The sequence below is a fragment of the Gavia stellata genome, chromosome 2 (assembly GCF_030936135.1).
Source record: "Gavia stellata isolate bGavSte3 chromosome 2, bGavSte3.hap2, whole genome shotgun sequence".
Lineage (NCBI taxonomy): Eukaryota > Metazoa > Chordata > Aves > Gaviiformes > Gaviidae > Gavia > Gavia stellata.
Window position 1 is genome coordinate 65,176,390 of NC_082595.1, and position 72,089 is coordinate 65,248,478.

The following is a 72,089-nucleotide window of genomic DNA, read 5'->3' on the forward strand; positions in this document are numbered from 1 at the left end:
AAGAATGACAACTGCACATAATCTTGTAAACTCTACCAGTAGATGAATAAGAAGGAAAGATTTATGAAAGCTGTTTAAACTAAGAAAAAGAATCTGAGATTTTATGCAGAGATTAGGAGTTTCAGGGAAAGCGTTAGAGTAAAAGGAATGGGATATTGCCACCATTAGTGCTTGGGGTTTTTTCTGGATGATCACATGAGATGGGTGAAATAATGTTGCAGGAAAAAAAACATCACTTCGCACTTTTGGTAAGGAACACAGAGTTTTAATTATGTAAACTGCTGTGAATGAGCACCATCAAGGCTTGGACGTGTGAATTAAGGGACTGAGAAGAACAATGTTGAAAACTTCATTCATGTATTATGATAAATGTGCCTGGATCAAGAAGATCCAGTTTTCAAGTTGAATAGTTTGGTGTGACACCAGACTGGTCAGGATTACAAGAGGGCTACATGCTGCAAACATTGACCTATATTTCCTAAAACAATGGGTGCTTGCTGTTATTGTTTCTGATTGAAGGCACACAAAGCAAATGCTGGATTCAAAACCTATGTTCCTAAAGTAAACAAGAAAGGAGTTTGTGGATGAGAATAAAAAGGGAGGGGACAGATAAGAATTGAATAAAATTTGTTGTGTTAGCTCAGTTAGGCTATGTTAAACTTTAGTAGAAGTCAAGGAAAACAAAAGCGTTTGAAAGTTAGAAGATGACAAGTAAAACAACAGAGATCAGGAAGGAGCAGACGAATTTCATCATTACAGAGAACAGTATTAACTAAGGAAAGAAAACAGAAGGAAAGAAGAATGAATGTAAGCTACACAGAGTTATTGTGAAAAAGTTTGAATGGTAGAAGTATGCCCAGAACAGATGTTAAAAGAATGACCTTGGGGAGGGCTAAATCAAAAAGCCAAATGATTGTATTGTCGGTATAATGACAAGATGGGAACATCTGAGTACTGAGAAGGTAAGGCTGAATTAGAAACTATCAGATATGGACAGGAAACAATTACTTGAGCAGACAATATGGCAGAGTACCACAGAAAGAGTGAATGACTGAAAAAGATCTGGAGGACATGTTTAAGTAATATCTATAAATAACATCATAAAATAAATAGATTTTGCTATTAGATTTACTCATTTGCATTTATTCAAGAACAAACTTCATTTTTCCTCAGCTATGTGTATCTTGAAAGGAATTTGTATTAGCACTTCCAACACGATTTTCATACACTCTTCTCCAAATGACTAAGATAATTTCTTGCTTGATACTAGAGTGCTAAAAAACTCTAGAACTATATTTCTGTAGGAAGTACTTTCTAAGCCTCATCAAATATTCTGTTCATAAGGAATAGACAGAGTAATTTCTTTTTCATACCATTTGTTTTGATAGGTAATATTTAGTAGAGGTACTAGGTGTAATGTAATGTATCTTAAAGGGGGGAAACAGGAAACCTATCTCTTCCTTGTAATACAGTTGTTTACAATGACCTCTTTTTTAAATGCCTAATTCATATGACAAAAGCTACATTATAATAAGATGTCACTGTTTAAGACATAAAAGTAGCTGTAAGCTATTTTTAATAACGATACATAGTTTTTGCAAGATTATTCATTTTCTGAAAAATAGGGTTTTTTGTTGTTTTTACTTCATTCACCTGTTGAGTAAAATGTTTAAGTTGGAACAATGGCCACATTCTGAGCTGACATTAATAAAATTCAGTGAAACAAATAGGTTTTTAACACCTACACAGTCTATCATGATCACTTAAAGAAAGCAAGGTGGAGAAAGTCTGCATAATCAGTTCTGGGCTCAGGAAACATGAAAATTAGTTAGTAACATAATCTTAAAATCATATTCCCATCTTGGGATAGCAAAAGGATTCTCAGTCAATACTAAAAACTCTCTAAAATCCATCTTCCTTTGGACTAGAAGGAATTCTGCATCCTGGTCATGGAAACTGCATGATAATGATAAGAATGGGTGAAAGCTGTCATTGTTCATATGAATACTCTCAAACTTGGGCTACACTAAACAAATCTTAAGTTCTTTGTTAAGCATTATGAAGGTCACTGTGATAAAAAAATTATATATGAGTAACAGCACATAGTAGATGCTAGGATTATTTTTTATGAGTTCCTGACTGCCTTTGTCAACATCAGTAGCTTTGCCTTTTCTAATAGATAATCTTAACAGCTGTAATTAAACATTAAACAATATGTCCTTGGTTCCCACAGAAGGCACAATCCCAACAGTAGATTAGATATAATTTACCATAAAACCTTTATCTTTTAGTGACTGAGCCTTTTGTACACCAGGACGGAGAGTCTCTCACAATCTACTTATTTTGACTTGCTTGAATTGTACAGACTTTTGTTTTCTAGAAATTTATATGAAATTATCATAGGCTCATTTTCTATGATGAGTGCCAGATGTAAATTTTAAGATGCACATTTGTGTAAATTGTAGCAATTACTTGTGGGTCAGAATAACTCACTCTGTTCAGAAACTGCCAGAAATATACAATTTCTGAGTTGTGTGCACTGCCTTTGCAATCTTTTTCTATTTTTAGCTCTTCCGTGATAGAAAAGTCATCAGGCCAGAAGAAATTCTCTCAGAATACATTAGGCAGTTAAGCTCAATCCGAAGTGGGATTTGTATGTGTGCCAAAAGGCCTTTTGTTACCTCCTTGGCATCTGAGCTGATGTAGTGCTAAATCCAGAAGCTACATCAAAATTACTTAAAACATCAGCACTTGCATTTTTAAGAACCTAATCCATGAATGAAGTATGTGCCATGTAATGTTATTTTTCATCGGAATTACAGAGAGAAACCTAACAATGTGTCTCTGCCAGCATAACAGGAAATCAATGTATTTGTTAACACCAGTTTCCCAGAATTCAGTGTGTATCTAAATGTTGTAAAAGTTGAAAATGTGCAATCAAGGAAACAAAGAATAAGAGTAAGGAGTTGACTTCTGAACAAACTAAGAAACACAGAAAGATAGGTTCTTAATATGTGTGTACCTAGAGCTGTTTCTAGAATAAAGGACATAAAGAGGAACGATTGAGTCTGATGGGTATCATATACATCCAACTGTTCATTAATCTGAGTATGTAGCATCTGAAGATCACAGTTTTGAATAAAATAAAAATTAAGAAAATTATAGACATTGGAGTATAACCAGTATTTTCAAGGTGCTCAGAAAAAGCCACAGCTCTTAACATACTGACACCCTGATCTGAGAAGGTTGCAATGTAGAGAAAGAAAAGACAAATATGCTGTTACCTAAAGCAGCAAATATTTTTGCGATATTCTCCTCTTTTTTTATTTATTTTTTTTTAAATTCTTGGAAACTTCATTGAAATCCAGTTAGAAATACCTATAAATTTCCTGATAGTTTCATGGAACACATTTTCTTGTCTTCATCAATATACCCTTACTTCCAATGAACTTCCACTGAAGTACCTGAGAACATAATTTCTCATTGTCTTTAAGGTAATAAACCAGCAAAAAAGGTGTATTCATGATTTTTTCCTGAAAAACAATGCAGAAAGAAAGTTTTCAAATAGCCTTCTGTGACTCAAGCTTTGTTTTTTAAAAGGAATTTTTCACTTGAATTTTTAGTGGCGTGCAAGTTTTCATAGGACATTCAAGATAGATATTAGCACCAAATGGAGAAAAAATAATTCTGTTTCCTACACACTTTTGTGCTGGCCCAGTGATTGGAAATAAATGAATAATTTGCATAGAAAAAGGATGCAGAAACCATTCACCCATACAAAAATGTTACTGAAAATATATGAAAATATAACCATTCAATTTGAGTCTACATGGTATGCTGCCCAGCCATTTCATATCTCCCTGTTTTTAGAAAGACACTTTATCTTTTCTTCACATTGCAGATGAAGTATATAAACATGTATTTTGTAGTTTAAAATAGATAGGCACTTAGAAATATCTCAGAAATATCTTCAGCTGAAATGCATTTTCTTTCATGTTATATTTGACCTGGACATTTTGAAATAAATGAAGAAAAAATAGACACAATGTCTTGAAGAATAAGATATTAATCTGTTTTCTATGGAGTATGTAAACTGTAGGCAGTGCAGGGATACCATTAAAAATAAATTATTAGCACATATCTCTGTATATTATTTAAAGTTATGCAAAGCTAAAGAAGGATTACTGTGAATACCAGTTCTTTTTTTCATTTTGTAAGAGAAATATTTTAGTAGAATAGAATCAGTCTGGAATGAATTTAGAGCATCTGAATTTGGAGCAAGAGGAAGTAAGATAGTAGTGAGAGGAGGAAGGGTGCCATTTTAGGGAAGATTTCAGAATGCGCATACCTCCATGTATGTGAAATGTCAGGATCTGTAGGAAGACTGAAGCTGCCAAAGGCAAGAAACTATGGCTGTATAATGGACTAAAACCAAAATCCATTAAAAGATTACATGTGTCAAAGTGGAATGATACATATACAGGATCTAGGACAGGGAAAAGAGGAAAAATTGAGCTTGGGAGCTAGAGAGGTTTGAAAGAGTGCATTAAGCTTGGATAAAGAGGAATGACCCAGCAGGGGAGGAAAAGGAGAGAAACCAAACCAGCATGTAGGATGTGGATAAGTGAAGAGGGTCAAAGTGGGAGCTGGATATGAAGATTGTCAAAAGGTATAAAAATAACAAAAGCTGACTAGAAAAAAAAGGTCTGAGATGGAAAAATAGAAATAGTCTAGGGAAGTATGAGATACAGTACTGGAAAATGAGGCAGATATGAAGAAGCATGGCTAAACCAGCTTTAAATGAATAAGTTAAACATGATAAGGCTGAATATGCAGGAAAAAGTTGATCTGGCTGAAGCATTTTGTGTCACAGAGACCCAGATATAGTCCAGACTTCACAGTGTAAATAGATTTCACAACTGTTATTTTTTCAGCAACTATTGCTGAACCCTTTAGTATACCTCTGGGTCATTATCTCATGTGGCAGTGTTGTGGGGTCATGGGTCTAAAAAACCTAGCTTTGCTAGAAGTCACCATACAGTGACAAATAGAATACAATGTAAAATCTGTCCATTTCTACAAACATGCTTACAAAGACTCTTTAAGACTGTTTTCTTTTACTTATGAAAGACATAGCTTGTATATACAAATTGTAGAAATTTATTAAATTTATTTGAAAAAAAATTTAAAGGCCTAGGAAGTTAGAATCTTGACTGTTTAATATAGAGAAGAATTGACATATAAATAGTTTTATTTTTGACACAGAAAGCATTTGGTTTTGCTTGTTTTCTGTGTCAATTTCTTGACTGGTTAAGAAAGTGCTCTTGAAACCAGACAGCTGATAATCTTCTTTATGAAGTCCAGTTTAAATGTTTAATATATACTAATACAGTTCAGTAATCCTAAAATTGCAGTTTTTAGTAATATTGAGGTGTACATGCTGACAAAATATGTCGAGACAATAGAAATGAAATTGATTGTGAGGTCATACACACAAAATATTTTCAACATTTAAATTGGATGTTGGGACTTATAAAGAGGTGTTAAAGAATGCTTTTTTAGAAAAGTTTTTCCATAGATAGATGCCCACCATTCATCCTGTTTCTGTGTGCTTAGATTGTGGTTATGAGAGAAATTTTTCTATGTTTCATTGCTAACAGTGACTTTGATTTTATGGGTTAACACAGTTAACTTTCACTGGTTTAGATCTGAACCGGCCAAACACACAGATCCATACAGTAATGTTTATGTGTGAGTATTTAGATACATCTCACTGTTGCCCACTACAGCCACCATCCAAATATGCCCACCGGTTGGAGGAATACTTCCAGTTTGCTCATGAGCTGGCACACAGGAAGCAGGCAAGGGAATTCTTGCAGTAATGATGAGTGGTTGTTCTCATTTATGATTAAATTTCAAAACCCAAATACAGGAGAACAGACATTGGCCTTTTCAAAGATCTGCTTTGAAGAGTCCCACAGGATAAGGGCCTGGAGAGAAGTGAGGCCCAAGAAAGCTGGTTAATATTCAAGGTTCACCTCCTCCAAGTTCAAGAGAGTTCCATCCAAATGAATATGAAGTCAGGCAAAAGTGAGGGTAACTGAGCACAGGCACAGGTTGCCCAGAGAGATTTTGGAGACTCTCACCTTGGAGATATTCAAAAGCCATCTGGACATGGTCCTGGGTAATCACCTCTAGGCAGCCCTGCTTGATCAAGGGTGTTGGACTGGATGACCTCCAGAGAACTTTTCCAACCCAAACATTCTGTGATTCTGTGATTTTGTGATTCTGTGATACAGTGACATGCTACATCATTTGAAGAGTAACTTTATTGCCAACAGCTACAGGATAGGTTAAGTTATTTCTGAGACATAAAACAAAGCTACAGTCAAGAAAGAATTAATGAGATTTCACATGTAGCTTTAGGGGAATCTGTTTTCTCATGCTGTTTCTCAAGTCCCATTGCTATTCCTTGGTGATGTTCAAGTATGACTTTTTCAATTTTTTTTTTTTTTTATGCCTTTCCATCCTATCAGGCACTCTTCATGAGTTTTTCTATGCAAAACTAATTTCTATCAGAAATTAGATTTGTCAGAAGATTTGTCACACCCACCATTAACAATAGAACCCCACTTTGCATTTTGTTCTAAGTGCAATATTCTTCCGAACTTTCTTCTTGTAGAAGAAATTATGTTCAAGATGACTAATACACTTCTTATAAAAGGATCATTTCTTCATCATTTCTTCCTTTGTAGTCTTATCTGAGTAGATTTCTTTCTGGGAACCTTCAACACTATCTGAATGACAATGCATCCCTGCAGATATGGTAAAGGCTATTTTAAGGTATGAAGCACCATTTGCTATTTATACAGCAAAATTTAGCTGGCCTAATGTTTATCTAAACCGTTACTGAAATATACCCAGTTTGCAGGTGGACTGAGGACTTGAAATGGACATAAACAAACTATCTCTATGCAGATCTCTGCAAGTCTAGTTATACTTGTGACCTCAGTCACAGAGTCATGCAAAGGAGGTTATTTAACTCACAGAATCAGTTCAAATCAAATCCAGCTTACTAGTTCATGCTCAATATCACTTACAGCAGATACAGCATATATCCACCTGGAACAACCTCACATTTCTCTGTGCAGTATTCTTAAGTGACTTAGTCTCAAGAGAGGTCTCCAGTTAATGTGCAGAGATGCATGAATGGAACTAGACACACTGGAACATTTTCTACAAAAGAGACTAGTAAGACACTCATTCTAGAATATCATCTCTAAGGAGATCTGTAAGTTCAGATTCTTACATCATAGCAGCCAGAAGAGAAGAGGGACAAAAGACATTTGATATTACATCTGGACTATTGCTCATGTATGACAATGACAGTGACATGGACACTATGCTTCCTGATTGCATTTAAGGGCATGCCTAAAATTCGGGACTTGAGAAAATATTTGATATTTGACTGTTCTTCACAATCAAACTGTCTGAAAATATTTCAAGTTTGACAATTCTGTCACAGTTTATCCTGAAGTTGGCCTTTGAATGCAATGAGCTGTGTCAGAATTTGGATGAAGAATAGGCCATCCAAAGGTGGAATTAAAGTATCTTAAAGAGGAGCCATGAATATGGCAGATATATATGTTTGAGACAAATGCACCAGCAGAGGTAATTTGGACGGACAAGATTTTTCTTCTGTGACTTCAGTTTACAAAACATACTTTTCATATGTTACAGAATCATAGAATCATAGGATGGTTTGGGTTGGAAGGGACCTTAAGGATCATCTAGTTGCAAACCCCCTGCCATGGGCAGGGACACCTTCCGCTAGACCAGGTTGCTCAAAGCCCCATCCAGCGTGGCCTTGAACACTTACAGGGATGGGGCATCCACAACTTCTCTGGGCAACCTGTTCCACTGCCTCACCACCCTCATAGTAAAGAATTTCTTCCTTATAGCTAATCTAAATCTACCCTCTTTCAGTTTAAAGCTATTACCCCTTGTTGTATCATTACATGCCCTTGTAAAAAGTCCTTCTCCAGCTTTCTTGTAGGCCCCCTTCAGGTACTGAAAGGCTGCTATAAGGTGTCCCAATCACTAACTGTAGGCTTTCAGTTTTTCCAGATGATTAACTCAAAACAGAACTTGGACTGTAGTTCATGCTAATTTTGAAATTTTTCAATTACAAGTGAAATCCCTGGAAGTCGCTTGGAATACAGGAACTCACAGCTAGTATTTAGTAATTTTAAACCCAGTAAATGTCAATTCTTATTAAAAGTCAAGTTCAAAGAGACAATATGTCTCTTTTGATTATTATTTCTCTACAAATACATCACAATTATCACAGTGCATATGTACATGGAAGGAACTGATGTATAATAAATTTTTTAAAAACTTTTGCCTTAAGGATTTGATTTCAGTCACATAAAGCACATGTTGGAAACCATGATTACAATAGTCATCACTTTCACTTACTTCAATGTTACTTAATATGACAATCAAAACTATACTGAAAAAATAGTGTACCTAGGTCAAATGAAACTAATTAACTAATTATAAAGTAATTATAATGTCTCTTTCTCCATACAGTTTAAAATAATATTATGCATACATGAGTCTTTAATAATAAAAACTAATTTAATGAAGTGCCTTTGGTTTGCATGATTTGCAACATTTTTCCTACTTTTTCTTTTTATTCTTTTGAAATCTCCAAAATGATTGTGAATTGTAACATTCAAAATATAAAAAACAAAAGACACACTGTCTCTGACTTTATCCTTTTTTCTATCCTCTCTTTTAGGTTATGTAATCCATAGATTTAGAGGAATAAATCATTTCCTGTTATTGATGGAGGGATTTTTGTTTGCTCATTTTTTAATTTCCTCTATTTAATATAATAGATGACCTCTTACATACATTACCTGCCCTTTTATAATTTGCTTCATTAATTCCTTAGCTTATGATAATCGTGAAACATACAAGAGAATTACTGTTCTTGACACTTGGAAAATAAAATATTTTTTTTCCTCATCTCTCACATGCACACAAAGCAAGGTATATTAAACAAACTGAAAGGAATAGAAATCTTTAAGATTTTAAATTAATCCTGAATAACTTCTTATACTAGGTTCTGATGCCAAGAAGAAAGGAAGAATATGAAACAATCATGTTATATTCAAAATAGCTTCAGTACAGATGGATACTACCAAATTAATCACATTATAAAGGCAAATTAAAGCTAAACATAACAAGCCACCCTACATTACTTTCCACTGAAAAAACCCCCACATAAATATTTGTGCATCTATCTAAGAAATGTACTTGACAATATTCTGTTACTGTGTACCATAACTAATTTCAGGAAGCTTCTACCATAGAAAAAAAAATCAGAAACAGTTATAGTCATGATCTCTTCAAAGCTGGGGTAAATCATCTAGGGACAGAAAACAAAATATAGCATTACAAAATTTTCAGTATGTTCACTATTATACATCAATAGTGTTACTGAGAGGGAAAAGTAAAAAAAAAACCCAAACATTTAAGCTAGCAAGTTAAATATGAAAAAGCACAGTTAAAAAAAGCCAAAATCATTCTGAGGAGAGCAATTAACTGAAAGTATCAAAGCTGTTAACAAAAACTGTTTCAAGAACATCAGAATCAGGAAGCCTGCCAGAAATAGTTGGTGGAGCTCATAAGGGTGTAAAAGGAGTATAAAAGATAATACCATGAGGAAAATTGAAACACATTTCTACATTGATAGTCAGAGCAGAGAAGGTCTGGTTTTACCAGTCCTTACTGGTAAAAGCTGTCTAAAATTCAAATTTCAAACAGAAAATATTTCAGAACCAAACAATACAAATAGCCAAGACCAGACAGGAGTCACTGCAGAGTTTTAAAGAAAATCAACGTGAGAAAGCTGAATTTACTCAGTGTTGATGCAGCCTCACATCGAGTACTGTCTGCAGTTTTGGGGTCGACAATATAAGAAGGATATAAAAACATGAGAATGTGTCCAAAAGAGGGCAACAAAGATAGTTAAGGGACTAGAGAGCGTGACATATAAGGAGCGACTGAGGATACTAGGTTTGTTCAGCTTAGAGAAGAGGAGGCTGAGGGGTGACCTCATTGTTGTCTACAACAAAGGGAAAGCAGAGAGGGAGGTGCTGAACTCTTCTTTTTCGTGTCTGGTGATAGGATGCAGAGAGATGGCTTAAAGTTGTGTCAGAAGTTCAGATTGGATATTAGGAAAAAGTTCTTCACTGAGAGGTTGGTCAAGCACTGGAACAAGCTCCCCAGAGAAGTGGTCATGGCTCCAAGCCTGTCAGTGTTCAAGAAGCGTTTGGACGACACTGTTAAGATACATAGTTCAGCTTTTAGGTTGCCCTGTGTGGAGTCAGGAGTTAGACTTGATGATCCTCATGGGCCCCGTCCAACTCAGGATGTTCTATGGTTCTATGATTCTATGACAGTAATTGTGGCTGAAAAGAATGAAGTAAAAGTGATGAAATCTAATGCATAAAAGTACAGGGTAATGCACATAGTCCAGTTGGTGTCCAGTGGAGTCTTAATTTGCTATTACTACTCCTGAATGAGTGTCTGGCTATCATTCCCTAAAAATGCCAGTGGAGAAAAATCAAACAAACAAATAGAAACTGAATAAAACATAGAATATAAGCATTCTTATGAAACAAGCAACCAATAATATAGAAAACATTTAACTAGAAGATATTAAGACTATATATTATAATTATAAAACCATAATGGATGGAGTTCAGGTAAACCCATCTGAAAAAAAAAATATAAAACTTGGAAAGATGCAAGGGAATGCAACAAAATGACCAAGAATACAGAATGGTATTCACAGAACATGACACCATATGGTCCATTATATATGTGAAAAAGACAATAGATTGATATATATAAAATAAAAGAGAAGTGTAATTGAAAATGTTTCTTCATTGTATCTCATAACAAATATTTAAAGAACGAGAGAACATATAATAAAACCATCTGGAAGCAGCTTTAAAATGAAGAAACAACAACAAAAAAAATACTGTATCTTCATTTGAAATTTATTATTTTGACATCTGATAGAAGCCAAACATAAATATGATCAAAAAGTATTTGATGGGTACAGAGAAGACAGATTCACCAGTGTCTACTACAAATTTTGGTCCAGAGTAATTTCCACTCAGGAATTCATGGATTTCTGGAAAGGAAAGAAAAGCTGAAAAAGTTTATGAAAGAAGGATGTTATTATTTCCTTTGGTTGTTTTTTTTTTTTTCTGCCATATCTGCCATATCTGCCATATCTAGAGAATTATGATTTCAGATTGCGGGTCCAGTTTACAAGAACATTTTAATTTTAATGTTAAGTGATTTCTTTTGATGCCATTGTGTATGGGATCACCCAGCTAAACCTGTTTCGGAGCACAAAGGCGAGATGCAGGGAGTTGTGATTCGACTCAGCTTTGTCTCACCTTGACAAATCCTTATCTATGCAGAGACGACCTGGGGGGAGCTGCGGAAACTGCTCAGCCCGGGGTTGTCTGAACACTGCCGAAACCCGAATGGAGCCTGAATGATCCCTTAACAAACAAAATGCCCTGAGTACCATTCCACCACTATTCAGTAACTTTGTGTGCTAGACATCACTAAATTACCATACAGACTTAGGAGGCGAGCCATCAAGGCACCAGAGATAAACATTCGTGCATAAGTCTGCCCCCACCCATCAAATCAGGGAATAAAAACTGTAAGGTTTGGGCAGAAAAATGGGGAGAGTCACTTTTTTCCAAGGATACAGCTGGCCTGTAGGAGATTCTTTCCCCCTTGTCCAGGACGCTGTACAAGGTAACTTCCCAAGGATTAAGAGGCCTTTACCTGAGAGAGAGGGTAAGTGATTAAGAAACATACGTATGGTATTTGGCATGCTTTAAGATCGTGATTAGTGCACTCTTTTTTAAGGTATTAATATCTAGCACGCTTGTGAATTGTGTATTTAATTGCAATAGTGCATTCCTCCATTGTATCCATAAAAGAACCTGCAACAGTGGCGTATTGGACCTGTGAGTGAAGTTCAAATAAATTGTTAATTTGAATCTGACAGTGAATTTTTTCTCTCCACCACACATTGCCCTCATTTATGATTACAGTTTCAGAAAATTTAACGTATTGAATTAGCAGTTTCTTGTGTCAATGATTCTGCTGCAGTTTCTAACTGCTGAGAATTTTAAAAGAGTGAGGAAGCACACAGGTTGTATTTACTAATGCAAATGCAGTAGCATCTGTATACTGGTAGCTGGGATGGAGAACCATCCTGGAAAAAGTGACTAATCCAATAACATCTATCCTGTAGAAATCAACATAGACAAACAGAAACTTTCCTCAGTTCTTGCAGTGTGTTTTCAGAACATGGTTTTCTTGCTCATTCTCTGCCTGCCACCAGTGCTGGTGCTGGGAAGTAACCACTGCTGATCAACTTCTTGTTAGAACAGGTCTGTCAGCAGCAGAGACAAGATGTGCTGGCATGGAGATAGGCACAATCCCTGATGCAGGAATGTCTTACTAAAGCCGAGGCAACAATGAACAGTCTTTGTTTTATAAAGCTGATTTTGATAATTTTTGTCTTTTTCCTCTTTGCCCCCTTTTTTTTCCTGTTGAGGGCACACAGAATTTGTCTTGTAAAGCAAATATCTGTAAGTATATTTTCTGATTCCAGAAGCCTAATTTCTGTAACTGTTGAGCAGCTCAGGTATGGGTAAGAGAAGAGTTAACCATAAAACCTTTCTGGTGGTGGTGGAGTCACCATCACTGGAGGTGTTCAAAAAACATGTAGATGTGGCACTGTGGGACATGGTTTAGTGGGCATGGTAGTGTTGGGTTGATGGTTGGACCTGATGATATTACAGGTCTTTTCCAACCTTAATGATTCTGTGATTCTGTGATTCTGTGGTATGAGGTATAAGTGGCATGGCCATATTTTTATTTTTCAGTAGCTGTGTGATATAGGAAATTTCAAGATGACAGTGCTTAACAGTTCTTAAAAAGAGAGGCATTGTATAATCTCTGTCACAGTTATGGATTAGTTTTACTCCTGGGTGAACACAAGCACATAGTCTTGACTCTAAGCAAGCATGGTTTTTGCATGACAGTTACAGTGGGACAACAAGGAGTGTATATAAAGCTGTCTCTGTACACACTCAGAGCCAGTTGAAAACAAATTCTCACTTAATCCAGACTAATAAAGTCTGATGCAGAGTGAGCTCCCATCTGCCCACTTCCAGAGAGACAAGAAAGTGTGTATTGCTTTTCCCAACAAAGCACCCTGTTTGCCTTGTCAGCAGCGCTCAGTTTACTCCGGGCTAAATCAGTTAGAAGACTTCAGTTGCATTTAAGCTTCTCAGCTCAAAATTGCAATCTGAAAGCTTCATACTCCCCTTTTCCCAGGAAAGTGCTCTATTCAACAGCCTGTGGGCTGTTCCAGAAAGGGAATTCTGACTCTTTAAGGTGCTGCTAAGAACATTCATGTGAGAGACAACAGTCCTGCAGTTCTGCCTTTTTTTTGTGGCCTAACTGACCATTCATTATTAAATTACTAACTGGAAAAACAATATAGAGAATCCTGCTTGGTCTTTCCAATCCAGTTCTTTTCACAATATCACAAAAGGACACGTTAGTGTTGTTTTCAACTCTTCCCTGAAATATTGAAATGACTCCAAGGAGCTCACTTAATCTAGCTTGTTGATGTCTGTATCAGCAGTGTAAAAATTTGCATCTGAGGTAATGATCTAAACTCTTTCAATAGTTGCAGTATAACAGGTATCCATGGAAACTTTTTTGTTGTGATGCATTTGACTTATTTTAGACATCTAAATTAGGCTGAGATGATTCATGCTCTAGATATATCTGTTTCCATTGTCTATGAAAGTTATTTGTATGATTTTCTGACATTGAGACATCTACATGGTAAGAGTCTAGATGAAAAGAATTACATTCATTTTTGTCTGGCTTGGAAGCCTAATCCAAATGTTATATTTCTGTATATGAGAATTTGGGCTAGTGAGTAGTTTCAGTAATTATGGAATTTTGATTTCATAGGCTATCAGTAGACATCTTAGGCATTAATATCTGTATAGGTCAGCAAGCATCATGTGGTACTGTTACCTGACTGTATTCTGTAACTGACCCAGAATGTTTGTGTTTCGCTACTGGCATAAGAAATATTTTTTGTAGTTGAATGAAACCTTCCTGAAAACTTCAAATTAGCACATCTGATAAAAAAGTTGTCTGCTGTTTTCCATAGAAAACTGACATCGTGATACCATGAGAACATCCTTGGTCAGGAAGGGCTGTGTTGGAGCAAAAATAATTACACAACTTTACCTGAGGAACATGATTCTATAGAGGTAAGAACAGCAGAGGTAGAATACTAGATATGGCTCCAGATTACTAAAATATTATTTCCTTGTGTTCAGTAAAAAATAGACTGTTTAATGGTTAAAACATACATTTTTAAACATTAATTTTTAACTTTGATCTTTTGTTAGCCCATTAGAGAAAAGTTTTATGGCTGAGGACAAAGACTGAGCTTAAGTATAGGAACCTTGTATAAGATTTAGTTGTTGCAGTTCTTCATACGTCTCCTCTTGTGGATGACCAACTTCAGTGGTCTGCAGTGGGCAAGCAAAAAATGTATTAAAAGAATAGCAGGTAAGTAAACATATCATTTAGTGTAAAAATATTCTTTTTCCTATGCATTGCTTCCCTTGAGATAAGGACTGCTAATGCAGAAAAAAGCTGTAAACTGGAAACAAGTGCAAGTTATTAGCTAAGAATAAACATAAATTATAAGCAAATAGAAATTTAATTACTTCAGTATCTTTAAGACACAAATAATTTATTTCAGTCCTGAAACCAAATTATTCTGAGAAGGGACTGCTAATCTTAAGTACAACTTGCCTCCTCAAGGCATTCTTGCTCCACTTTACTTTTTCTGAAGGCATTTAAATGTACAGTTTTAATCTAACAAACAGAAATGTTACATTTATTTGAAATGCAGTCAATGGTGGCAATGCTGTTGAAAATTAGAGATCTAAGTTCAAATGCAATGTTATAGATACACCTTCCAGGGGTCAGGAGGAATATACCATCAAGAGAAAGGCATTAATGTTTCTTCATTCTTCTTGCTTTGTTCCTTCATTCTTCTATACCCTACTGCATGTCTCCTGTAATTGTTTTAACTGATCCAAACTGTTCATTGTTGCATCAGTGAAAACCCATGTTATGGGTATGCCTAGCACATGAGCAATCTCCAGGAAACCTGAATACATTTCATAGAGTAAGATGCTATTTGAAAGAGACCTTCTAAGGTTAAATTATATACTCCTTTGCCCTTGTGCAAGTAAGGATCATTCATACCTTATTCTATCCTTGAACCTTAAAAGTTCCCTCTTGAGCAAATATCTACCTAATTCCTACACTTTTCATTTTTAAATACTCTTCATCACTCAATATTATCAGTAAAGGATGCAATTGAAACTTTTCCTCAAAATAAGTTATGTTCACTGTAATCATATATAGTTGAAGTAGTGGGATTTTTGTATGCTAACATAGCTCCCCACGCACACATAATCCAAGAAATACAGATTTTTCATCAGCAGCTTGAAAACTGGAAAGGAATAATAGTATACAACAATAATAAAGTTTTCTTTGCTCCTCTTTGGTTCCTATTAGATTAACAGAATGAGGGAAAGTAGACAACTAAGGTATCCCTTATATTCAAACCAGAAAACATTATCTCTTTTTTCAAGTACTAATACAAGACACTTGGAAGGAAAAGAAATTAGCAGAAGTTAAGAGTGCATAACTTGCAATTCAGATCTTTCTGCCTGAAGACTTACCAGCTATTTTTGAAAATATGCTAGAAGCTCTGGATAATGTGATTATTTTTGATACCTGTTATTATGATACATAAAAATGGAAATGCTGCATCAGAAGTATTTAGCAGGTAAGACCTCTTTAAGGCAAAAAAATTATTAGTGGGTTGTTTTGGCATACTTTGCTGCTGCTGTAGCTTAAATGAACTGCAATTTCTATTCCCGTACACTTACTTTCCATTAATTATGGTGAATACAGATCCAGATTATACTCTGCTTGTTTGAAACCCTTTGATGTTCTCCTGCTGTTTCCCTCAAAAGAAGAGTACTGAAAAAGAGGATAAAATGTATTGCCTTCTACCTCTCTTTCCTTACAAACATTGTGCCTTTTGTGTCAAAAAATATGTTCCAATTCTATATTAAATTTATCTGAAAGGTGTATTCTGATCTACAGCATGTCATGGTATAGGTAGAGAGCAATCCTAGATTGTGAACCTCTAACTAAAAAAACAGACATAGGAAGTAGAGTTCTGGCCGTAATTTCTTCTCAACATAATCCCTTCTACAGCTGAAAATATTCTAATCCTTTCAAAAAATGGTCTTCCTAGAGATAAAATCAATATCTTCTGAAGAGTAAAATGAAATAAAAAGCCCCAGTAACTAACAAAGCATTGTGGGAAGGATTTTGTTCTACATCCATACACATATTTAGCCAACAATGCCAAGTGTCTAGTTTCAGATTAGCTGAAAAGTGTTCTAGCAATTGTCTTTGTGTTCATTGTATTGATACTGTTCTGCTGGACCTCATATGAAGAAGGACTGGTTGGGGATGTGAAGGTTGGGGGCAGCCTTGGCTGCAGTCACCATGAGGTGATGGAGTTCCGGATCCTGAAGGGAGGGAACAAGGTAAAAAGCAGGACCACAGGAGACTGCTTCAAAAAATTCTGTTGTAGATGTTCTGTTCTGGAGATAAGAGGGGTCCAGGAAAGATGGTTGATTTTCAAGGATCACGTCCTCCAAGCTCAAGAACAGTCCCTCTCAATGTGCAGGCAGTCAAGCAAAGATGACAAGAGGCCTGTGTAGATAAGCAAATAACTCCTGACTAAACTCAAACATAAAAAGGAAGAATAACACAGGTGGAAGCAAGGACAGGAGACCCAAGAGGAATACAGAGACATGGTTTGAGCTTGCAGGGTCAGGGTTAGGAAAACCAAAGCCAACCTGGAGTTGAGTCTGGCAAGGGACATGAAAAGCAACAAGAAGTTCTTCTACAGGTACATCAGGAAAAGGAAGACTAGGGACCCACTGCTGAATGGGGCATGGGACCTAGTGACAAAGGACATGGAAAAGGTTGAGGTATTCAATGCCTTCTTCACTTTGGTCTTTGCTGATAAGACTGGACGTCAGGAATCCCAAGTCTCTGAGATCAGAGGGAAAGTCTGGAGGAAGGAAGATTCCACTGAGAGAGGTGGAGGAGAATCAGGTTAGGGAGCTTTTAAACAAACTGGGCATCACAAGTCTGTGCACCCTGGTGGGGCGCACCCATGAATCCTAAACGTGCTGCCTGATGTTATTGAGAAACAGCCTTTGAAAGGTCATGGCAATCGGGGTAGGTTCCTGCTGGAAGAAAGCAAATGTCACTCCTATCCCCAGAAAAGGCAGGAAGGATTTCTCAGGGCTTGGTCAGCCTCACCTGAATCCCTGGTAAGGTGCTGGAGCAAATACTCCTGGAAACTGTTTTCAAACATATTAAGGTGAAGAATGTGATTGGGAATAGTCAGCATGGATTAAAAAAGGGGAAATCATGTCTGACTGACCTGATAGCCTTCTACAATGAGATGACTATCTCAGTTGAGAAGAGAAGAGTACTGGTTGTTGCTTTGCTTGACTTTTTGCAAGGTTTTTCATGCTGTCTTCTATAACATCCTCATTGACAAACTGATGAAGCATGAGCTGACGTGGATAGTGAGGTTAACTGAAAACTGGCTGAACTGTCATGCTCAAAGGGTTGTGATCAGACGTGCAAAGTCCAGCTGGCGGCCAATCACTAGTAGCGTACACCAAACATCTAACCTTTTGGTTAATGACCTGGTTGATGGGACAGCATGCACATTCAGCAAGTTTGTAGACAATACAAAATTGGGAGGAATGGCCAATACATCAGATGGTTGCACTGCCATTCAGAAGGACCTCAACAGGCTGCAAAAATAGGTTCTCAGGAATCACACAAAGTTCAGCAAAGGGAGTGCAAAGCACTGTACTTGGGGAGGAATAACCTCATACAGCAGCAGATGCTGGGAATGGCTGGGTGGAAAGCAGATTCGTAGAAAAAAACCTTGGAGTCCTGGTGAACATGTTGAACATGAGCCAGCAACGGGCCCTTGCATGAAAGAGTGTCAGTGGTTTTCTGGGCTGCATTCAGAGGAATGTTGCCAGCAGATCGAGGGAGGTGATCCCCTCTGCCCAGCTCCAGTGAGACACATCTGGAGTCCTGGGCCCAGTTGTGGGCTACACATTACAAGAGGGACAGGGACATACTGGACCAAGTCCAGCGAAGGGGCACAAAGATGATTAAGGGATTGGAACATCTGTCATGCAAGAAGAGGCTGAGAGAACTGGGGTTGTCTGGTCTGGAGAAGAGAAAGCTCAGGGGGAACTAATCAATATGCATAAATACCTGATGGGAGCAGGAGGGGAGTAAAAAGGGTATAGACTTTCTCAGTGGTGCCCAGTGAAAGGACAAGGGACAATAAGCACAAATTGTAATAGAGGAAATTCATTTTAACCAAACAAAATAAAGCTTATTTATTTTGAGGTTGGTTGAACACTGGAACACGTTGCCTAGAGGGGCTGTAGAGTCTCTGTCCTTGGAGGTATTCAAAACCTGACTGGACACAGCCCTGCACAACCTGCTCTAGCTGACCATGCTCTGAGAAGGGTGTTGGACTAGATGATCTCCACAAGTTCTTCCAACCTTGAGTGTTCTCTGATTCTATAATTCTGTAACTCCTCCATTGGCTGCACTGGGGACATATAGTATGTCCATAGACACTTACATGCCTAAATATAAAGACAGGTAAATGTATGTGTCTTAATCTCTAGCTGAATGCTACCTATGGTCTCTGGTGTGGAACTCCATCCAAGTTACTTTGTAAAGGTTCCCGCTGCTTACATACACAGTTACAGGTTTGTTTATTTGAAAATACATTGACTGATCACATCTAGTACTTATATTACTCTTCATTTCTTTTATGTCTTTCAATTTTAGCAACCTTTAACTAACCAGTTTATTTTCATCTTTTTTCAATTTTTTCTTTTAAAATATTGAAAATTAGTATTTCAACATTAATGTGAAATATCTTTGACTTGATGTACTTACTATGTGCTCATTATCTGTGCAATATCCAACAATGACTTTTTGGAAATGAAGTAATTAATTATTAATGTTAAACTTAGCATTCTCTTAAGAACAGATGGAAGGACAGTTTTCAGCCAATTGACCATCTTCTGACAATGTTTGTTACAGTGGCTTAGTACAGCAAATTTTATTTTTCTGCAATTTTATTATTCTACTTTGAATATACCTATACGTAAATAACAACAGTACACATTCTATTCACATCTCATATATATCAGTGCTGTGTAGACAAATGTCTTGTTTTTATCCTGTTTTTATCCTGCTGCTTTCTGATGCACTGAACACTAAATTTCTGTGTACATCATTGAGAATTTCAATGTCTTGAGACTTTCTAATCAGAGCTGCAACACAGAAAATAATTTGTGAATAGAACATAATTTGACATAAATTGTTACCATACAACTAGCAATCTGTTGGTAACGTATCTTTTTGTTTTCTTTGGTTCTGGGGTTCATAATTTTTGCTGGTCCTGTCTTCTGGTTTTTGGTTTTGTTTTATTTTGTGTTTTTTTGGAGAGGGGGTATTTTAAGTAAACTCAATAGCAAAAGCCCATGCTGATTATTTAACTTCTTAGTCTCATAAAGTATAATTGTTTTGTTTGTCCTCCCACATTTCAAGCTATCCCAAGAAGCAGGCTGGCATTTCATTTAGAGATTAATTTTTCCTAGTCCACTTTATTTTCTTCTGGTATTGTACATGATAAAGCCATATTGTAATACATTTCCTTTGATATTGACGGGACCCTGAATGTACTAGCAGACTCTGCAGCCTGTCGCCTTCCCAGTGGATTGGACTGTCATGGCCCTTGCATGAGCTGTGGTGTGCACTGATTCAGCCTCAGAAGGTCTCTTCTCTCTCACTTCAATACGAAGAGAGGTTAAGCTAGCCCTGTTCGTGGGCTGGCTAGAATTGTCTAGATTCCATGGCAGACTCAAAAATTCTCTGAAAACTGAAAAAAACTCTGAAATTCTTTTTGTTCATTATTCATACTTCCCAGATAATACGGGAGAAAACCAGTTGTGAATTCCTTAACATCTTCAATATATAAAACAAGATTTCAGTACGCTTTAAAATACACATAGCCAGTTTCAAATATGAAAGGAACATCCAACCTAAATTCTGCTGTGTTGATATGAGAAAATAATAAAAGACAAATAGGAACAGTTTGTACTTTGTGCCATCAGACGCTCAAATCACAAAACCATGCTGTTAGCTTCAGACAGCCTGAAGTGCCCTTCAGCATAACAGAAAAGACAAGAAGAATAGAAAATGCAGTTGGTCCAGTATTGAGCTTAATAGGAAGTCTTAATTCTTTGTGCTTAGGGGAAAAATTAAGCTGAAAGTATCAGACAGGCACAGAAAAGTAAGTTTCTGAGTAGAGTAGTGATAGGAAAAGGTCCTGAGTTCTAGTGTAAAAAAAGTTTTTTTAAAAACCCCGCAAAACCCTGAAAAACACCTCAATTCCAGTGTCTCTAGAGGATATTGTTCTGAGTAAGTAGACATGAAGAATGATTACCTCAAAGCATAAAGACACTGACACTTTTATCCCCAGAAGACCTGTTTCCTTGTGAGTAAGAATTTCCTGCCTGTGTCACTGAACCTTTTTCAGACAAAGTTTCAGCTTTTCAAGAGCTGTATACACAGCTCTGCTTGAAAAGGTCTTACATATGTCATCTGCATTTCTGCAGACTGCATAGCTTGGAGAAGAGAGATTAAAGGTCAATATTTGTTATAACAGATCAGTCTGGCAGGAAATGAATGACCATGATATAATTCTTTAAGAAGAATTCACTGTAACTACAAATGAGAGCCAGATGCAGTCTTGATACAGAGCTGTCACTGAGTCACCTGGTGCAGGAGAGAGTATGTTATTAACAGCCAGTGCAAACAACTGAGATTCCTCCCATCCTTTCACCTGTTAAATCTATGTCTACTACAGCATTAAATGTATTATATCATCTAGCTTAACTAAATCAAAGCAGGGAAAGATTAATTGGACAGTATACTAAATGTCATAATGCTGAAACAAAGCTGTAATATCTGCAAAAAAAAAAAAATCGGAAAACAACATTGTAATTAACAACTATAAATGACTACATGGAAACCAGTAACAAGACATGTGTGCAGTGCAGTGGTTTACCAGAAAACACTAAGCTTATAGAATTATTAAAGGAAAAGGGAATTATATCTACTCCAGCAAAAAAGGATGAATTATTGTCTACTTGTTTTTAAATAATTTTCAAAACACTGTGCCATTCATATACTTCTAAATCAAGAAGGAGACCTCACTGCAATTAATGTGCTTGCAAAAACCAAACCCAAACAAACCCAGCTATATGGCACTAGTACTGAATTTGATAGCTATATGTCAGAAAACTAGAAGACGAGCACCAAATCTTTTAATTTTCTGTAGAGAAGTTAGCATTCAACCTTCTTGATTTTCCTTAGATTTTTTCTTCCTCTTGTCAGAATATCGCAAACAGGCATACAAATCCTTACACTTATCTTCACTTACATATCTTTTACAGCTGTTTGGAGATTGTGATAAACTAAACTGACTCTTTACTAGATCTAGCAACATCTTATATTCAGTTTTACATGTAAACATAGGCACAGAGTAGGAACCTAGGCATGCCACAAACATGCACTTTTGCATTCTTGAACATACAGATAGAAAGAAACTGTCTGGACAGATGGAAAAATAAACACTTCTATCTGTCTAGCTGAACATTAAAACACAAAGCACCTCCACACCTATATTAGAGTGGTTTTCTGTTCAATACAGTGAAGACAAATGAAAGATGGGTGATTCACCAACACTTATTTACCGTACCTTTGGCATCTTTAGTATTTATTTATATAAAAAAATATACCCAGGTTAGTATTTAGGCTGACATCTTCACAGTATTCAGATTTTTTTTAATTGTCTTTAAAATTAAACCAAATGAACAGACAAAAACCTTAAATAGCTTTGAAAAGTCTGCGTCTTTTTGTTTTTACTACAGTTCAGTACTTAGAAATAAGGGGGAATGACTCAACACTAGGTGATTTGTAGCTTTTCCAAATGGCTATTGAGTATTCCCCAAGCAACACCATGAACACTATGAACTATGACCAGTGAACAGTGTTCTGAAAATTAGGCCTACCTGGAAAAACTAACATTTACGAATTCTAGAGAACCTTTTTTTCCCACTTATAAAATAAGGTTATGTTTATTTTTATGTAATGTTGTAGTTTAACATCTTTGAAAGAAAAAGCTTTTATGCTAAAAAGAATTGAAGAGATGCAGACAGAATCAGCACTATCTGATAAAAGTCAGCAGGTGAAAGTGGGTGTATTTTAATGTGCTTTTAAGTTCCAGAATGCAATTTAGATGTCTCGTGTTGGAGAAAAATGTAGTTTTGTTTGTAACCAGTTTCTTCAAAGCCAAATGTAGCTTGAGAGTTCTATATTAAATTATACAATTTCCATGTGCTGGGAACATATGTTTCTCCATTCTTGACTCCTCTCTGTTGTGTTTTGCTCCAGCTTTGAATCCTCTGATGTATTTGCTGTGAATTTTATAGGGATATTTCAAATATTTTTAATTCAAGTTGCTAATATCTGATGGTAGTTACAGTGATTTTTATGATTAGTTTACACTTGGAAACACACGGCAGTATAAACTTAAAATTGCAAAGTGCAGTAATGAGCAAACATATAATTATCCAAAGTAATAAAATCCAAAGTATTTGTTAAAAATCAACACAACCTTCCTTGAACTTCACAGTTCTCTTAACACAGCCATGCACTTGACTTCTATTGGAAAGTATATGACAAAACTGGAATAAATACTTGCATTTGTTTTATTTGGAGATTACTTTGCATTGTTCGTGTTTTCCATGCTTCTTCAAGTGCAAAAGGAATTTTGAATATGTCTGTTTTCCTGGGACTTCCTTATACTCTGGAAGAACATTGGTTCTTCCAGGTTCTTTGAGCACTCAAGAATTAGAATTACATTATAATATAAATGTTTTCTTTCTTGATGTAAAAACTGTATGGAATGCCAAGAATAGAAGTATATATCTATTTAGAGAACCATTTCTCTTTAATGTTTGGACAGTAAATAAGCAAGTCTGAGACAGATGATAATTTGCACTGATAGATTTGCTTCAAAATTAACTACTCCAGCAGGACTTTTTTTTCAAAGTCTGTTTTTGGAGGGGTGGGATTTTAGGAAGAATGAAAATTGTTTGAATGAACATCCTGGGCCTTAGCAACTTAGAACCAACATACTTTTAAATGGTAAAAATCCTGTTTGCTATCTTTTTAAGTTGTTTTTAGGAGGAATTTAGAACCATTGCCTGGGAATGTAGGGATGGTGTTAAGGAAATAAAGGCTCATCTGAAGCTGAGACTTGCAAGGGACATTGAGGGCAACAAGACGACCTTTATTGCTATATAAAAAAAGGCTGAACAAGGAAAATGTTGGCTTATTGTTGCATAGAGTAGTGACAACAGACACGGCTGAAGGTACTCAATGCCTTCTTTGCCTGAGGCTCCATCAGAAGGTCTCCCAGGCCTCCCTGCTTAGAGGCAGGGTTCAGCAAGACCTACCATGAGGATTGAGTCAGGGATTATTTGCAAGAACTGTAGCCATACCTGTTTGTGAGACCAGATGGACTGTATCCAAGGGCGGTGAGAGAGCTGGCCAGTGTCCTTACAAGGCTACTCTCTATCATCTTTAAAAACTTCTGGACACTGGGGGAGATCCCTGAAAACTGTAGAAAAGTGGGGGTAGCACCTGTCCTCAAAAAGGGTCAAATGGATAATCTGGGGAGCTGCAGCCTCACTTCACTGCCTGGGAAAATCATGGGGCAAGTCCTCTTGCAACACATACCTGGGCACATGGAGTAGAAGAAGGTGACTCGGAGTAGTCAGCATGGATTTACCAAGGGTAGGTCATGCCTGCCCAACCTAATTGCCATCTATGATAAACTTCTATGATTAGGGCAGAGCAGTGGATATTATTTACCTTGACTGTAGCAAGGTTTTCAACACTAGGTACCACAATATTCTTGCATCCAAGTTAGGATGCTATAATTTGTATGTGTGGTCTGGGTGCATAAAAACCCATTTATATGGTTGGGATCAGATGGTTGTGGTTAATGGGTTGTACTCCACCTGGAGGCTAGCAAGAAGTGGAGTACTGCCTATCCTGAGACCTGTCCTACTTTATGTTTTTTATCAATAAACTAGAAATGACAACAAAGGGCACTCTCATCAAGCTTGAAGATGGTGTCAAAGTGGAGGGAATAGTTGATATGCTCAAAGGCAACCAAAGGGAGCCAGACAGGCGAAAAGAATGGGGACAAAAAGAACCTTACGAAAATCAACAAGGACAAATGCCAAGTCCTGCACCTGGGAGGATATGGGCTGCAGACCACTTGCCTGGCTGGAGTGTGGCTCTGCAAAAAAAGGCCCTGGGGTTTGTGTCAGACAGTGAACTGGGCATGAACCAGCAGCAAGCCTCGTAGCTGACCCTGGTTTAAGCAGACAGTTGAGCAGGTGATCTCCTGAGGTCCCCTTCAGTATGAACTATCCTTTTATCCTCCAATAGTGAAATGAATCTTATCTGCAAAATTAACTCCTGAGGAATAGATGACCTGTTTGTTTTCCTGTCATACAGAAGTGAGAACTGTGGCTACTGATACTGGTATCTCCCCTGTGTTGAGCTTGTGAAATCATTACATTCTCCCAACATCTTGATCAAGGCTTTAGAGCAGGTACTAGTATATTTTCATGTGTTCAGGAGAGCCATGAATATCCCAGAAACAGAAAGTGCCTTGGCATCTGCACATAACAGCAAATTCAAAGAGGAAGTCTATTGCCTATCATCACCATCACAGCAAGGGAGAAAAGACCAATAACTGAAAGCATTCAGTCAGCATGTCCAGCACTTTGAGCAATCTGAGTTACATTATTTTAGATAAAACGTATTCATTTATGATTATATGTAGATTTGGTATATATTTTCCACTCTCTAATATTTTTGAGATGTAAAAAATGTTGTAATTTATCAAATTATCTTAAGGTGTTTTCTAGAAAAGCTAGCAAGAGTAACACAGAAATAACTCATAGACTAGTTAAGAGTATAATTAAGTGGAAAATGCACATTCAACTTTCTGCTCAGGTCTTCACTAGGGAGGACCATTACCTGAATATAATTTAGATGTCCAGGAATGCGTAAAGGTCAGAAAAAAGGAAAAGTCTAACTCTTAATCTTTTGCCATGATAATTTGATTCTGTTCTAGAGTAAGTATTTTTTTCCCATGGAAAATTTAATCAAAATTATTATGTCCCTCCACAGAAAATACATGTTGTCAAAACTGTCTCATTACTTTTATTTTCAATATTTTCTAAAATATCCTGCTGCTAAAAGTCTCTTTAACAAAAAAAAAAAAAATCTATTGAGCGCTATGTTTCTAAGAGTTTGATTTTACTTAGTAAACAGTTAATTATATCTGAGAAAATGTGATTTACATGACTTGTCATTTCATTATTTTATCTGTACCTTTCAGTAACAGATATGAACTCTCTTTCCTGTTGGTAATAAAATTCAGAGTAACTTATTTGGCAGAAAAAATAATTTCCAGTTATTTTCTCATTGAACAGAAGAGTCAACCTATTGACAGAAACTCATTTGAGGACACCACTCCAGTGTCTTCAGTTCAGTAGCTACAAAGCAGCATCCATTCTGACTAGTTTTCTGGGAATTTATTTAGGCTTAATGGTGTCAAGGGATGGCACTTTTTTTTTGTCCTTGTCAATAACTTTTCACTACCACTCATGCTTTCTTAACATGTAGTCTCACTTAGTTTAAAAGAAGTATTTTAGCATTCTGGATTTAACTTTCCTGTTGTTTGCACCTGTTTACACTAGGTTTATGCTTTGATTGTGTTTTCTGAATTTCAAGCAATTCCAGTGACAAAAATGGTGTGAGATAGCTGTCAAGTTTTCCACCTCCATCATCAGCTATATTTGGACTTGTCATGCATATTTTTCCGTCCCTCATAGCTTCTTGCCCGGCGTTCTGAGACTTTTCAATATCAATAGTTTCATGTTCAATATTTAGTCTGGGAATTTTGGGGATAGTGGCATACATATAATAATGCTAAATAATCCTGTTATTTCAGACTGATCAGAGCCTTTTGAGACAGCCAGCTCTTGAGTTTTACATCTATATTGATTTTGTACATTTTCAGTATAACAGGCTGCCAATCATTAACTTTTGCAAACAAATACTATTCAGCAGCACTTTTCTTCACAGTTGCAGGACTTCTTAGGGCTTGTTTGTTCTAAATTATGCTACAGTTGGTTTAATTATGATTAATCCTTCATTGTTGTTTTTTATTGAAAAGAGCAGCTCTAGAATGTCATCTGATTTTTCTGTCAGTGATAATTTTTTTATTTTTAATTGTTTGTTGGCTAGTAAGCAAACTGGCACTGCTGATGGGCATGCTGTGACATAGCTTTGTAAAAGCAGGCCCATGACCTGAAGAAATTTAGTTTCTTTAATCAAGAATTGTATCTGTTCAGATCTGGAGTCCCATCTGTTTCTATCTACACACTATTATCACGCAAGTCCTGAACACCTTACCCTAGCAGCCTGACATACTAGAAAAGATACCAGGTTGTGGATATGTGTGTAACGGCAGCTCTTGAAAGGAGCTCCAGATGGCAGCACCCAAAGGCCATCCACTGCCACTTGGCACTGCCGAGCTTGTTAAAAGGTAGCTGCTTGAGATGCAAGTAGGTTCACCTACATATAAATCATGTATGCCTTTTGAGGTGGGTTGTTTGTTTTTTTTGAGAAGACTTGTCCACCCCCAGTCTGTTGAGAAATATGAATGTTAGTTGTAACCCTCTGATAGATCTGGGGAAGAATTTACTGCAGTCTGTAGTGTTCGCCACAATTAATTAGTTTTGAAATGGAATGAGACATAGGACTAATCTGTAAACACTGTCAGGGTATCTGAAAAATATGAAGAATAGGGGTCTATTAATACTTCCTTCAGAGAACAACTGACATACCTTCAGCATAAATAATGAGAGCCTGGAAGTAATATGACACTTTTTTTCTCAGTTCAGTTTAAATTAGGCTGTGCAAAAACAGAGATGAGCAGACATTCTTAAAAATAAGACCAGTAGGCAAATGCAAGTTCTAAAGGATCTTCATTTGAATTCCGTAAAAAAAGGAACTGCAAAGCAATAGAAAGGCACAGAAGGAAGGCTGGTGGTTAGAGTTATGAGAAATGTTCTTAGTTGACTCATGACAGACTGATTTCCAGCCTCCTACTGAAAATGCCCCGGTAGAACATGAAGGTCAGTATTTGCGATGGTGGGGAAATGTAAGTAATATGGGAAGCATATTAAAAATGTTGTCTAATATCCTCCACAAGCCCACAAAACACACATTAGCATTCTATAATTCCAGAGAGCATTTTCTGCTAGTGATACTTTCTAACTTTTGATTTATAATGCAGGATGTATATATGATTTATTTTTGATAGATACTATAATTAAGCCAGATTTAATATAAAAGGTACCAATATGGTCTTTAAAGTTTATTGGGTTTTGTGAAGGCAGAGAGCTTTTAAAGATCACTTTTATGTTTTCAATTTTTTTTGTGGTTTTTGTTGTTCTTGTTGTTGTTTGGTTGTTTGACTTTTTTTTTCAGTGTTTTTGCACCATAAAGTAGGTTTCTCTGCATTAAATATCTTCCAGATTTTTTTTTTCCAAACTCAGAGAAATAAGAACTAAAATGGAATGGTAGCCGTTGGGAAACAAGGTTTTGGAAAAGAAGGCGGCAGTGTAAACTAATACGAGATAATAAACAGCTGAAGAATGATTTGCTGTCAAAAATTAGATATGTCATTCCTCATATGAGTACATGAGTAAATGAAACAATGAAGAACAACGAAAGATGGTCAGATTACTTGCTGGATGGAACTAGTACTATTTGATAGATCTGTTGTGACATGATTGTTAGTGGAGTTCCTAAAACAATTTCTATCATTATTTCCTAAGAATTATTTGCTAAGATTAGACCATCCAGAGTTACAATCTTAGTTTAAGTGCTTATTTCCCTATCTTACCCTTTTCCTTTCCAGTTCCACTTCATCTTGTTTTCTGAATATTTATTTTTATTCATTATCTAGTTTGCATTATCGTTGTAACTTAATGTAGTTATATAGCTTTATATAACAATGATTATATATAGTATAATATTATAATAATACATATAACAATTATTACAAAATTTTATTATACACAATATAATATAATATATTATTATAATAATTATATATTATGTATAAGTTCATTCTTCATGAACTTCATTCAGGACAGCTTCCATGATTATATAGTCCAACTAACCTGCCAAAGAACTGACAGAAGACTCAGAAGCTCACGTGTTTCCACTGCTTCAAAACAGGACAATATTCAGGTTTTAGACAGTGCAGATTTTAGACTGCTCTATCCCTCCTTTCATCCCTCTAGCCTTCCTGTCTTCTGCCATGTACTGTCTCTTCTTCCATAACTTCTTCCACACTGCTTCTTCTTTCTGTCTTCGTCTTTCATTGTTGTTAAAAAACAAAACAAAACAAAACAACTGCACCAAACCCCCCAAAATAACCTGTCTTAGCCAGGTTAATCTACTTTCTTTGTGACACAGCTGTGATATAACTAAAATGTCTTAACAAGTCTGATACTACACATTAGCTATGTCTTTCAGTGAATGTGCAGGACAGGTCTGTGTCATTCCGGCAGAGAGGTCACAAATAAGAGGCAGCACTAGAAACAGTACATTCTCTTTATATTTGTGCTGTTCTCTTCTTTCTTTCTATGTGTATTGTTCTTTTGTTTTCAGGAAAACATATTTTCAGGAAGGAGAACAGCAGCAATAGCAGTAACAACAGAAACTTCTTCCTGGAAGAATCACAGGACAGACTCTCATGTGTCTCTTCCTTCAAAGAAAGAAGTAAAAGCTATTACTAAAATGAAGACCTTCCTTTACTGCTGTATACTCCAAAATTGTTAGCTATTTCCACCCACCATTTTAAGAAAGGCAGACAACATTTTTTAATAACAAAGATTTCCCACTCCACAACAAAAAATGGGGTCTTGAGTTTTGTTTTACTGTTTAATATAGAAAAAGTAACATGCTTTTATTTTTGCTCTGTGTCATTTATTCCATGATGCTGAAAATGCTGCTGGTGATTCTATGGAAATATATTCTCAAGACTATGTTCAAGATACCTATAATAGGAGAGAAACAGAAATTTCCCTGTACTACAAAACTCAAAATAAGGCAGAAAATACCAGTCAACTGTTGAGAATAATGGACTTGTGGATTAAGATACTAAAGGTGATAAAATCTCAAGCTAAACAAATGAAGTCACTGCTTGTTTATTTCTCATAATAAACACCATATGAAGTAACTTAGGTGAATTTGTAAATTTAATTAATAGCCCTTAGAGACTGAGACTGTTAAAGTGGGAAATGTGATATATGTGTCAGGGGCAAAGTTTCCTGTCAACAAATAATGACATTCCCAAGAAACTGGGAGCTGTGTAACACCAGAATTATTGAAACCTGAAGTCCTAGGTGATAGAAGTTGAGCATTTCCAGCAATTGAATAATTCATAATATGAATCAAGCAAGATTTAAGACAGTGGACCACTCAAAAGGTTCCTGACCATGCGCAGTACGAATCAAGCTCCTCAGATAGCTTGAATACTTTGTTAATACACACATAGTATCTACAGTAATCAAGTACTATGAGTAGAGTTCTTCTCAAAATGAATTGAACACTTTGTGATTGCATGAGTAATTAGTATAGACCAATAGAAGTGGATCTGTGGAGTGAAACAGCTGAGGGCCTGTCATTCACACCTGAAACATTTCATGATTTTTTTAACTTCAGATTAATCTGACCTCATGGAGCCCCTGCCCATTTGTGGCTAGAATAGGTTAGATGCACTCCAGAAGCACACTATCAGTTTCATTTCCTACATAAAAGCAATCTCATTCTAAGATAATTTCAGCAATTCCATTGAATTTAGCTAGGTCCTACTACTGACTGAGGTAACTGGTATAATCCAGATAACACAGTCGTCTTCCTTTCATTAACATGAGCAATGCATAGATGTAATATCTCCTGCTTTCTGAAAACAGACACAGCCAGTTGCCACCTATGTAGACTGCTGATGTTTGGATTGCTTTTTTATCCAGACTTATGTCTATGATCGTGACGTTACATGGTATTTTTTGAGATCCTGTTTAACAAAGTGTTCTGATCTAGGTTTTATTTAAGGATTTTGTGCCAGTTCCAGTAGGTTGTCAAACACCATTAATTCGTTTGTAGGATGCATAACTGTCTTTAGAAATACTTTTTTTTAACAATTATCCTATTGACAGTATCAAGGTGGACATTGCCACCATCTACTGATTTGAATAATTGAATAGTCCAGGGAACTTCTGTTATTACAGGAATGTTAGTGTTTATTTGTTCCATCACTTTTAACAGTCATGGAGTTATGTGTTTTGAAGTACATGAAATGTTGAAACACCTATATGATATGGAAAATACAGTTCAGCAGATGATACAGTTTTGATAATAACCTGTGGTCATCAGAGAAGTGGCAACTTACTGCTTTGTATAGAGAAATAAAACAATGTGCTCATCTTACATTTGAGAAAAAAAAAATCTGAGGCGAAACTATTTTCCAGAAGTAATATTATACCTTTAGAGATTATGTGTAGAATGCATTGGAGATTAAAAACTTCTAACTCTTTTTGAAGGAAACAATAACTATTTCCTTATTGAGTAAAAAATATTGTATAGCAAAGTACATCATGTGCATAATAAAATGAAAAATTTCAAATAGTATTTGAAATAATGCAGTGTTTGTACTCAAAAATAAACTCATCCCTGTTGCAAGTAATAGGAGTACTACCTTTCTGAAGTGAAGTCTCAATGTAAGTACTCAGATGCATCAAGGCAATTTTTTAAAATATTTTTTTCCCAGAGATCAGACATCGTTGACAGTTTCATGTAGAAAGTTTTCTTTCATTTATTAAAGAAAAACAAGAAAAGCTCTCTTTCATTTACCATGACATAAAGGAAATATGCAGACTAGGTTCACAAAAGCATTGAAGAAAAGTTCTCATTTATAATTTCATGATTACAGTGTATTTTAAGGAGATAGGAAAGCCAGATTCTTTTCTAACCTCTGGTGGTTTCCCGGTCTATTATTCTGAGTACTCTCCAAACCAGTTGATCAAGGTGCAGCCAAAATGTCTGGATTCAGTGCTTGGTAAAAATTTTTTTTTTCCAAAGCACTGGCCAAAACATTAGACTAGAGGACCATTTTTTTGATCATTTTGTCTGCCTGATTATTCATGAGTTTGTACAAAGATGAAGCATGTTTATGGCAGGTAGAGTGGAAGGTTTATTGTAGGCCTGATTTTCTACTGGATAGAAGAAAAAGTTCTAAATCACTTTCTTGCTAGCTTGGGGCAAGGTTTTGATCTTGAATCTCCCACCTTTAGGTTAAGTATTCTTTAAGCGGCTCTAGCTTCCTTTTTTTTTTTTTTTTTTTTTTTTTTCATATTTTGATTTGCCTTGAGCTTTAGAAGCAGAGATCCTCATTTCAATCTTGTTGATGACTTGAGTGGAAAACATGGCATTCAATCAAGTGTAGAAGGTGAATTGTCATTATTTTCTTTATATGTTCATTTTATATTTAAAAAAATGATACATAATAAACACATCTCTTTAGCCTCTTTTGTATCCAAATTCAAACTTTAAAGAATAGTTTTAGAAACTTCTTTTCCAAGTTCTTAAATTAAGTTTGAAAATGTATTTCTGTTATTATTACTATTATATACACTGAGTGTCTTTATCAATGTGAGATATATTACAGGTTTTCCAATGACTGGAAAAGAACCACAGTTCCATAATTATTCATTCTATGATATCAAACATAGATTCAATTGATCATCATATATAGAAGAGAAGACACCAGTGAAAGACTGAATGGGTAACCAAGAATGTTTTTCTTCTCTTTCTGTCATGGGTATAAGAATTCAGACGTTTTCTTTGTAATGTGAAGAAAATAGTTCTGTAGTCAGGCTTTCTGTTTTCTGACACAAAATTCACTATTACGTTAAGACATAGAAAAGGACTTTGTTACATGTAGAGTAATTTTTTTTTCTTTATGTAGTGTTGGGTTTTTTCACTGTTAAAGAGGTAAAATGCCCAGTGGATCAAAACAACAAATCAGATAACTTCCCAATAAGATATGTTTTTTAATATAAGGCCATTCAGTTCTTAGAATTCAGAGGTGAGATCAGACATTATTATAACTCTTTTCAGGCCTGAGAAGACCAATACCTGTGTGGGATAGAACAATACCATATTTTCATTTTTAGGTCTTGATCCTTGATTGCTATGATGTTAATCAAAATCATTATAATATATAGCTGCACTAAATTTGCTCAGGAATACAGTGTGTTTTATAGTAAGACATGAAAAATACAAAGGAGAAGACCTTATTTGGGGATACGGGATGTGTTACACACTGTATTTCCTTAATTATTTTAGCAGGAGCAAAGGGCAATCTCCCAAGTGGCATTTACCATTTGGGAAAAAAATGCATTCATACACATGCATTAGCTTACAGGGGATTGTTCATGTTTTAAGCAAAGACAGTGTCCAGATTAAAGCATAAGAAATTTTGGCATCTCATTCTCTCTGTCTCACTTCAAGAAAGAAGTTCGAAAAGTAAAGAACAGAGAAAATGTTCTCTTTCCTCTTTTCAACCTAGTTCACTATGAGCAGATTAAAGTTGTGTCACATTAGTCACGGTAGTAGGATATTAGTATGAGTGGCAATTATACTACTGTGCAACATTAGTCATGGGATTCGATTATCACTACCAAGCCTGCTATTTCCATTTATGGAGGATTTCAGTTCTATATAAGGCTGATTCTTCTTTTCTTCAGGGGAGAATATTGTAAAACTCATTTTCTGGTGGGGTGTTATGACATGGGGCTCTGCTCTTAGCTGTGAGGTGGTTACAGGAATTTCCCTTGAAAGGAGAGGAGATAAAATGGACAGATGGACAGATGGTACAGGCAGAATAGTTGTCTCACTATAAAAAGAATTAAACCAAGCATCTTATTTTAATTCTTCACCAGTGTACAGACAAGAAAATTAACTGAGTCCACATTTGCTTCAAAGTCTACTGACTCCCAGGTAAAATGGATTCAGGAGATATTTTGTTTTCACACTGAATAGGTAATCATGTAAATCTTTTGGTGTTATGCCTTATCTAAATTTTTAAAACCTTGTTCTAATAGAGAAGGAAATGAAGTTAAATCCGTTTCTCCTGAAATGATCACTTAATTGAAGTAACTGGAGACCAGTATATACCTCTAAAGACAAAAAAAAATAAAAAGATGATCCATTCCAAATTAATTAAGCAGCTACTCCTATGACATATAGGGAACTATAGTTAGGCCAAGTTGCCTAACTTCACCAAACCCAGTTTTAGTTTTTAATTTTTTTTTATTTCATATTTAGCTACTGATGGTAGCTTCCTCTGCATCAGGAGCATCTCTTTTATAAAAAGCGGTAAGCATATACCCTGTTTTCTTACAGGTCAGAAGATTTATACACAAATGAAGACAGCCAGAGCTGGATTCCAGAATGTCCTTGTCACAGGGAATTTGGCTTCCACACCCTCCACAGGTCTTTAATGTGCACCAGCCACTGGACTGCAAGGCATGCTCTTCTATTTCCGCCAGGTCTTGGTCAACAAGTTCCCAGGAACTGGACTGTCAGACCAAATATTTATGCATTGGAGCTAGGCTCTTTCTTCTGAACTGACTCTCAAATTCCTGGCTGCACAATGTCTGCACTGTTTCTTAATAGCAAGAACATCCACAGTTATAACAGATACTGATTAACAAGGTGGTAATAAATATGAATTTTCAGGCTCTAACTCAATCTCTTTCCCTTGTGTGTTTTTTTTTTCCTCTACTTGTGCCTGTGACTTTTTCACTTCAGTGTTCTGCCCTTGTGGTTAAAGTGAATAACTTTCAGAAGAGGGATCCAAAATATTGTAAAAAGCAAACTGAAAAATTGGAAACAAAAAATAGAAAAAGAAAATCTTAGTCCTATTTATTTTATGGTAAACAGAACTGAATACACAATATAACTTCGGAAATTTACATTGCTTTTTGCAGAAATCTGATACTATTTTTTTTAAAATACTGCAAGACTCAAGAATATACTTTGAGGGCATTGATTTCAATAGGAAATAGTCAAGTGTCAGACATTTATTAGCAATCTTTCTGTTCAATACATGGAACAATAAATTCAGAAACTAAGGCATCTAGCAGGTGGGTATAGTGTGGAAAGTGCTTAAAAACAAGTCATGTTGCATATTTCATGGAGACTTTTTCTATTCGTGCCTTTCTCCAAATGGTATTAGCTTTAGAGAAGAAATCTCAAACTTTCCTTTGTCACTGAAACCTCTATGACCCTGTTCTATCCTTAGGTAAAAAGAATACAGAGAAAATTGGAGGAACATGAATTGAGTGTCAGTAAAGAAATACTTCCTTTTCAAGGTGAACTAGCCTGAACATGCAAAAGAGACACTCTGTGGTGTCATATAGTTAGAAAAGAAAACTCTTTGCAGATCCATCTGCATTTCTCTATGCTTTTAAAATCCAATTTCTGTCTAAAAATTCCCTAAAATTCCTTTTTATTTTTTTTTCCTGTTCAAGCTACAGGTTACATTTTAAGTACAGTACCTTAATATATATATATTTTTAGTGATAAGTAATTATTACTTCAATCTGAGAAAAAACAACTTTGAATGGCTGTGAGACACTGAAATAGAATAGACACATTATGATACTGTGAAAGAGTCAGAGTGTGACCACACAGACCTGAGATTAGAGCAAGGAGAATACAATTTTGCTACTCAACAGAAACAAAATGAATTCAGTTCGTACTGGTCAGCATTCTTAAAAGTCACTTTGCTAATGAATGTTTGCCATAGATGTTCAGCCTTCATCCTTAGGGATAATTTATGTCGTTTGGGAGGGAATGGGAAGACCTTGTCAACCTTACCAAAGACCTTTGAGATCATCTTTTTACATCTTAACCAGTCAGTATGCATGACAGCATGTAGGAAAAATGTCAGACACAATATATGCATAACATGAAGAGACAGATCATCTAAAAAATACACTAAAATTACTTGAGATATTTAGTGAAGAGATTAAATCTTATTCTATTATTTTGTTTCTCTAGTCTCCTTTTTTACTACCATTATTATTTTATTTTGCTATTCTTTAGGCAAAAGTTTCAATACGTCCCTTGAGTTCACATCCAACTTTGATGCTGCTTTTCTGTTCTAGACTTGAATCCTCCCTGAAGTTATTTTAGGACATTGCCTACTAAGGAACTGAGGAGAAAGAATTGGGGCCACAAGATATTTTTAATCTTAGAACTGTTACTCTTGCATTTCTTACTTAATCATTATGGTTTCTCCAGGCCTTTTACTTAATTACTAACTGATCAGTTTTTACTTCCACTTCATCCTTATACTTTTTCTTCCACTCTTCTACTGTCTTCCCATTTTATAACAAAAATCTTCATAATTTTGCAATCATTTTACTATCCTTGGTTTAGAACATCCTTGTCTTGTCTATTCTCTAGCTACACACCCTTGAGAAAATGTAAATGAAGGACTGGCAATAGCACTGTATTTGTAAAGTAGACATAACCTCTCTTCAGCATTTTCATAAGAATTTTCCCCAACACACGTGTGCTTTTCTTTATTTCCTACGTCTTCTTCTCCTTTATGTTCACAGAACACAGGACTGCTGTCTTTTTGCATCACATATTTGTCACCTTTTTTCCAATTTCCTTGTTTGGGGCCTTCCCAGACATACCAGTGCTTATCTGTTTCTTCCAGACTCACACTGTAAGTCTGTCTTGCTTTTGCTACAGGCATGGTACTGCACTTGGTCTCTCAGCAAATGCTATGCTGTATCTCTAGACTTTACTGCACACACCTAAGGGCAGATGAGAGGAGAAGCATCACTAATCAGTCTGTTTCATATCATGCAGCTATGGGAAGCCCATTAAGCTACTGGCAATGTGCACAGGCAAAGGAGAATCTGTCATGACGTCTCCCACAGGTATCTAAGAGCTGCCTGGGAACAGAAGAGGAGAGGACACACAACTAAAAAAAAATCTTAAGAACTGAGCTTGCTTCCCAAAAATGTTGCCAAGAAATTATTTGTGGGGAGTGTTGAGCAGAAAATTTGAAGTGAATAAATCACTGCTGAATTCACTCTTCTGGTTTGTTTTAGTGCTTGTAGCATTTTATGTTACTACTTGAAATTATTAGTTGCTGAATTTTTAGTTGCTGTTGAATTTCTTCTCAACGTATTGTACCATATTTCACTGTACTCATTTGAGACGTGATTTGTGATTTGTGCTACATTAGTTGTGATCACTTGTCAGTGTTAATTATAGGTGTTCAGAATATGAACAAACCAAAGAAGCCATGAGCTTTAAAACTCTTGCCATCACAGAGATTTAAGAAAATTCTTATTTAGGCACAATAGAGGAATGTTAAAGACTTTCTTTTCATATAAAAACATTTTGATCACTGTATAATAACTAAGCCACCATATGATTTATCGGTTAAGTAAATTGTATACCTGTATTCACTTACAACTGGTATATATCCATCTATGATGTTAGATATAAAGACTAGGATTCATACCACCTAGGTTTAGCCTTCCAAAGAAGTTAAGCAAATAGTCTGAGCTACTCATCCAAGCTATCTCTGTCATGAAGGGAAAGAAAAAACAGATGATTTATCCCAAAGATCTTAGGCATCTGTCTAACCATGAAATCAACTGCTCTCCAAAAACTGCAATTTATTTCCATTAAAAGAAGTCTATATAAAAGCTGACATTTAAAGCATGCAGTCAAACTCCTGTTCAGCTCTTTTAATTCTGTTTCAGGTGACCCACTTCTTAGAGATCAGAGCATCAGCCTATATAAAATTAATTGTTTATGAATACTTCAGAAGATTTGTTTTTACAGTTCTAACAGTTCTAACCTTAAACCTATCAGAGATTTCACACATCAAAGGTCCTATGATTTGCTGAAAGATAAGGAGTGCCCGGGAAGAAGTGTTAAAACTAGAGACAGTTTGTTCTGGGAAGAACATGATGGTTCAGGCACTGCAGATAATCCACATTAAGGTCAGATTTCTTTTACCGTCCAAACTAAAATTATTCTGGAAAAGAAATGCTTCTTTAGGCAAAAGAGGCATTTCTGGAGTAAGCTTTATTAATTCTTTTCAGGGTTTTTGGTTGTTTTTTGTTTTGTTTTTTTTTTTTTTAATTTATTGTGAAGTAAAACAGAGGAGTTAATTTTTTTACCCATTTTAATAGAACAGCTACTGCATTTAATCTTACTAGCTGATTAACAGTTACTTAGTCATACATTTAATTCTAGGGATAACATTGGAAAATCAGAACAGGAGATTCAGGAGTGATATGAAGCTTCAAGAACTTCCAAAAGGCTCTTTAAGAACTGACCACCAGTAATATTTTCTTTGATTGTTTGCTTGCTGGCAGACTCTGTGTGGAAATAGTGGAGTCCTGTGGTACTCCTGTAAAGACTTCAGTAATGTAAGCAGTTTGGAAAGAGTTACATCTAGAACAAAGATCAGACGGGTATATATAGCAAGAAATCTATTTTTTTTTCTTTCCTTTTTTTGTCTTTTCTTTGAAAGTATGGTCAAGCAGCTTGTGCTCAACAATGTGTATTCTCGTATTTTAAAATAAATATGTAAGTAACATAAAGTAAAATTAAAATAGTGAACAAATTATAATTGGCATTTAAATTCAGTACATGCACAAGCATAATATATAACTATCAAAACCAATGTTTCCTAATTACCCAGGAGTCCAGAGTGGACTGTTTACTTAATTTACTTTTAATCACTTTATTTTGTATTTTCGCAGCTGTGTATGCAAATGACATACACAATGTCACCTCTGGCATAGATGTGGGAGAAAGAAGGAAAACTATTAATTGGTCTTTAAGCAGAATTGATTCCCCCAAAGCAGTAGGCTTTGAGTCTATACAGAGAAATAAAATGAAACGACACATAAGTTCTCAGTCCTGATGTTTTCACATGCAGATGGAAATCATAAAAAGCAAGTTGAATACTTTTGACTATGGTTATACAATTCTGAAATAAATGGAGAACCTGGAGCTAGATTAAAGAAAAGATAGACATATACTGAGTATATTTAAAACAAGAAAAAGTCTACAATGATACGAAAGAAACCTTTATAAAATGTTGTAGATTGAACAAACAAAGATGAAACTTCTTGCCAACATACAACACATCCATATTATCAGAAAAGAAAGAATTAATCTGGTTGGTAATTTCAGAAATAACTACCTGAATACAGAAAAAGTAGTTTATGTATGTATAATAAATATATATTTATTGTAGAAAATTGGTGCCTTTCTTCTTCTTGCTTCACTTAGGAATGAAACTGTTTTCTCTTCAGTTTACACAGCACAGAGCCTAATTGATCCTGAACTTCCTTGTGGAGTATCAGCACTGTTTAACATTTTTCTGTTGAATATGTGTAGGAAAGAGACTGTATAAATCAAGACAACTCATTGGATCATGAGTTCTCATGATGAAAAAATTAGTTACAATAAAGAGTATAATAATCAATTACTTTTCTTATTGTGATGTAAATATAACTAAAACGACCCATTATACAAAGAAACCCAGATTCAGATCATATGCGTATTTGGGGCCACACTTAGACATGTGTTAAGTTAGAGTTAAATTACTTCATGGCTTTGCTGCTAACCATTAATTATCTCCAGAATAATGACTTCATTACAGCTCTGTATGTATTTATGTTTTTCTCAGGAAATTTATTTTTTTGAAAGCTAAAAAAAAAAATGTTTTAGTCCCTGATTATAAATTGTTATTAATATATTTTAGCTGACCATAACCTCACAGAGGATAGTAACAGAGAGCTAACTGAAGTCTTGCAGAAAAAAATGTATTAAGCTGTGATGATAATCTTCAGGTGAGCCAAGCTTAGTAATGTCTGTTTCCATCATTGACAGGCTTTTAAACTCATAAGTAAGCAGTCAAAGCCTGCCTAAATGCTTATAATGATATTTAACTATTTTCATATGTATTTTAGCTGAAGGGAAATATTATGAAAAAATGAAGACATTTTCCAAAGGAAAAGTTGGACAACCTACAACTTGACCAGATTTAATATGTTTCACTATTAAGAAACAGAGAAACATTTTAGTAAACTACCAGTTACTTAACATAACTTTGAGAATATCAACTGGACTCACCTTGAAATTTGTAAGAAATATGTTGGAAATAAGAAAATGATACATACCATTGGAAGGATAAACTCTGCTGATGATAGGATCCTTGAGGTTGTAGTAGACAGAAAATTATATAACCTTCGTTTGAGCAGCCTGGAACTGCAACAAAGAGGACAGTGCAGCACAGGTGGTACATAGCTTGCAAAAAGCTCTGTCACTCTACTTAATGGTAGCAAAATCATAATCTGTGGAACGTATTCAGCAGCACTTGAAACGCATCAGGAGACCAGACTAAAGCAAGCTTAACTGGCATCAAGTGTTGAAATGATCGTAATTTTCAAAGGAGAGACCAATCTGAACTGTTTTATACATATAAATGCATGTAGAGGTGTGTGTTCCTTTCTGTGTATATGCATGTGCATGTGTGTATGAATATGTCTGTGTCAGAGGGAAATATAACAGATCAAACACCACAAATTCATCTCTGAACTGTCTTGTGCATTGTCTCTTTAGCTTGTCTATAATAAAAGAGAGACTTCAATTTGGACAGTCTGCTTAGCTGCATAAGAATTCTGGTTTTTTATTGAAAGCTGATGGTCTTACTGCTAGAAAAAAATAATTAGAGGATTGTCAGATATCTCAGCATGCTTGTTGACTTCATTGATTTCAAGATGAGTTGATGTGGATGAAGCTGTTGCCACACATAATGCTGTGGATACACGGTGGGGATAATATGCTTTATTTTTACTGAAAAGACCTCATCTTTTTTCACAGCAATATCATATCTATGTCAGTGAGCATGGTAGTCATAATTTATCTTATGTGGTGTTGTTTTCTAAGGAACCAGCGGGACTTTGACAGGCTTGAGAAGTGGGCCCATGTGAACCTCATGAAGTTCAACAAGGACAGGTGCAAGGCCCTGTACCTGACTCAGGGCAATCCCTGATATCAGTACAGACTGGGGGATGAATAGATTGAGATCAGCCAATGCAGAGGACTTCGAGATATTGGCAGATGAAAAATTAGATATGAGCCAGCAATGAGTGCTTGCAGCCCAAAAAGCCAGTCATATCCTGGGCTGTGTAAAATGATACATGGTCAGCAGATCGAGGGAAGTGATTCTGCCCCTCATCTCCCCTCTCATGAGACCCCACCTGGGGTAATGCATACAGCTCGAAGGTCCCCAGTACAAGAAAGATAGGAACCTGCTAGAGTGGTTCCAGAGGAAGGCCACTAAAATGATCAGAGGGCTGGAACACCTCTCCTATGAAGAAAGGCAGAGGGAGTTGGGGTTGTAAGAAGAGAAGGCTTCGGGAAGGCTTTATTGTGGTCTTTCAGTACTTAAAGGGGGCTTATAAGAAATATGGAGAGAGACTTTTTACCAAGGCCTGTAGTGATAGGACAAGGCTTTAAACTAAAAGAAGTAGATTTAGATTAGACATAAGAAAGACATTCTTTACTATGAGGGTGGTGAGACACTGGAACAGGTTGCCCAGAGAAGTTGTGGATGCCCCATCACTGGAAGTATTCAAGGTCAGGTTAGATGTGGTTTTGAACAACCTGATCTAGTGAAAGAGATATCCCTGCCCATGGCAGGGGGTTGAACTGGTTGATATTTGAAGGTCATTTGCAATCCAAACCATTCTATGAATCTGTTATTTTAGCTTTATCATTTCCTGTATCATAGCTGGCGTTAATGTTACAATTTTCTAGAACATTTTTTTTCCCAAAGCAGTCATATTGTATCACATAACCTGCTGTTCAAGGTAATACTTGCAAACTCACATGATATTTTTTAAATATGCACAGAAGTTGCATGACTTGTGTACAATCGTTGCACCTGTATCTTTAGAATAGCCTATATCATATACTGTCTTTTCTTATTCAGATAGAATGCAAATATCTCCAAGTTAGTTGATTCATGCACTTGTCAGTATCAGTGCTCATTTTCAATCCCCTGCTAAACACATTTACCATGAATGTGATATTTCGAATCCAAAACTTTTTTTTTAAATTCTATTATTTAGTTTCTAATATGGTGTATTTACAGACCAAGTGATGCTTTGTGTCTTCAGTCTAGTAGGAGTATTCTATCTTATTGTTCCCTTGCTGACAGCTGCAGCAAGCCTGTCAAGCAATTATAGAGCACATCGAATGAAAATAATTATCAGGATTTGTCGACATGCAGTATCTGATGGGGCAGCAGCATGAATACTCATTCCGGAATTCCCTGGCAAGATCTGCTACTTCCAAACTGTTTTGAGGACTTAAAAAAAAAAAATCATTTTACATATATTCAATAAATATTTTTGTTTAGTTTTCCTAAGTTTCTGTATTCACCTGCACTGACTGCTTTGTACCCGCTTACAGGTTCTCTCCTCTCTCAGACTGACTTTTTTCCTCTAGTGTTTCAAGAACAATAGAGAACTTTTTCTTGAAATATTTATTTTAGTCTGAGATCTGGATTAGGAATAAGTGTGATGGAGTCACAGAACTACACCTCTTTGTGCACCCAAGAGACATGCTGTTCTGGCAATTGTTCAAGGTTGTATAGTAAATGAGGTTACTTTTTACAATCACCCTCATCTTTGCCTACTTGTTGCTGTAGAAATTAGAAAGTCAATAATGAAAAAGGCAGAGAACTGTGGGAACATAAAAGCTGTCGTGGCAACATTGGAATTTCAAACGGGCACGACTTGTATATAAAGAATCATAGATGCAATAGTTCTCACACAGAGCTTTTTGCTCATGGGCTGTCAAGCTTACTTGTATATGTTAACCAAATCCAAAACACTCCATTATTATTAAGCTGCTTCTTCTACATGTTCATACTGGCACTCTATAGTCACTTCAGTGCATTATATTAATAGTACGCATCACTATATTGCTTACTGCTCTATACAACAGTGCCTGCAACTTTTAGATGTCAAACAGGCTAGGCTTCAAGGTGTCCAGAAACAGGATAACTATTTGAACAACATATGCATCAGTAAATCTGCTGCTGAAAGCAGTTTATCACACATGGCTGGTAAAGCTGATTGGATCAGCTTCAAACCTCTCAAAAAAGTTTCTTCATTACATACTAAACATTGTTTGACTACAATGAAAAATATTAAACAACACTTTTTCTTAATCTTAACTAAAATTGCAATGAGCCCCACCTATGATGTCAATATTGGCGGTACTTGGGTAATTTCCTGCTATAGAGCTCGTTTCTTATTTCACCTTTCACACCTTTCACACTGAAGATCTTTTTTTTAGCAGAACCTGCAAAAACTTGTTACAGCCTTGGGTTTGCAAGTTTGAGAAATTTATATCCATCCTGTAGCTTTTGTATGCCACAGTTCCTGGCTTTATAGAATTGTGTGTTTTCAAGAACAACATTACAAACCTGGTTCATTTGGGTTGTGTTTACTAGTTACCTGATATAGACAATTATATCCTAGTGTTCAGGACTGACAAAATCATATTCAGTGCTGAATGCTGAATGTTGCCCATTATTATCTTGGACAGGATGAAGGTGTTGATTCAGGTATAACTCATTTTTAGCGGCCTCAAAGAAAATGTCTGCACAAATCACATTGATGTCTTTTTAGCTCATACTAGATTTTAGCTTTCAAATACCTCATTTAAAGAATGTTTGTTAGCTGAATAGCTGTAGTAGTCCAGGGATTAGCAAGACTGAAAACTTTCTAGATACATGATAAAAATAGAAGCAATTTGCCATGCTCAGTGTTGTGTTTGATCGTATATAAATTACATAGGGTAACACTGTCCTGGTTATGTCTTTATGCATTTCATTTTCATGAATAATGGTGAAAAACCTTTCTGTAAAGCATACCATGTAGTGGGTCTCTGTAGAGCTGTGTGCAGTTTGGCGATATGTTTTATGTTCTTTTACTTTGGGCATTAAGAACTACTGAACTGAGTCGTTTGCATGAGCGGAGGATTCCCCATTAGATTTGTCTTAGAACAACTGTGTGTCTGCTGAGCATTTCAGACTCGTCATTTTTGTGGCCAGGAAGTGGTCCAGGAGGACAGCTTTCCAACATCTATGAGGCTGGCAAAATCAAAGCTCTCATTAGGCCAAGCTTTTCACTGGGGGAATGAATAGATGTTGGCATTCCCCGCCTTTTCTACTGCATTGTGATTACAAAAATGTTTGTGTTACATACCTCATCTGGCTATTGACTGGTTGGTAGAGCCCAGCTGCGAAAAAAAAAAAAAAAAATCAGAGACCCTTGTCAGTAGACAAGATTTTCCAGTTCTAAGGGCATTGCTGCTAAAAACATACTGCCAACACACAACCATTTGGGGTCAAAGCAGTTCCAAAACAAACCTGTTAGTCTCTCTGCTTCTCTTTATTTATATGAGGGATTCAGCAATAGCTGGTGACAATAGCAATACAGGGTCATTGTATCTGCCATGATCTCTATGAAAGGCCTACAATGTCTCTTCAAGAAAAACATTCTTTTTCTACATATTGATTTTATGTTTAATGGGCTTATCCTGTTGCTACAGAAAATATTTATAATTATATAAGTTTTTTCATGTTTTCAAAGTCATATTTATTTCCTCATGCATATCTTATGCATGAGGAATCTTATGTTTCATATTGTACCTAATTAGTTCAGCAAGCATTAATCCAGTTCTAAGTACAGTGCATTTAGAATGCTTTTAGAAAAAGGAGAAAGAAAATAGTTGTGATGTCATCTAAGTGGAAAAATACATTCTACTTCATATGCTGTTGCTTTTAGACCTGTTATAAATGTCTTGGAGGTCAAGAAAAGCAATTAGCAAGAGTTTAGCGTGGGTTCCCACCAAATAACTTTCCTATAATTTCCTGCCAATGCACAATATTTTGTCAGATTATTCAATGAATCAAGTAAAAAGTAGGTTGTCTAAAACTCTAATAGTCTGGATTTTCATGATAATTGGTATGATAATAGACATGTTATTAGAAATTATTTTGTCCTTTTTGCATAACTGTTGCACTAAACTGTTTCAATATTAAGGTAAAAACATGTAATTTAAAATTGTTAAAGACGCTTATTTATCAAGACTGATTTCACCTGTGCATACCAAATGCTGAAGTCAGGAATGAGAGCTTTAGCTGACTATCAGAGATCTATTATCAATTTGTAAATTGTTATACAGCTCTTCTTATACTGATAGATTAAGGCTATTACATAACCTCATTAAAGTTGAACAGATTAATCATAACTGATGTTCCAAGAGAAGCATTTTTCTTATAAATAAATATTTCCTTCCTTTTTAGGAGTACAAGAAGAAATCTCTGCACCATCATTTTTCACCTTCATTTGTAGACAATCATTTATGACACACTAGCATTATTTTAAGGACTAATTTGACTCCCTAAGTAGATGGAAATCAACATCAACAGTATTACCTTAGTGTAGAAATGTTTCTGTTGTCTTCACATTTTAAGACAAAGCTGTATGGTAAAATCCACTTCCATTTTAGCATCAAATTTGCCTTACATCTGAATTATACTTGACTTTTCTGATCAGAGGCAGCCTGAAGCAGGAGAGTGGAAATAGCTGGGATCTGCAAGTCCGGGGAACTTATGGCCATTCTGTAGCCTTTGTACAACAGTCTCTAGCTTTAATATCAAATGGGGTTCTCACTAAAACATTAAAATAAATTTTAAAAAAGTTTGATACTAATTTCTGACATATAGCCATGAGTTCACACTAAAACAGGACTCATTTGGGCATTAAGAAGTACTGAACTGAGTCATTTGCATGAGCAGAGGGTTCTCCATTAGATTTGTCTTAGAACAAATACTCTATCATACTCTGTCTCACATTTTTACACCTTATGACCCCTTCATATCTCACTCCCTGTAGCGGTGTCACTCAGATTTCACACCTAGGCAGAAAACTCAATTCAGACACCTGATTACAAACTAAATCTCACCAAACTTATTTGCATAAACATCTTTCACAATTTCACAGCTATAAGTCTCAACCAGGCTGTTACCATCTGATTTTCTGTCATCATCTTACTCAGTTATTACAACACCCTTTTCTGCACAAAAATAATGACGCATACAAACTCATACTGTGGATCTGTACTCACAAAACTCCTGTAAAGTTTATTTTCTTAGATATAGTTAAACCATATTCCCCTTTATCCTTATTCACAAATCTGTTCCATACAATGCTAATTACGTGCTTCATGGCTCCACGCTGGAGGCCGGCTTCCTCATTTTAATCAGGATGTCCACCACCAGTTAGACAGACTGCACTGCTGGGTGACACACTTATAGACATACTCAGGACCCAATTTCCTAGACACATCTGACCTGTTCTTACACCACATTGCATGAGATCAGCTTCCTGAGGAAAACCAGCTTCAGACAAGAAGTGCTCCATTTTTTTAGCTGGCTGTAATTTAGGTTTATGTATCTAGAAGGTACATCTAAATATCAAGTGATGTTCGCTAATATCTAAATGGTCCGGCATGGTCAAAAAAACAACAGAGCAAAAAGAATGAAGAGATCATCCCTTCTTCAACTCTAAAAGCGAAGTGTATCAGCCTTTTGGAGTGTCTGTCTCTTGCACTAACTATTAAGGGAACTTGGATACTTAACATTCAGGTGAATAAAGCTGAGTGAAATTAGTGTAGGAACTAATAATTTTGTTATACTACCTATATATTTTTGCTTTTCAGAGGCAACCTGATTCATACATAACAATTATTTGACATATATTACCAAAATTAAATAAATAAATAAATAGAATATTTATTTATTTAATTATTTTTTACAAGGTAGTGCAAACCAGGGGAGGTGGGACATTAAAGCAGAAACTTATGGCTCTCTGTGCTGGTTTTGGTTTGGGGTAGAGTTAATTTTCTTCATAGTAGCTAGTATGGGGCTGTGTTTTGGATTTGTGCTGGAAACAGTGTTGATAACACAGGGATGTTTTAGTTACTGCTGAGCAGTGCTTACACAGAGTCAAGGCCTTTTCTGCTTCTCACACCACCCCACCAGCGAGTAGGCTGGGGGTGCGCAAGAAGTTGGGAGGCGACACAGCTGGGACAGCTGACCCCAACTGACCAAAGGGATATTCCGTACCATATGGTGTCATGCTCAGCATATAAAGCCGGGGGAAGAAGAAGGGAGGAAGGGACATTCAGAGTAATGGCATTTGTCTTCCCAAGTAACCGTTACGCATGATGGAGCCCTGCTTTCCTGGAGATGGCGGAACACCTGCCTGCCGATGGGAAGTGGTGAATGAATTCCTTGTTTTGCTTTGCTTGCCTGCGTGGCTTTTGCTTTACCTATTAAACTGTCTTTATCTCAACCCATGAGCTTTCTCGCTTTTACTTGTCCAATTCTCTCCCCCATCCCACCTGGGGGGAGTGAGCAAGTGGCTGTGTGGTGCTTAGTTGCCAGCTGGGCTTAAACCACGACACTTTCATATGCCTCCAGATTTCTTTTATAATGTTGTAGACATTATCACTAAAGCATTAAGCACCGTGGTGGTGCACCCTGCATTTAGTCTTTCCTAAACATCACTGACACCATTTCACTATGTAGCTACCGTTTGATGAATGGTTGATTATTTTCCGCTCATCCATCATTTTCACAAAACACTTTTTAATTTAGATATTGTTATAAGGATGTGAGTATTGTGCTACTGCAAACAACCCAAAATACAAATAATCATAAGACATTATGTGAAAGTTTAACATGATGACTGTTATACTTCATAAACTCTATAGCTTGGCATATACAGAGATATTTAAAAAGTACTACATTTTCAGTGATTTTTTTTAAACTGTATTCTCCAGAAAGCAAACCTGTCTACACTTCCTGAGGAAAAAACTCATATTATCCTGTTCCTCTGGAACGTGTTTGAGGGTATTCTTCACTTATCAATGAAGATGGGGTTTACTGGGGAACTTGATAGAGAAAAAAAGATAAAAATGGACTAATGAAGTACTTTATCTTCAGCTGTAGGAAATTTCATCTTGGATCGAATGTTCATACTGGCTAATAATAATTGCTTTAGTAACCCACAGTAGCTTCAGGTAGATATTTTGAGTATTTTGAAGAGGAGGATCAATTAAATTGCCATAAAAAATAATTGGTGAAAAAGAAAAACACAGAAATTATTTTTTCTGCTGGAGCTTATTAGTATCATATTGCACTATATTTTGCTTGAACTCAGGTTAGACTCTTGATTTCTTACTTGAGGTACAGAGTCAAAGATGCAAAAAGTCCATTTGATAAAGAAGAAATTTATCATAATATTTATGCCACAAAAGAAAAAGAAACTATAATTCCTAATACTTCTTGGAATGTTTCAACTTCCCAGAAACATTACTACAATGTAGTCCTTGTTCAAACAATCAGAATGATTAAAAACTCTGTGTAAGATTTTTACAATATTGAAGTGCAAAACCTTAAGTTTTAAGCAAGTCAATGAAAATAGACTACCATTATGGATTTAACATTTTTAATAGATTTCTCTCCTATATTTAAACAAAATGTTTCATAGCAGGCTGTTATACTTTTGAGTCCGATTCTGAGTTTTCCCAAAGAGAAGGGAAACTGTATTATATAGATAAAAACCATATCTGTATCATGCTTTTAAAAAGTTCGGTATGAAACTCCTAAGAAAGAAAAAAAAAGGTTGTTTTTTCAAGATGCTTCTGGTCTTTGGCAGATCGTGCCAACGTGACGCCCATCTACAAGAAGGGCTGGAAGGAGGATCCAGGGAACTACAGGCCTGTCAGCCTGACCTCGGTGCCAGGGAAGATTATGGAGAGGTTCATCTTGAGGGCACTCCCAGGGCACATGCAGGACAACCAAGGGATCAGGCCCAGCCAGCACGGGTTCATGAAAGGCAGGTCCTGCTTGACCAACCTGATCTCCTTCTATGACCAGGTGACCCGGCTAGTGGGTGAGGGGAAGGCTGTGGATGTTGTCTACCTGGACTTTAGTAAAGCCTTCGACACTGTCTCCCCCAGTATTCTCCTGGAGAAGCTGGTGGCTCGTGGCTTAGACAGGTGTACTCTTCGCTGGGTAAAAAACTGGCTGGATGGCTGAGCCCAGAGAGTCGTGGTGAATGGGGTGAAATCCAGTTGGCGGCCGGTCACAAGCAGAGTCCCCCAGGGCTCAGTTTTAGGGCCGGTCTTGTTTAATGTCTTTAACGATGATCTGGATGAGGGGATTGAGTGCACCCTCAGCAAGTCTGCAGATGACACCAAGTTGGGTGGGAGTGTTGATCTGCTTGAGGGTCAGAAGTCTCTGCAGAGGGATCTGGACAGGCTGGATGGATGGGCCGAGGCCAATTGTATGAGGTTCAACAAGGCCAAGTGCCGGGTCCTGCACTTTGGCCACAACAACCTCATGCAATGCTACAGGATTGGGGACGAGTGGCTGGAAAGCTGCCCCGCAGAAAAGGACCTGGGGGTGTTGGTCGACAGCCGGCTGAAGATGAGCCACCAGTGTGTCCAGGTGGCCAAGAAGGCCAACAGCATCCTGGCCTGTATCAGAAATAGTGTGGCCAGCAGGAGCAGGGAGGTGATCGTGCCCCTGTACTCAGCGCTGGTGAGGCCGCACCTCGAATCCTGTGTTCAGTTTTGGGTCCCTCACTACGAGAAGGACATTGAGGTGCTGGAGCGTGTCCAGAGAAGGGCGATGAAGCTGGTGAGGGGTCTGGAGAACAAGTCTTATGAGGAGCGGCTGAGGGAACTGGGGTTGTTCAGTCTGGAGAAGAGGAGGCTGAGGGGAGACCTCATCGCTCTCTACAATTACCTAAAAGGAGGTTGCAGAGAGGTGGGTGTTGGCCTCTTCTCCCAAGTGACTAGTGACAGGACAAGAGGAAACTACCTCGAGTTGCACCAGGGGAGGTTCAGGCTGGATATTAGGAAAAATTTCTTTACTGAGAGAGTGGTAACACACTGGAATAGACTGCCCAGGGAGGTAGTGGCGTCACCCTCCCTGGAGGTGTTCAAGGAACATGTGGACATGGCATTGTGGGACATGTTTTAGTGGGCATGGTGGTGTTTTGGTTGATGGTTGGACTTGGTGATCTTACAGGTCTTTTCCAGCCTTAGTGATTCTGTGATTCTGTGATTCTGTGATCTGAGTAAATAATATAGTTTTATCCTGCAAAGTTATCATGGGCTACTTCTGAGCTGTATTTTCTCCTTATATTTCCACAGTACTATACTATTTGACTTTACTTTTGATTTCTTCCACATGTCAAATCTTAGGGGCAGGGAAACACTTATAAATGTCCCTAAACTGGAAGATGTCCAACTCAGATGTGATATATGACTATCAGAGCCCCCAGTTCAGTTCATAGCAAATCCAAAATCTTAAATCGCTGTTAAATACACATTAAATCAGTTTAATTTTTCCCTGAACAGATGTGGAACACCGTATACATGAATTACACTAGAAGGCAGCTTCTGAACATACCCTCTCTCAATTGTTACTTACTGTCATTGATGAACAATGGACTTTGAGCATCTAAACTTACTTTTGTTTGTCCTAAAATAAATGAAAAGTCCTACACAAATGTGTCAGATATTTTTTCTTGTTGCTTCTCTCATACAATTCCATCCACTTACATCCTATTATTCTGTGCCTTTGATAGGCTTAATGCATGTGAACGTGTCAAGAATGGGTGCAATTTCAAAATATTAACCTAAATGTTGTTAACAACATTTGTTGCAATGTATTTTTATCTTATTAGGTTTTTAGTATATTTTTATTATACCTTATGCTTTTATACAGATATTATTTTATGTATATATTATTTATTTTATTATATAATGTTAGCGGATGAAAGAAATATGAGATGCATATTTAGGTAAAATTCATATGTACCCAAAACCTAAAAAGATGTTGGTCATATGAGCAACGATATCTTGTATAACACATATATGCAGTATACAAATAGTAGCATTTCTTCATCTGCTCCATTGAAAGAACCAAGGCCTATAAAAGACTATGGTGTATTGAATGTCGAGTTGTTTATACAGCTGTCTTGATTCATGTAAAGCTAAATTTTATCTTCTCAGCTTGTCTCTATTTTCTCAATAGAAAAGCTTTCTAACAATTCTCTTCCTTTTTTTCTCTTCATTTTAAATACGTATTTGTTCTCATACTATATTTCACAAATTGTCTTTTACTTAAAGAGTTTCACAGAATAGGATATGTCTTATGCTTGAGGTTATAAGGTTATTATACAGTTACAATGAGTTTTTAGTGAACTGACTACACTTTTTCCCTGAGGTATACGTCCTGAAACCATATATCCTGAATGGTATTCACTTCTAATATCTTTTTTTTTTTTTTTTTTCTGAATTAGCTAATGATCATGTTACTTCAAATTGAGAGAGAAGCATGCATAACCTAACCTAGATGTCTGGAAATTATTCCTCTGTGTCAGGATTTCTTGACAAAAGCTCAAAAACAAACTGCAGGATTTCTTTCTCAGCAAAGTGTTTTCTAAGTTGACCATTGCTTCTTTTACTTTCTCTCCTGAAAGACAATCTAATCTTCATCCTCTAGTACACGCTTAAACTCCCAATTTGAAGTATAATGAAGTAAGTTGAATTTCAAATCAAAGAACAAAAGATCAGGAATTCTGCTGAAAATATGGTCATAAAAACAAAAATTTTAAATTTAAAAGAAAATTACTTGCTTCCAAATTTTCTACACAGAGGATTTTCCTAAAGCACAGGCTGCTGTCCTCTCCAGGAGGATTTTAAAATCCTTTGCTATTGAAGAAGGTGTAGTGAAAGTTTCTAATCATGCCAGCCACAGTCGATCAGATGCTTGTGAATGGTAGATTGTGAAGGACACCTCTTTTCCTTTCCAGTAGAAAAGATGTAGGGGTATGGTACAAAACCCATGTAGAATGTAGGTGCAGTATCAGTACCTGTAACTTTGTGTAGCTAGGGACTCTTACCTGGTGTAAGATGGGTGTTTTCAAAATGCATTGCTCCTGCAGAGAAATCAGAAATACTGATGCTCTGGGAAGCAAATTCAACAGAACAAAATTCTTCCATCATAGTTCTGGCTTTGAAGTCTCATTAGTTTTCACATCACGGACTCTTCCCTGAAACTGAGCCTTGAAGAGAGATGTTCTATATTATTCATAATGGAGACTTTATCAGTATGCTAAGAATAGTCAAATTTTGGCTTTGGTTATGTCTTGGGAATCCTTCTAGATTATAATAATTTGTTTATCTCTTCTCCTAAGAGTCATACCTAAAGAGTACTACAGTGAGTCAGAGTACAGGGACATAGATAAGAACTGAGCAAAGCAAAGCTGACTGTGAGAAATGCAGATCTAAAAGAAAAAAAAAGAGAAGTGTTTCCTCATAAAATGTACTGGTTTTAAAACTTAATTCCAAATCCATATCAAAAATAGAGAAGTGAATTTCCTTGAGGAAAGGAACTCTAGTCAGAAAAGACTTAGGGAAACCAAAAGTATATATTTTTTGTTTACAAACTACTTTTTATTTACTGCAAGTTTTATATCAGTTTTTTCAACAGACCTTTTACCTCCTGATTTTCCCTCTGTCTGCTCAGCTTCCCACTCCCTCAACTCCCAAAGTCAGGTTTAGTTCTCTGTCTGCCACCCCATAATGGTCTTGTAAATCTTACTTTCTTTCTACTAAGAGTAAGGAAAAGCAACAAGATCCTTCCTCATAAATGTACGGGAGAGCTATCATTTTAACTTTCCTAAAAGAATATTAATTTCAGAGTAATTTTCCTACAGAAAATTTCAATTTTCTTATTTTTGTTTCATTTTATTTCAAAACTCTTTAAATTGTCTTTAACTCTGTGATCATTTCTCCTTGTATTTTCCAGATTTCATTGCTTGCTTAAGACACTGTTCTCCTAAGGCTTATTGTCTCAGTCCTTATTACAGAGGTCTGAATGACTGACATCTTGGATTCCAGAAAGTGTACTCCCCAGCTAAGAACGTCAATTGCCTGTGTTTTTTTACCAATAACGGTAAACTCAAGCAAAGGATGGCACTAATTATATTCCCTCAAGACTTGGGACCTCTAGTCCAGGGTAATTTATTTTTGGTTTTGAAGGCAAGAACAAAGATATATGTTTTGAGTGTTTGTACTGTAAAGAAATCTAAGGTCGTTAGATCTGAGATGGAAACAAAGAAATTCAGTCCAGTATAAAAAGAAACACCAAAGCACCTTTAAGGAGGAAACACCTTTAGGTTAACTCCAAAATTATATTGATCCCAGTTCCCTCACTGACACACTTGTACACCATTTCTACCTGGTGTCAAGAGCGGAAAGTGAATGATTTATGACAATCGCTAGTTAGTTTGCTCTGTTTATCTTTGGAAGGTGGTCAGGCAGTGGCACTGGCAGACCAAAAATAGGTAAGCACAGAATAAAACCCAGAACAATAAAAAAGACCCGGGAAGAGAACGTGTGTAAGCACACAGTCCTCATCTTGAACTGAAAAGGAAAATAAAAACTATTCATTGGCAAACTGGGTTGGAGAGGAGGGGCTGAAAGGAAGTAAAATACCTTTTCTTCAGAACATATTTTTTATATGGATGTTAAATGAAATAGGAAAGAGTAGGACATAGCAGGGCAGGGCAGGGAAAAAGGGGGGAAAAGGGAGAAAGGTGGGGAAAAGGGGGAAAAAGGGCAGGAAAGTGGAAAAATGTTTGGAAAAAGGGAAAAGGAGTAAAAGGGAGAAAGAAAATTGGTTGAATGATATTAAAAATCGTTTATTAGAGGAAAAATGTACTAGTATTGCACAAAACCACAGGGAAAATCTAGGTGACAAACAACTTTTGGAATGAATTATCTTTTCTTTGTAGTATTTAATTGTAAAATCATGGTGTTAAGTTCTTGAGGTAGATAGTACTATGCATTACAGTGGAAAGAGAAAGGCATTTCAGTGGTTTTAGATGGAAAATACCATGAGATTTTATTCAGAGTTTTTATCTAAAACACTAATTGTCATGTCTGTTCTTTCATTGACAGAATTTATGCATCGTTCTTACTAAAATTGGTAAAGGCAGATGTACACATAATAAGAAAATGGGTTCTTGTCAGGCATTACCTTAGCATAGATACAGTGTGACATTTTTTTCTGCAAATGTGAGTAAAAAAAAGACTAAATATGAGTTAAGAGGTGAGAATTAATTGAAGGGGCAATAGATTATTGGAAAAAAATAAAAAAAAGTTTGTTTAAAACCCCAGTTTAAAGCACCATTTGAAGAGTTTTAGGTGCTAAGATGAATGAGTTTTACAGCAGTATAAAAAATATCAAGCATCTATAATAAGCTTACTAACTTAGCAGTGTAAATGTATGGCTGAGGACTGATGATCACGGAGCTTTCACTTTAGAAAGAGTGAGACTGTATGTGAACAAGGAAGTAAGGTTATTTGATGTGACCATTACTGATGAAAGCAATTGAATACAAAGTATTTATATGTACTGGGAAATTTTTATCTAGTCATCTTTAAGAAACTTTTTAATGAATTGAGAAATACAAAAGAGCTCTCCAAAAGTTGTTAAAAAGGACAGTGTTTTGTTTAATGACTACTTTAGAACTCTCTTAGATTAAGTTTAGAATAAATTAATAGGTTAGTAGATTAAGTTAAAATATATTGAGACTAAAAGACTTTGTAGAGAAAGTAAAATGTTTGCATTTGTTTAAAAGATAAATTAATGTCTTGTTAGGTGAAGGCAAAACTAGAGAAATATCTTAGATATTCACTTGAAGAAAGAAAAAATGTCAAAATCCTACTTTAAGGATTGGTTAGGAATTTTGCACATGGAGAAGGATAATTAAAATATGCTAAACAGTAATATTTTCTCTTTATAAAGAAGACTAGTTATGGCACTGAGCTAATGAAAGGATGACAAAAGCTAATTTTGAATGAAACCATGCATGAAAGAAAGATGTCTGTGTTCTCCATGAAGTGATGGAAAAGAACGTTAAAAGTTCTCCTTGAGCTGAATAAAACATTTTGTATTTCTTTGTCCTCCAGTCATTGACTTAACAGCACTCTCTACTTGCATAATCCAACAAAAAGACAGACAACTAATACAACAGAAAACAAATTAAGCTTCTACAACAGGATGAAGAGGAAGAAACTTTTCAGTTCACAACTTCATATAGATTAAATATGTCATGACTAGATGAAGCTGTAACACAGGGAGTATATGTAATCTATTTTTTTCTTGAAAAGATTTTAATGGGAGTATTAAAATGCTGAAGATATATCACTGAAGATATTAACAACGTCTGCTGATAATCTTCTGCTTTCCTTCTATTCTAGAAGAAAGAACATGAACTAATCTCACAAAAATACAAAGAAGAAATTTTACGTTCCTTCTTGATATGCATTTATTTTCTCCCTCTTATCCCTTATATGTGAAGTTGGATAAATTAACTTTTATGGTAGGATTCACCTAACCTAACTTCATATGTCTTTACATTAAAGCGGGGTTCATTCTACTGAATGCTAGAGGTTGGATTCATCACACCTTCTGCAAGTGAGGTACAATATAAATACCTTAGATAAAGTTTCCACTCCCACTCTATGAAAGGTAGATTTGTTTAACCAGTATGTCCTCTATTTAGGTGCTGACTTCAGGATGAAATGAATCAGTCCCTGGCCAGACTGACTGTATTGGCTGTATCTCCACTGAGGACCCAGACAGACACATCAGAAGCAGACGTTTTCTGTCCAGATGCCTAGGACTTACTTCAGATGAATGTGTGCCAAAATATTGTAAAGCTAGATATTTAATCTAAGAGTGTGCAGGCTCCTTATAAACACTAGAGAGAGCTAAGATAATACCACTTTGAGGACATAAGAGAGAAGAACCTAGATAATTAGCTCTGACCAGTCACTTTATCTTTTAGATAGCTGTACTTAACATTAATTAAAACATTTAATTATATTCTTACATGATTATATGACTATCTGCTTATATTATACACTTATAGGACTTGTTCTTGTTCTGAGAATTAAAGTATACAGTGCCTTTTAAGGGGAGAATGACTTTAACAACAAAGTTCTTACTGGAGATCTCAATAGTGAAGAGTACAGGGGAAAAAACAAAGAAAGAGAAAAGAAGAAACTACTAATTTATTGGTCAATTGTTTTTATTTTGTTGTTTTCTCTCACAAGAAAATAGACTAATTGTTAATTGTGATCATTCTCATTGTTTATAGCTGTGGTATCTCCTCCCAAGAGCACAGCTAGAAAATCCAGGTTGCTAATGCAATGGAATGTGCATCCCTTAATTGGCTTCATCAGAGAAAAAAAAAGGATATTCACTGCCTGTTTTGCTTCTTTCTAATTATTGATTATTTTTCATAATTAGGGTTACATTTCTCAATAGTCAATACATAAAAATACTCCTAACAAATCACCAATAGTAATTCTTCTTCCTTTCACTTAGAATCCATTCTTGCATGATACTCAAAGTTGTTGACCCCATCTTCTAGGTAGAAATGGAATCTACCTCTTAGGTAGCAAGAGAAAATCAAGGAATGACCTCCAGACTTCCTAACAGGGTTATATCCTCCTTTAGAATCTTCATAGAAATATAGCTTTAAAACCTAAACTTGCAAAATCCAGACAGATATTTTATTGGAAGAGATATAAATTTTTCTGATGTCTAGGGGAAAAATGCTACAATCTGTGTCATAGAATAGGGACAGCATAGAAGTAAGTTCTAAAGTGATGACAAATTTAGGCAAATGGCTTTATCTTTCTGAGTGGTTTTCTATCTCAAAGGAACCATCTCTATGTTAGATGAAGTCAAAAGGAAAGTAATTTTCAGGATAGAAAACTAAGATGTGTATGATGATAAAACAAATAGAGGAATGATCAGTACTTTCCACTCAATGTGTTTTTGATTGAACAGCAATAGTCTGAAATTATTATTTTACATCTGACAATATTCTCAGAGCAACTTACAGTAGCCCATTTGTTAAAGGCTGCAATAATCACATGATTTGCATAAACAGCATATGTTCCAGTATGTGTTTTGATTTGGGCTTCAAATGTGAAAACTGCAAATATTATAAAATGCATTTGAGGTGCAGACATTCAATGATTATTGCAAATGAAACTTATGACATCCTCAGGAATACATTTCAAAATGAATACACTTATAAGCTTACTCCTAAATTTCTACAGGTGCCAAGCATAGAGTTCATTAATATTTAGGTGAATAGGAATTTGTCAAGAAATAACACTTTTAGAAGTGTAAAATTAATGTGACAATAAGAAATGTATTCTACCTACGTATTACAGTTCTGTGTAGACTGAAATCTTTGAAGAAAAAAAAAAAAGAGGAGAAGAAAACAAAGGCAACAGTGCAGTGAGCTATTAGCAAATACAGCTTGAAATACATGTATGTGTCTGTCACAACCTTGTTCTGGTTCTACAGTAGGGAAAAGATACTCTCAAATATTTTGCTGCAGAAAAGAATGTAAAACATATTTAATACTGCATGATGCAACTATATCTAAGTAATGTGACTATAACAGGTTGCTCAGAGAGGTTGTAGAGTCTCCAGCCTCTAGATATACAAAAGTCAATTGGACATCATCCTGAGCAACCTGATGCAAGTGACTGCTTTGAGCAGCAGTGGTTGCCTGGGCAATCCCCAGAGGTCCCTGCCAACCTCAACTATTCTGTGATTCCATAGCTCTGACTACACTAAGGTCAACTAGTCACCTCCTTGGTGAGCATTTGGTTTTACAGAAAAGATGATTATAGGATATTGATGCAATTAAAGCAAATTTTGAAGAAACTCTAACTTCTTAGCATTGTGTATAACAACCAGGTGGGATGTGACAACCCTGGAGTCTTTTGCTCTACTGCAGAAATCTTTGCCATTGGGTTTAGCAGAGTAAATAGATCCTGTATTGACAATGGCATCTGTCACACTTGATGACAGCAAAGGAACGATCAGACTCCAGAGTCTTGAGTTGTACCTGAGTAGTAAAATGGCTCAGAATTCATAATCTTACATCTCTTACTACTTACATAGCTTACTAGTAACTATTTTTCCTGTCAGTTTGGCCTCCATTCAGGTATGTTGTTTCTCTCTGAAGACCAATCCTACACTCTTTTCACTTCTAGTATGAATCTGAGGGATTTGAAAGAAAGCGGAATAAAAGTCTCTAAGTCCAATTATTCTGTCTAGCCCACAAATTTACCTGCAATATCCATATTAACCATCTCACCCTTTTTTTGCAGAAACATGCAGGAACTATAAGAGGCGAACAGTGTTCTCTTAGGAAGGCACATGTTCAGAGCAATTTAGAGGCCTATTGTATATCAACAAGTGAAGTCAGTTGAAGAAGAAAATCTTTACAGGTTCTAGCTAATCTACTCTACACGTGTTTTTCTGTGTAATGAGATTTTTCAAAGCCAAAAGCTTGACAAAAGGCCTCCTCTCTGACTTGAGTCCATGCTGCAGTCTCATGTGAATAGGTGCTTGTTGATATTTAAGTGACTGTATTTTTTAAAAATATAAACCATAAATATTACCTGACACAGTTTCAGAAATGCAGGAATTATTACAAAAATTTCAGAAATTATTACAAAGATTTCAGAAATTATTTAGATTGAGGCATACAGTTGACATTCAAAATTTTTAACCCAACCATACTGTTACAGACTGCTGCAATTATAAGTGATGACAGAGGCTTATTATAAGAAGTCTCAGAAAAGGTGAATAAGAAATGGTGCTTATTGCCCTGACTCTAATAAACAATTGCTCTCAGTTTTTATATTCCAGCCATGATATTGAAAATTACATTGCTCTTATGTCTTTCTCTGTCTGTTAATTTGTGAAGCTTCTCTTGGCAAACACTCTCACAAAGATCAGCAGAAATAAAAATCAAATCCAAGAAAATGTGCTAAAGGAAATTTGTGTAAAAACTCATTATTCAAAATGAAAGGTCAAATGTTCATTTTGAAGAAACTGGGATGAAAATGGCTTTCTAAAGTTTTTGGGATGTCATAACAGACATATACACATGAGATATATATAATAGCATGGACCAAACCAGCATGGACCAAACCAGAGTTGAAAGTCCTCCACTCATTTTGGGTGATAATGCAATGCTTAGTATTCCTCTAGACCCAAAATCCTCTTGGATTTCAGCAGGACACTCAGGCAGAGTCCTGAATGCTGATGACTTACAGTGATGCAAAGGATTTGGTATTAGCATGAGATGCCAAATATTGTAGAGCTACTCTCTTTCACCTCATTGCTTAACATGGATATCAAAAGTTGATTCTAGGTACTCTATATCACATATATGTGTAAGATTTATTTGCTTATGCATTTTTGCATATCACAGTGGTGATTAAGCCTATTCCTTTGATTTAAGCCTATTCCTTTGAATTTTATCGTACTGCTTACTCACCCCATCTGATGATCAAAAAGTTAACACTTTTGCCTTCACTTCTAGATCTAGAGCTATAGGGTTTTATTTTACCTACCATATTAAACTCTCACTGAATTTAAGTTATCATCCACTTAGACCTATTACCACAGTATACACAGCAGATCATTAGCAATTCATTGTAGAGTCAATTAACATTGACATCTAATAATGCCTCTATATAGTAATTGCATTTTCATTATACCCTAAGGGACACACATGTCCAGTTTGAAGAACGTGCTTAGTAATTTGTTAGTAATTTGTTGCCTTTATATCTTTTTTTTTTCCTTTTTTTTTGTTTTGTTTTGTTTTTAAGTCAAAGTAAGAACAATTGGAAATTAATTATTGCTTTCCAATTTTAGGCTCATCCCACTGATAACAGGTTTCAGAGTGTAATTTAGAGGTTAATTTCCACAAAGCTGAAACTATAAAGGCTAAAATTGGCAGCAATCTACCTTTCGTTTTACTTATTATTTACCATAATTGATTTTGATTTGGGATCTTACAGCAACATTGGCCATAACTGAGCCTATGAATTGTTCAGACCACTTGGAATACTCTCCTTTGACCTCTTAAAAACAGTAATTTCCCTGTCCAAAATCTTTTACTCCTGCAGAACCAGCATTCAGTTACAACAGTGAAGTTAAGCCATCGCTCATATAAACTGAATCTGAAGTCTCTCTCTAGTTTTAAGTCATGTGGAAGGTGCATACGTAGGTACAGAGGAACCTGTCTTCTTGATCCAGTTTCTCTTCTGGGTGCCCAAGATTCCTCTCCAGTGAAGAGGATGAATATGGAGACAGCTGTGTGTTGGTTCCTGCCGCCATAATATGGAAGTAGGAAGCTGGGGCCAGGAGCTAGGACTAGTTGTGGAACATAAGCATAAAAAATATCCACAGTTATCTGTTATTTATTTACATGTCTTTGTTTATTTTTTTGAGAAATGTGCTAGTTCATAAAAGAGTTCAGTTTCATAATGTTTGCAGTGGATAGGTTAAAAAAAATAATTTTCTTCAGAAAAAGATTTTTCAGTTAAATTCTTGTTTGGTGAGAACTCCTGAAAACTCACTACCACATCTGGAATTTTCGTTGGTGACAATTGCCAATGTGTTAGCCTAACACCTCCACTCAAATGCTGAATCTATTCTGCTAAGTATTGCACAATTACCTGAAAAAGTGCTATTCCTACATCTCTTACAATAAAAAATCTTCATTGTAGACAAGTAGAGAAAAGACTAGGTGACTTGGATGTCCTGAATACTTTACTGTTAGCAATTACTGGAGGACCTCCCCTGTGGAAGCAAGACTTTCACTGACTCATAGATGTCAATAAATTTCCAGCTGCAGCACAGGTAACAGTCTGATTTTTAGTTTGGGCTCCTAGCAAGTACAAGAAGATTAGTCTTTGGGCTTTTCCTTGCTTGAACAATTGTACTCTGTCTCCTACAGAATAAGCAATTAGATGAATGGAAATGTCCATGGACCACATTTGATCTGCTGGCTGCAGCTGGATTATGCTGATTTACATTACATAACTTCTTCACTTATGATATGAAGTAAGTATGACCCAGACAAATTTTTTCTTTTAAATATGGCTGAACAACCAAACAACCGAGTTGTCTTATTAGGAGCATTGTTTACAGTCAGCTTCACCATATTGCTTTTGCTGCTGTAAATTCAAAAACTCTATCTCAGATTCCAAAATTGATGGGATACTATGCTCTTCTTCTTTTAATCTTAAAATTCTCTGTAGGTGGTTTTAATCTGACTCTTTCTAAGTCTTTGTAACACAGTAAATCATAGTGTTCTAAATATGATTTGATTTCAATTTGAAAGCCTTTCGGACAGAAAAAAACCACAAACAACTCATTTGGCTCATTGATCTCTACAGAACTGCTCTGGAGAGTTTCTGTAATTGTAAGTATATACACATGAACATTTTAAATAACAGTTCAGAGTCCTGGCAGCTAGCTGGCTAAATTTTCTCTGTTCCAAAAGAACATGAACAGCATAAAGAGGTGTTTATCATTCCGTGTTGAGTTATAGTTTATACCTAAAAGAGTAAATATTTTTGCTAGGGATTCTCTTTTATTTATGCTATGCAGGATTCTTTGTGTGTGCAATGACCTGAAAAGTTGTTGCATAAATGGTCAGCTAAGCTCTGAAAAGTGAGTTGTCGCATAAAAAAAGCAGAATGATCACTTGCATTTTATTTCTCTACTTCTAACTCTTGTTCTAACTTGTGTCCTCAGTTTTTCCCCCATTTCTGCCTCTTCCATTCTCTGACTTCCTGTTCTCTCTTGAGGCAGAGTGTGCCCAGGAATTAAACACTAGAATGGGACATGAACACTGTAAATTCAATTCTCAATTCTTCATCAGATTTCTTTTGTAATTTTGGAGCAAGATAGTCAGAGTGAGTTTCAACAAAATGAACTCAAAAAGAACTTTCAGGACACCAAAACACACACTTGCATTAATGCCTGTCTTCTACCATTTGCTCAGCAGCTGCCTTCACAAAACACCTACATTTGTTGGATCTCTCTGGTTAGATTTAAAATTCTCTGGATTTTCAGACCTGCACCACTGTCAATACCTGAGTTTCAGCATCTCAATGCCAGAGTCTTATTTAAGCCTTATTGGTTTTAGGAATGAGGTATCCCTTTGCCTGCTCCTGGAAGACCTGATCCATTACAGTGTTCCTGAAACATGTTCATGTGATTGGTTTTCCTGCATAACTGTCAGAACCACTTATTCTTTCAAATATGATTGCTAGGGGAAGAGACAACCATAACACTATTGATTTCACTAGTCTTTAACAGAATAGCATTGCACCCATTCAAAAGATAAAATGCATAAACCACTTCGGAAAAAGGATAAAAATTCTGGACTGCCAAATGGCTATGTCAATCCCAAATTACAAAAAATCAATCTGTGCTAATAACACACTCCAGGGTGACAGAAGATGTAGACTGGAATCTCCTGTGTCAGGGACAGGCAGTGAACACAGGTTTCTCACCTCCTGTGTGACTGCTCCAGTGATTAAGGAATTATATAAAAGAGGCTGCAGTTCTTGAGAAGTTACTTTTGTATTGGAAAAGGAAACAGTGAGCTTTACCCAGGTATTGGAAAGAGTGTTTGTAGATGCTTACTGAGTGGCTAAAGTTGGACCTACAGCTAATTTACTGGATGGTGTTGAACCCACTCTGAGGGGTTTACCTAGCCACAATATCTGAGGTCTGAGTGACCAAAAGCTAAGCACTGTGATTTAGGGTTTTCAAATCCTGAATCCTAGCTGGATTTAGTTTTCAGCCTCAATAAATTTAAATGTTTAAATGTAAAACCCAGATAATATCTTATTTTTCCATTCATGTTCCATTTCCTTCTCTCCATTCAGATTAAGAAAGACTGTTGGTGCTCTTTCAAAGAATTTATAATGCTTCTGAACACTTTCTGTACTTTGGAGATCTGATATCAATTAACACTCTTGATACTACAACAAAACTAATAGTAAAATGGTTATTCCCGATACAACTTTCATATACTTTTGCCTTAAATTATTTCTGAACTCAGAAAAAAGACACAGTGTTAAAAAAAAATACAGTGTAAATACAAAGATCTCTGAGGACAAGACTTAATAAACTGTGAAGACTTGTAGAGCATGATAGAAGGTATGGAAACAATGGTTTTCAAAAATATCCCTACTGCTTTTTCTTTTGGCTCCTATTTTTTCTCTCCTCTCTGTAGGCCTTGTTTCAGCAAGCAAACTGAAAATTCAGAGTATGGGAGCCAATCAAAATATAGTGATCTATATGCAAATCAAGAAAACATTAGATTTATTTATGTAGTTTTATATGATAATGTCACTCATATGCAAAATGAAAATTCACCTCCTATATTTTTACTGAGAAAAGTACAGGATAAATTGGACATGAATCTGTAACCTAAGGTAAATGTACTATTATATAAGTTAAGCTGCATTGACTTCCTGTCATTTGATTGGGTAAGACAGTTCCATTTACATTTTGAAAAGAAGCTATGAACATTTTTCTAATACTTTGCAGACTCCTAATCCACATATGTGAATACATATCCCTGTCTTTTTAGTGGCCCATACTGTATTTTGCCTAATATGTTCTTTCTAGAATTACAACCTTTAAAAATATATGGTCCATATAACCCTGCCTGTCTGATTTTCCTCCACAGTGTCACAGTACAAAGCAGACAGAAATCTGACTTAACCAGGTGGTTGAAGAGTTTTGCAGTACTTCTAAAGCACTGAAGTGACACCAAGCAGCTTAACTACATGGGCATACCCAGCTCATCTTTCTCTCTCTTAGAATGCAGATATATAGGTACTCATTCATTTTTACTGTTAGACAACTTTCATAGTCTGGACATTAAGAAAGAGAAATACCACTTTTAGAATGGATATTAAGAAAAAAAAATCAGAACAAATTAAACCCAAAATTTCCTGATTATTAATTATCTTGAACTTCTTAATTTTGTATGACTCACCTTTTCTAATTTCATCTTTCTACTTTTCACCTTCAACCAAATGAAAGAAAAATATATTTTTTAAAAATAATATCATCATATGTATATAATGAAGAACAAGTCAAGAGACTGAGCACAGGAACACCTTATCCAGAGAGGTTGTGGAGTCCCCATCCATGGAAATATTCAAAAGCCATCTGGACATGATCCTGGGCAGCTTGCTCTAGTGGTTCTGCTTGAGAAGGGGGGTTGGACCAGACAACCCCCAGAGGTCCCTTCCAACCTCAACAAATTTGTGATTCTATGACAGAAATTAAACACTAATCATGCTGTTCTCACATGACAGACAATAGTGTTCTTCCTGCATGTGGCACTAATGTTTCCTTTCTTGGGGGGGGCGGGGTTCTTATTCTCAGTAAAATAAATTATTTCTAGTACTCATAAAAATGAACTTTGATTTAATTGGATAACCTTTACTCCAAGTAATTACACTGTAACAAGAAGAATACTGTGCATGTTTTAAATGGCACATGTTCCTTGTGAAGTGTTGTCCTTAATTACACAGTGCATGACAGAGAATATAGATAATGTAGTGAAATTGTCCTATTTTCTCCAGGATCACTTTTCTAGCTAAAAACACTAAAAAAGAAGAAAATCTATTTTTTCCAAAGTCTTTAATACTTACATATCACTTTCTTCAAAGCTAGGTTAGGAGCATTGTCCCTATGTCTGGGAACAGTAAAGGTGGATGACATACATTGTCTTTTCATATTTAGCTTTGTTAGCTACAGAGAAATTCAGCATGTTCTTCATTTCCGATTCTGATTATTCCCAGAAGCTATTAATTTTTCTCTTTTCTTGGCTCCAGAAGCAGACACATTTCTGAGGCTGAAAAATTATTTCTGTCTGCCCTTATATGCATATAGACATACTGGTATACACACATACTGAAGAACTATTAAGAAGGCTTTCTCTCTTCCATTTAACTCATTTTTGTTGCTGTTTTTATGATGGATTCTGAAGGCACTCAGTAAGTTCAAAAAATACTTGAGACATCTCGATTAGAATGTATGAGGAGAAATGTACTCTCTAACAGAGGAAAACCTAAGCAAAATGCTGGAAGCTGCAGTTGGACATATTTAAATTTGCAATGATGAGAACATTTAAACAGTGAGAATGACTAATCACAGAGGCAAAAGATGCAGACCTAGTAGTGTCATTGATGGACAGGCTGATCCAGAATTAGAAAACCAGTGCAGCAAAGTCACATGAATTGTGTGAAGAGTCATCCACAGTGATACAGTATGTGAAGATTCACTGGGGTGAAGCTACAGCCCTCTAAGTGTCCTCCCTAAAGAACCCAAAGGGCAAAGGGAAATGATGGATTCTCTAGCTGTTTCTGTGCTTCAGTCAAAAGTAATGAGCTTTCCAAAAACATTCTTGAACCCCCTACTTCAAACAGAAAAATGTGCCTGACTGGTGAGCGTTGTGGAACTGGAAGAAAATGCCTTCCTGTGGAGTCCCAGAAACATTGCACTGCCTGGCCCACATGCACCATGAAGTACCATTTGTACTGCTTCAGATATATCATTTCAGCTACCTGTAGTGTCAAATATAACAGAAATTGCATGACATTAAAAAGCCAGCTAAATTTCCAATGTCCGTGCCAGATGTTGGCCTTAAAATCCAAAAATACAAGTATTCAGTTCTCTGTCAGGGAGTAGATGGAAGTACACACTGAAAATCATTGTATTATAAATTGCCTGATTTCTACAGTGAATGGATGTTTAATTGGTGTTAACATTATTTCAGCTATTAAATTACAGAAACATGATCCTTCATCTCATCCTCCGAGGACACTCACCACCTGTGCACTGAAGTAGTCCCCTTAGGTCTTTATATTTAAGTAAAGAACAATGGCCTTTACTGAGTATTAGTGCTGCTCATTAACAGCAAAGGGAATCCAAAGCAAGGTCATATTCTTAATGTGTTTTCAATGGAAAATATTTTCTGATTTTTTTGAGGATTCTATAGTCTTCACGGTATTTTGGACTGTGAGAACAGCCAATAAAACTGTTGAAATGAGTACAATAGATCATTAGAATACATAGTAAATCAATTAGCATCTCAAAGTTTTCTAGAACACTAGAATTTTATTCTTACATTAAAGGAAAGACTCAATTTATGTTCTATTAATATAAAATACAAAAATTTTGTTCCAGTCTGAAAATTAATTTTACCCTTGCACAGGAGGAATAGAAGAGTATCTGTTCTTTCTGAAAGATAAAATACAGTATCTCTAAACTGACCTTCAGTGGTGATTTCAGAGCACTGAGCTGGGAGAGACATGGTACAACTACACGGAACTAGAATACAAATTCCTTTTTATGTTTTTTTTTTTCACTTCTGATGAACATTATCTCACTGTTTTATATGTGGCTTGGTTTACCATATATGATTTACCTTTCTTTCGTGGTATCATATTTTGATAAATATAAACCCAACTTTGAAATATGTATTACTTATATCTTTTACAAATACATTGGAGATGATCAATTCCTGACAGCAATTGTGCTCTCAATACAAAGATAGCTCTTAAGCAAAAATATACATCCTTCACCTATTTAGGGCACTCAAGAACTTCATACACCTTCCAAAGTCTTACCTTGTTCTTGTGCAAGCAATTGATGTTCTTTAGATTTAGAGCCACTGGATAAACTCTCAACCTAGTTCATATTATTCACATTCATGAACTGCTGTAAGTAGTTTGTAGAAAAAAAATACATATATATTTTTCTGCAATGTCACTGAAGTGGAACTGCATGCTAATAGTAGGGGACTGACCCATCTTCCTTTGTTGTGGTGGAAGTAGAAACAACAAATCATCTGCAGAACATCTTAATCTCAAATTGCTCCTTGCAAAATTAATAATTTTATTACTAATTCTAAGAAATAATTTTGAAGCTATTAACCTGTCATTTGACAGCATAATTTGAATATGCATTGCTGTATAAGATTCTTTATGTCTAAAATTCCTATCAAGTGTTCTTGATACTGATGAGTGAAATCAAGATTTACATAATAATCAGGAAGAAATCCACACTCAAAAATCCGATGCAAGCTGCAAAGCCAGGGTTTGACAGAATTGTTCATAGTTGCCGAAGAGAAAACAACATTGCATGTATAAGTCTTAAATGACCCTCACAATAGCTAAAAATATGTTTTATACCAGCAATCTAAGAATAAATTAAAATTAATGCTACAGGTCCAAATGCTGAGACACTGGCTTTTTTTGTGGGTTTTTCTTTCGTTTTCTTCTGTAGACACTTCTCTTACAGAACTGTCTACCTCTCACTACTGCCTACCCAGTCTAAAGTGCAGATTTTGTCACTGGGCAGGTGAATATTACCATTTGTGTTTCAGCTTTCTGTCTTTAAAACAGATATAACAGTATCACTTTTCACATAAAGGTATAGTTGTACTTGCCAATACAAAGAATCAGACTCAGATATTACTCTCGCAGTGTTGAATGTTAGGGTAATCATTGATCTGTCTAAAGATGGCCTCCATAACGATACTGAACATAGTGTTTTTCTCATTAGTATTTTCCTTAATTAATCTAAACCAAATGATTAAAAAATCTGTTCGTGTGATAAATAAAATCTGATTTTAACCTGTTTTTGTGACATCAGGTACTTCTTTTTATTTTTTTTTGTAATATGCAAGGTCATTATCAATAATTATTTCCACAGAGTAATGTTGAATAAGCAATGAAGTAAACAAATTAAGCCTAATGCTAAAATCCTTCTATTCTAAGGTATTTTTTATAAGATAAAGTTGATACAAAATGAGAAAAAAAAGAAAAAATAGCATAATATTTCTGAGAAAGGAAAAGGTTTATACACACACAAACACACACATATATACACTTATATATACACATCTACATAGTCATGGATAAAATTATTTTTCTAGCCATTGAGTCCCCAGATTTTCACCTGGTCTGAATTCCTACTGAAAGATTATTTTCTTCATTGAATGTTCCTTTTGATTGCATAAAGCAAACCAAAGAAAAACACTTCGTAGACAATTTTGGTCATTATGATGAATGAAATAATATTTACCAAACAATAATCTTTACTTTGTTTCCAATAGCATGTTTACTGCAGTTTCCAATAACCTTTGAGTAGATTTATTTAATTAATGGTATGCGAGTATCTGCATAACTGAATACAAATATGCAATGTTATGTATAATTTAGAAGTTGAATGATCAAAACAGTCTGGTTTCTGTGACACATACTATTTTGCACTGTTATTAATAAGCAATATATTGTGGGTAATATGAAATCATATTTCCTCTTTGTTAGTAGTTGACCTATATCTTGCACTGAAAGACAGATTTACTGTTAACTGAGGAAAAGCAGCTGGAAGCAAAAAATGGAATTGAAACATTAACTTTCTTTCTGCCAGACGTCATTTTTTGTCAGAAAAACAGTACTTAGTTATTAATTTTCCCACTAATCAAATGAAAAAGTGTAATTTCTTCTTTAAGTATATGCCTAATGGAAAGATACATGATTCAACTGTATTATAATATCCTCAAAAAACAAAGGGTCATGAAAGATTACTAAAGGGTGCTTAAAACATGCAGATAAATAATTATACAGAAAGCAAATTAATTTGAATGTTTTTCTTGAAAAGTTAAAGTACTTGTTATAACTGCTGAAAATTTTATTTCATTTACTACTGCAAGCTATCTGTAACAAAATGAACTTTTTTTTTAATATCTCTCCAAATATACTACTTGATTCTTCTCTTTACACATTGCAAGAGTTATTGGTGTGTTAGAAACCATGGAAGCGCCTGAGAACAGTCACGTAGGAATTAGGGCTTCTCCCCCAAAAAGGTGGTGGGATCAATAGCCCAACTGAAGTGCATCTACACCAGTGCATGCAGTATGAGCAACAAACAGAAATTGGAAGCCATGGTGCAGCAGGAAAACTATGATACAGCTGCCATCACAGAAACATGGTGGGATGACTCACACAACTAGAGTGCTGCAATGGATGGCTATAATCTCTTCAGAAGGCACAGGTAAGGAAGGAGAGGCGGTGGGATTGCTCTGTAAGTTAGGGAGTGTTTTGACTGTCTAGAGCTTGACGATTGTGATGAAAGGGTCGAGTGTTTATGGGTAAGAATCAAGGCTAACAAGACAGATATCATTGTGTGAGTCTGTTATAGACCACCCAACCAGGATGAAGAGATGGATGAAATATTCTGTAAGCAGCTGGGAGAAGTCTCACAATCACTAGCCCTTTTCCTCGAGGGGGACTTCAACTTACCAGATGTCTGCTGGAAATACAATACAGCAGAGAGGAAACAGTCTAGGAGGCTCCTGGACTGTGTGGAAGATAACTTTGTGACACAGATGGTGAGTGAGCCAACTAGGGAAGGCGCCCCACTGGACCCGTTGATTGCGAACAGAGAAGGATTTGTGGGTGATGTGATGATTGGAGGCCATCTTGGGCATAGCAATCACGAAAGGATAGAGTTTTCGATTCTTGGTGAAGTAAGGAGGGGGGGCAGCAGAACTGTTACCTTGGATTTCTGGAGGGCAGACATTGGCCTGATTAGGAGCCTGGCTGAGACAGTCCCTTGGGAGGCAGTCCTGAAGGGCAGAGGAGTCCAGGAAGGCCGGACAGTCTTAAAGAAGGAAATCTTAAAGGCGTAGGAGCAGGCCATCCCCATGTGCCAAAAATATAAGCTGGCAGGAAGAAGACTGGCCTGGCTGAACAGAGAGCTTTGGGTGGGGCTCAGGAAAAAAAAAGAGAGTTTATGACCTTTGGAAGAAGGGGCAGGCAACTCAGAGAGATTACAAGGATGTCATGAGATTTTGCAGTGAGGAAATTAGAAGGGCCAAAGCCCAACTAGAAATTAATCTGGTAACTGCCATAAAAGACAATAAAAAATGTTTCTATAAATAACATTAACAACAAAAAGAGGGCTAAGGAGACTCTTCATCCTTTATTGGATGCGGGTGGAAACATAGTGACAAAGGATGAGGAAAAGGCTGAGGTACTTAATACTTTCTTTGCCTCAGTCTTTAATTTTAAGACCAGTTGTCCTCTGGGTACCCAGCCCCCTGCGATGAAAGACAGGGACAGGGAGCAGAATGAAGTTCCCACAATCCAAGGGGAAATGGTTAGCGACCTGCTACACCACTTAGGCACCCACAAGTCTATGGGGCTGGAAGGGATCCACCCAAGGGTACTGAGGGAGCTGGCGGAAGTGCTCACCAAGCCACTTTCCATCATTTATCAGCAGTCCTGGCTAACCAGGGAGGTCCCAGTGGACTAGAGGTTAGCAAATGTGATACCCATCTACAAGAAGGGCTGAAGGAGGATCCAGGGAACTACAGGCCTGTCAGCCTGATCTCAGTGCCAGGGAAGGTTATGGTGCAGATCATCCTGAGTGCCATCACACGGCACATCCCGGACAACCAGGTGACCAGGCCCAGTCAGCATGGGTTTATGAAAGGCAGGTCCTGCTTGACCAACCTGATCTCCTTCTGTGACAAAGTGACTCACTTAGTGGGTGAGGGAAAGGCTGTGGATACAGTCTACCTGGGCTTTAGTAAAGTCTTTGATACCAATTCTCACAGGATTCTCCTGGAGAAACTGGCTGGTCATGGCTTGGACAAGTGTACACTTCGCTGGGTAAAAAACTGGCTGGACGGCCAGGCCCAAAGAGTTGTGGTGAATGGAATTAAATCCATCTGTCAGCCAGTCACAAGTGGTTGTTCCTCAGGGCTCAGTATTGGGGCTGGTCTTTAATACCTTTATCAATGATCTGAATGAGGGGATCGAGTGCATCCTCAGTAAGTTTGCAGACGACACCAAGTTGGGCGGGAGTGTTGATCTGCTTGAAGCTTGGAATGCTCTGCAGAGGGATCTGGACAGGCTGGATCGATGGGCTGAGGCTGATTGTATGAGGTTCAACAAGGCAAAGTGCCGAGTCCTGCACTTGGGTCACAACAACCCCATGTAACACTACAGGCTTGGGGAAAAGTGGCTGGAAAGCGGCTGGGTGGAAAAGGACCCTGCGGATGTTGGTCGACAGCCGGCTGAAGATGATCCAGCAGTGTGCCCAGGTGGCCAAGAAGGCCAATGGCATCCTGGCCTGTATCAGAAATAGTGTGGCCAGCAGGAGTAGGGAGGTGATCGTTCTCCTGTACTCGGCTCTGGTGAGGCCGCACCTTGAATACTGTGTTCAGTTTTGGGCCCCTCACTACAAGAAGGACATTGAGGTGCTGGAGAGGTGTGTGTCCAGAGAAGGGCGACGAAGCTGGTGAGGGGTCTGGAGCACAAGTCTTATGAGGAGCGGCTGAGGGAACTGGGGTTGTTCAGCCTGGAGAACAGGAGGCTGAGGGGAGACCTTATCGCTCTCTACAACTACCTGAAAGGAGGTTGTCGTTCTCTTCTCCCAAGTGGCAAGTGATAGGACAAGAGGAAATGGCCTCAAGTTGTACCAGGGGAAGTTTAGCCTGGATATTAGGAAAAATTTCTTCACTGAAAAGGTTGTCAGACATTGGAACAGGCTACCCAGGGAAGTTGTTGAGTCACCATCCCTGGAGGTATTTCAAAGACATGTAGATGTGATGCTTAGGGACATGGTTTAGTGGTGGGCTTGGCAGTGCTATGTTATCAGTTTGACTAGAAGATTTTAAAGGTCTTTTCCAACCTAAATGATTCAATGATCCTATGATCTGTCTCACAGGTTTAGAGGTCAAATGCAGGACCCACATATGTCAGAAGAAAATAAAAATATGGCCCAAAACCTAGATATTTTGTGTTGTAAAAGTGGAATAGTTTTTAATCTCATTCTCAAGTGAGCTACACAGAGCTGTCACTGAGTAAAAATAGGATTTTTTAAACGGGAAAAACTTCAGAAATAGGTCTCTGTGTAGGAGGTAAGATAAGCAGAAAATTAAATAAAATCTTTTATATCCAGAGCAAAGAAGTAACTAGGAAAATTGAGCTTTCAGTTCAATTGCATTTTGTACTTTTCAGCATTATTTCAGCTGGGGAGAGAGGTAATTAAACTGGTAATATTTATGTATCTATGCCCAAAAATATTGTCCTAAATATTTCTTTGCATGAATCACCTAAATCTTGGGCCGATTCTATTGATTTTACATGTCCCTAATGCCTAAGATTTTATTTCCTGCCTAAGACTCCCTGAGACAGAAGGGTGGACACTCCACAGCTAAACCCTCAGATTTTCCATTTGGATGGTCATTCTCATGGCCGAATGGTCATTTTTGGATGGCTCCATTGTCATGGTCTGATACACAGACAGAACT